Source organism: Rutilus rutilus (assembly GCF_951802725.1).
Source record: "Rutilus rutilus genome assembly, chromosome: 17".
In the NCBI taxonomy this organism is placed as follows: domain Eukaryota; kingdom Metazoa; phylum Chordata; class Actinopteri; order Cypriniformes; family Leuciscidae; genus Rutilus; species Rutilus rutilus.
This window is the reverse complement of record NC_140230.1, coordinates 34,171,124-34,243,212: the sequence shown is the minus strand read 5'-3', so window position 1 is coordinate 34,243,212 and position 72,089 is coordinate 34,171,124. Positions and strand designations below refer to the sequence as shown.

Sequence of the window (72,089 nt, the reverse complement as noted above, 5' to 3'; positions counted from 1 at the left end):
ACTCTTGATCAGCACTCAACATTCGCTTATTGTTGTTGTTCATTTTTAAACTGTTATGCACAGAGCGCGTGACGCCTCATTCGCGCCGCAAGACCTCCAGACGCGCCAGATGCTCTATTCGCGTTTGGTGTTGAGGGTGAGGGCGAGAGAGAGAAAGAGTGCCTGCGAGTGAGCGAGCGAGAGTGAGTGAGGTCTGCGGTCTTGGCCATTAGTTGATTTACTTGTTTTCGTGTAGGTAATACGTTGTCAAATATGTTTAAACTTAAATAAACTACCTGAGTAGTTATGTCTCTTTGTATTAATTTGTCCTGTTATTGACGTAATGCGCGTCATTGACAAAATGCGCAACCAGATGTTCGAATAGTTCGAATATAAGCTATGTGTTTTTTTTAGAGGGAATATTCGAAGGTCATTTTTGAGCAATTTTGACAGCCCTAATGAGTATTGTCGCTAGTGACCGACAGCAAAGAACCTGCTGGAGTTATGTCGTATGCCGGTGGAGCAATGTGGCAACATAATACATAATACATGGTTTTATTTTAAAAAAGGAGCTTTACACACAACCTTATCAGAGCTAATGATAATGACCTGTATTGTGTCTTATGTATTGTAGTCTTGATTTGGGTGTATACAGTGGTTTTACATTTAAAAGGGTTGTAAATCTAGTTCAAGTACATTTTAGCACGCCATAGTCAACTTTTATCAGGTAATTTCACAACAACAAAAATGTGGCTAGTAAAAATGCTGTGTGGCTAGTAACTTTGGAAAACCACTAGCCACATTGGCTAGTGAGCAAAAAAGTTAATGTCAAGCCCTGTATGTATATATATAGCCTATATATACATTTATATAAAGAGTATATATATATATGTGTGTGTGTGTGTGTGTGTGTGTGTGTGTGTGTGTGTGTGTGTGTGTGTGTGTGTGTGTGTGTGTGTGTGTCACAATGTGTGTGTTTAGTTTCGTTTTCATGGACTTTTAGTTTGCATTGGTCAGTCGCCTGTTTCCTATGTTTCCATTGTTCCCAGTTTCCTGTCAGTGGTTAGTTGTCATGGACACTCATTAATCATTACAGCTGTTTGTGTATTTAAGTTCCTCCTTTTCATTCAGTTGTTGTCTGGTATTGTTTAGACACTGTTAGGTTGCCTTCTCGCATTTGGATTACCTGAGTTTGTTTTATTAAAGAACTTTTTATTTGTAGGTTTGAACATTTTTCATCTTCATCCGAACAAACTGTGACTATATATGTCCCCATCATTTTCTAAAATATAATGTTCATACGTAAATGCTTATTAGGGTATCGCAAAGCAAGGCAGCTCACTAGGTTTTGGAACGGAGCCCTAGTGTCTAATTTAGATGTTTTAAAAAGAACGCAGCACAATACTATATTTTGTGGTGGCAAAAGTCTTACTATGCGCTTATGTGCCGGCAAGTTAATTGTTATCATGGTTCCGGACAATGAAAGAGCACCAATAAGTTCCCATAAGAGCTGTTCTCATGCTGCGTTTGCACTTTCCTTTTCAGATCGCTGACAGTGCGGGAGATTCTGTTTTACACGCTCTCCTTTCTGCTGCTCTAAATGAGAGGTTATTTCATTTAATAATACATAGAGGAATGTGAATTATAGATGTGCACCTCAGCAGTGACTCAGAGCTCCAGCATGTGGAGGTGTGTGTGTTAGGACATCGGTTCACACCGTAGAGACCAGACATGAAAGAAGTGTGTTAACTTAGCGTTCAGTGTGCGGATATCAATATATAAACAGGGATGAAGATGTGAATCAAAGACTTGGAATATAGTGCTGGACTCATATAGGCTCGTTTTAAGATACTTTTATGTGACATGGTCACTAAATTGTTGTTTAGAACTTCTTTTTTTTTTTTCTTATTTTGTGTTCCACAGAAAAACATGAACATGAATGACGAGTAAATAGAAATAATTTTCATTTTTGGGTGAGCTTTTCCTTTAAAATGTACCCAAAGATGATTTTATAGATCATCTGCAGACTTTAACAGGAAGGGCCACTAGTGGACATCTTCAACACTGCAATGAATATTTATTTTTATTTTAAAAACAAACAAGCAAACAAATATGGTAAATAAACCTGAAATAGAATAAACCTGATAAAACAATTAGTTCCCGCTGATTCAAAGCTGTTGTAAAATGCTCATGAACACACACCTGTGACTATAAATTCTATATTAATACACCAAATTGCTACATTGCTTGTCAGCTGTAAATAATAGCTTGGATGAATTGTTTACTCCAACTATTATTAATAATTAATTATTAAATTATTAGAAAATTAAATGATATGAACTATTTAATATTTTACATATTTATACATTTTAATGTATACATTTCGTTCATATAAGAGTTTTTACTACTACTAGCCTATACTATACTTTTATTCAGCATGAATGAATTAAATCGATCTAAAGGGGCAGTAAACACATTTATAATGTTCCAAAAGTTTTATATTTGAAATAAATGCTGTTCTTTTGAACTATATATTCATCAAAGGATCCCGGAAAAATTTGAACACAAAAATGTTAAGCAGCAGCACAACTGATAATAATACGAAATGTTTCTGAAGCATATATAAATCATTATAATATTCTTATTTTGTGTGTAAGACTTATTTTGTGTTATTATATGTAGGCCCTACTGTATAAACACTCACCTAAAGGATTATTAGGAACACCATACTAATACTGTGTTTGACCCCCTTTCGCCTTCAGAACTGCCTTAATTCTACGTGGCATTGATTCAACAAGGTGCTGAAAGCATTCTTTAGAAATGTTGGCCACATATTGATAGGATAGCATCTTGCAGTTGATGGAGATTTGTGGGATGCACATCCAGGGCACGAAGCTCCCGTTCCACCACATCCCAAAGATGCTCTATTGGGTTGAGATCTGGTGACTGTGGGGGCCATTTTAGTACAGTGAACTCATTGTCATGTTCAAGAAACCAATTTGAAATGATTCGAGCTTTGTGACATGGTGCATTATCCTGCTGGAAGTAGCCATCAGAGGATGGGTACATGGTGGTCATAAAGGGATGGACATGGTCAGAAACAATGCTCAGGTAGGCCGTGGCATTTAAACGATGCCCAGTTGGCACTAAGGGGCCTAAAGTGTGCCAAGAAAACATCCCCCACACCATTACACCACCACCACCAGCCTGCACAGTGGTAACAAGGCATGATGGACCCATGTTCTCATTCTGTTTACGCCAAATTCTGACTCTACCATCTGAATGTCTCAACAGAAATCGAGACTCATCAGACCAGGCAACATTTTTCCAGTCTTCAACTGTCCAATTTTGGTGAGCTCGTGCAAATTGTAGCCTCTTTTTCCTATTTGTAGTGGAGATGAGTGGTACCCGGTGGGGTCTTCTGCTGTTGTAGCCCATCCGCCTCAAGGTTGTGCGTGTTGTGGCTTCACAAATGCTTTGCTGCATACCTCGGTTGTAACGAGTGGTTATTTCAGTCAAAGTTGCTCTTCTATCAGCTTGAATCAGTCGGCCCATTCTCCTCTGACCTCTAGCATCAACAAGGCATTTTCGCCCACAGGACTGCCGCATACTGGATGTTTTTCCCTTTTCACACTATTCTTTGTAAACCCTAGAAATGGTTGTGCGTTAAAATCCCAGTAACTGAGCAGGTTGTGAAATACTCAGACCGGCCCGTCTGGCACCAACAACCATGCCACGCTCAAAATTGCTTAAATCACCTTTCTTTTCCATTCTGACATTCAGTTTGGAGTTCAGGAGATTGTCTTGACCAGGACCACACCCCTAAATGCATTGAAGCAACTGCCATGTGATTGGTTGATTAGATAATTGCATTAATGAGAACTTGAACAGGTGTTCCTAATAATCCTTTAGGTGAGTGTATATATATAGATATATTACTCCGCTTCGCGTCGGGGTCCTGATCAGCCTGTTGGGGTTGTAGCTATTCGCTATAACAACCGCCTCGCTCTACATTATCCCGCTTATTACATGGCTATACCTACCAAATAAATCAATAATTTGACACAAAATATTGATTTAAAAAGGAGTTTATTGATTTTAAAACGATTGTATTGCTTCCACTAAAGAAAATAGTCTGTTCTGTTTCTACGGTTAGAATCCTGCGTCCATAGCAACGCTCTGTTTTTCATGGCAACGGTGTGTTATCCTTAGCAGCGGTTATCAAGAAATAACAGACCACATTCTACATTAGAATTCAACCAAGCCATGTAATAAAAATATAGAATTTATTCATTTTTGTCCTCCCAATATCATATAAGTAATAAGCCCCTCACGACCGTTTCTAAACCTTTCCTGATGTTTTGACATCAAACTGAAGTGAACAGTTGAGTGAAGCCGGAACTGTTGCACCTTCAGCATGTTTTTCAGACTTCAAAGGATGTTCTGCCTCTTTCCTCCAGAACCAGATGTGTTTCAGCCACCTTTCATCATTATAGGGTGAGGATTATGGGTCACCCTGGAGGTCCGACTGCCTGGAACAAAGAAACACTTTCCGCGAACTATTATTACCCAGCAAAACACGATTAAGCGTTAGAGTCTGACAAAGCATCACAGTCTAGACTCCTCTGAATCTCACATATTCTGATGGAGGTCTGCTGTCTTTCTTTTTGGCAATAGGCTACTCAGAACATGAAAGTTATTACTGATTCAGGAGTGTAGGCCTATATATTAGTAAAACTCCTTTAGAATATAAGGTGATTTGGAGCAAATGTGGTTGTAGAGCAGTCAGAGAAAGAGAAGTGCTTCAGTTTGGCTGATTTGAGTTAGCTTGCTTCCATCATTTGACTAACTCCTGAAGATAGACAGCGCCCTCTGCTGGAGAAACATACACATTACATCTGTCTGTCTATCTATCTATCTATCTATCTATCTATCTATCTATCTATGATCTGAACACAAAATAAGGTTAAATAATATCCATATTTAGATGACATTCAGACTTTACTCGCTAATTTACAGGGTTTTTGTCCAATTGCTAACACACAATTTTGCAAACTAGGCTGATTTTATCAAAATACTTAACACAATTCACAAAACCACACACCCAAACTGCAAAATACCGAATATATCCTGCAAAATGAAGCACTGCAACCAAAACTACATATATCATTATCAAAATCAAACTTTTGCACGAAATGGCGCACACTTCATTCATATTACCAGATTTTTGTCTAAGCAACTACACACTGTCTGTTGGCGTAATGAAAAGCACTCTCATCTTTAGTATGCTTTGCCATATTAGTTCAAATTGTAGAAAATCCTTCAGATTAGTCACAAGCACAGAAATATTTGCAGATACACACACATGCTGTTGAAACATTTTAATTTTTTACCAAACAAGTCAGTGCAACATATGCACAGCAGAAATATTTACATTAGACTGAACAAATATGCTCACAAAAAAACAGTAAACTGAAAAATATTGAAGTGTTAACAGTTAAGCATTGAGGAGTTTGGTCAGGTGACACATGTATCGGCCAATCAGCTCATGGAGTGTCATTTTGAATGGGAGTGTTTTGAAATGGCAACCATGTGACTTTCTGTCAGATTGTTGTGTGTTATACAGAGTGCAGCTGTTCAGTGCGTTTAAAGTGCCATTTTGAATTGCAAAATGTGTATAAAGCAGAAAATGTGTTTAGACTTTTGGAGACTTTAGACGAGGTTTTGCTCTCTGTGTGTCAGTTTAAATAATTGTGCTGTGTAAAAAGTGTGTTCTCCACGTAATTTTACGTCTCTACGTTATACCTTTATTTATTTATTTATTTATCATATCTTCTTTCTTCTTTGTTACTTCCCCTCCTGACCCCTAGACTGGGAGGAGAACGTAATAATGTCATTTTAGTGTGTTAGCAATTGGAAAAAACTGTATTAATAACTTTTTTTATTAATAACATAACTTATTAATTCCGCTACAGTATTAAATGAAAACATCCAGTCCTGGTGGGAGTTAGCCATTGCATAATACCCATACGCAGTTATTATGAGTTATGTTTATTCTCAGACATTACGGCATGGATATAATCATGTTGTCTGTTATTATCAGAGACATTTTTCTAAAGAGACATTTGTCATAATTGTCCATGATGTCATCAAAACACTTTGATCCAGGATAAAATTAGTAACTATTTGAAGACGCTGATAAAGGCTTACAGAGTTGAACACACTCGATGCCTTTCCTTTCTGCATGTGTTAAGATGTTGTTCTTGTTTCCGTTTTTTTTTTTTTTTTCTGTGGTGAAAAACAGTCACTTCAAAAACAACCACTCGACCTCAATATGGGCCAGCTTTTACACACACTGCTGTTTTAATCAGATGAGTGTTTTAGTTGAAATGCTTCTTGCAAGTCAGTCAGTATTTGTTCCCAGTGAGACTAAATTGTTGAACCACTCTTTTTAACCACAAGTGCAAAAGCAAAAAAAAAGATCAAAAGCAAAGAAATATTGCACTATATATTCTGAAATGAGTTGGCAGCACATTACAATCGCCCTGTGATACTATACAGACGTGCAAAACATTTCACAAATCTCATAACTGTCTTTAGAAGTTTCTCATAGCTAATGTCACATATGGCCGTTTCTTCATTTCCTGTCGCTCACACACACACGCACCAGAAGACCTTTTAAAGACACACACACATTTCTCCTGCATCCTCACGCCCCGAGGGTCCCGACTCAACCCTTCCCTGATCCTGTACAAAGAAGAATAGTACAAAAATGCAACTGAGGCTGTAGTGCTCAACTATTTCATGTTTTTCTACATATTTTTCGAACAAATACAAAGTATGTAACATATTTTTATAATCAGAGTCTTTCTAAAATCATTTTGATTTATAATAATAATTAAAATATGTCGCCAATGTATTAATTACAGGTCTCTGAGGAAGGAATAGATGATGATGTGAATCTCGCTTATTTCTTTGATTTGATTTTAGTAACACTGATTTATACACTTTACAAAGTCTGCAAAAAGAGGGCTCGATGTACTGTTATATATGAAGGAATTATAATTTTTTTCTTCTTTTTAAAAAAACATTTACATTTACATTTATTCATTTAGCTGACGCTTTTATCCAAAGCGACTTACAATTGCTATATATGTCAGAGGTCGCATGTGACAAACAAACATGTGTTTTATCTGTATTTTGAATCATGCATTGCATTGTGTTGTGTTTAAGGTAAACAGAAATCGCCTTAAAATTATAGGATAATTGTCCTGGCAGAAAATTACCAGTACATTTAGCATTTACATTTTTTACAATGTAGTTTGTGTTAATATTTTAATTTATATTTTCTGTTTTTTTTTTTTTCATTTTAACTCTCATTTTTAACTGCCATTTTAACTTTTACAGTTTTTCTCGATTGCTTAAACACATTTCTTGAAACTATGCCTCGTATTCTCAAAACTACAAACACAAATCCATAACGTCTCACCCAGTTCCCCAAACATCCTATTTTCAGGTCAAAATGAAGCTCTACACTCAAAACCATTCACTCTTGCTGAAAAACCAAACTTTGCCCTCAGACAGGACACACAAGCCCTCAAAACCACACACACTACAACTAAGGTGCAATAAATACGAAACAACATTTCCCAAACTGGTAAGTTATGTTACTTGTGGTTCCCCCCCCCCTCACAAACCTTTTCACATGATGAACACAAAAGACACAACCAATGGATACATTGGCACATTTTTATTAATCCATGTACTACACAGTACAACACACACACACACACATTTTTTTTTTTCTGTTTTACTCTTTTTTTTTCTTCTTTTTTTTTTTACTCTCTCCTCTCAATTTGTTTTTATATTTACTTACAGTAAGATGTGTGTGACCATCATATGACAGTAAAAGAGCACACACAAACCATATTCTAATATGAAAGTGTAATGGAACGGTAAAGAGTGTTGGTCGTGACAGGAGGGCCTCCACTCAAGGAGACAATATGATGAACACGTCTAAAAATGTTCCACATATGGTTGAAATACCATCATCGGCCTAGAAAGATAACATTCTGGGAGTCAAGACTATAAAGGATGAAGGATGCCCTCCCTTCACTGTCACACTCTGTGTCACTCTGTGTGACTGTACGACTGCTGACCTTTTCTTGCAAGAAACTACACCTCATCAAAGACTATCGGAAATGTTTGTCTCTCATTCAGTGATAGAATGTTGTTTGCCACCACACCTCCCTGAAGGCTCTCGAGGCGACGGTAAAGCGACTCAAATTTGGCCTTACTCGTAGCCCAGCCTCCCTCATAGTCATACCATTGATAAAGACATGGGCAACTAGAGTGGCTTGAATTTCATCTGAGACTGCTTGTCTTCTTGCCCTTGCCCTCATTCTTATCCCTCTTCCTTCATGTCTTTCTGGATCCATTGTTCCAAAACTCAATAAACTGATTTGGGCCCTTTTATATATCTATTGAAGGTTCTGATTGATGTGTGTTCAATTTTGACTCTTAGTGTTTCCACCTGGGTAATTGTGTGCTAACTGAGCTGAAGCTGTGCTGACTTGAGTGAACAATATTGAGTGCTAGTGCTTTCTAAATGACAACATGGTGTAGGCAGTGAGAAACGAAGGGATTTGTGTGTAGAGTTTTGCAGTGACAGTTCAACAAATCTGACTCATGTGTCAAAACAGGGAATAGTGTTTATAGTTTAGGGAAATGGGTGTGCTTTATGATAAATGGCATTATGGTTTTGAAATTTTAGTTCAAAAGCCCGATTATAGTGTTTAAGCAATCGAGAAAAACTGTAAGATTTAGTCATTTTGTTCTGTTTATTTTTTTTATTTTTTATTTTTTTTATTACAGTTTTTGCCCGTTGCTTGAACACATTTTGCAAAACTTCGCTCATTGTGCCAAAACTCTACACACAAGTAAACATGACACGACAACACTGGGAAATATACCATTCACATCTGTGTCAAATTGAAACTCTACTATCAAAACCTAACATTCCTTTGTCAAAATGTAACTCTGATGACAAAATGACACATACTTGCATCATATGCATACACTTTCAGATCAGGGGGAACACACTAGTCTACTTTATATAAAACACTGCAGTCTTTGATTTGCACTGTTTATTACAGTTTTTCTCGATTGTTTACACACATTTTCTGAAAGCATACCTCATATTCTCAGAACTCTACACACAAATCAAAAAACACACACACAATGGGCAAAACCCCTCATTTCTCCTGCAAAATGAAACTTTACATTCAAAACAATGTTATTTCTTCTCAAAATGGTATTTTGTTTTCAAATGACACACACAAACCATCATATGAATAGACATTTATAAGAACCAGTTGAACACTGATGTGCTCAATGTAAAACACTAAGATGAATGGAAATCACTTCTTCTCCATTCATCATGATGACATAGGCCTTTTTTTTTCAGTGTTACACTTACTACAGACAGTACATACATAAGTGTGTTGTAAAATATTTGAGAATATTGTTTTTATACTCAGAACACACAAATACACAGTAAGAAATATATTTTATTACAGTAATAGATTTTTATTTTTCCCACAAAAACAATGTACATCCCAACCAACACAAAGTTGTACATACAGTGGTCTACATACAAAACAACAGAAGAATTTACTGTATACAGTTACAGTAAAAAAAAAAAAAAAAAAAAATCCAATGTTGGCATCCATTGCTCCATTGAAGAGCTCACCTGTTGCCCTTTTATGCTAAAGCTCTGATTGCTAATTGTAAAACTGTGTGACGGGTGTTTGCCCATGTGATGAGTCAGTGTGCATATCTGAATGGCAGTGTGTTCCTTGTGAAAACAAGAGATTTTCTGCATGAAAATTGTGCCAAAAGCAGAGAATTGTGTGTAGTGTTTTGAAAAAGGTGTGTTTTAGAACTGCAATTTGAGTGTAAAGCAGGAATTGTGCTTGTAGTTTAGCAGAATTGGTTCAGGGGGTTGGTGAATGAGTTACATGTTGTGGTCATTGTGTCTCAAGTACCAGTATTTGTGTGTAAACAATTGAGGAAAACTGTAGTATAGGCACATTTTCAAACAACCAAAAAAGCAAATAGGCCTACTCAATATTGTATATTGCAGTAACATGAATTCAGATAAAGCAAAAAATAAATAAATAATAATAATAATAGAAAAAACACTATGCTGTAAACACAGAAAATCATGGCAATTGTGCATACATGGGCTCATGGATCCCACCATCTGTTGGGGTCTGGCCACAGGACCTCATCGACATCGCAAGCAATGTCTTCTCCCGCTAGGCACCGGGGAAAATATCCCCTTGCATGTCGAAACCATCCATGGATTGCTGTCACCTGAATGTCGCCGCAGGCCTGCTCCATTGCCTGCAGAAGAGGCATGCGGGCATGTGGTTGGCGGTCATATATACACGCCATCTCCAAGCCGAAAAGAATTCCTCTATAGGGTTTAAAAATGATTATACTGTAAGTAATCATGGCAGGGGCGTAGCACAAGATCCCGGGCCCTATGTATAGGCAGTCCTGATGGGCCCCCATGTTCCAAATAAAATATATTCCAGACTTTTCAAGGGCCCTCTCTCCCCTTGGGGCCCTGGTAATCAGTACTGCATTTACCCCCAGTCCGACACCCCTGAATCATGGTATGTTTCACAAAAACTACCACTTTGGCTGCAAAAGGAGCATTAGCACCCTGCAATACCCTGTACACGTGATGTGGTAATGTGATATACTGTAGTACAGTGCTGTAAATACCATCTGAGTAGAGTAGAAGGTAGAGAGGTGAAGACATACCTGTTTTCTAGTCGGAATGTTCTTATTACGGATGCCACTGTGAAGCAGCTTAGATGTGGGTGGACTCTCTGCCCAGCTTCCCTCATAGTCAGGCCATGGTTGATGACATGGTCCACCAAAGTTGCTCTTATATCATCAGAAATAGGGGTCCGTGCATGGCCTCTTCGACCTTGACCTTGACCTCCTCCTCCTCCTCCTTTTTGTAGCTGGCTGATTGGTGTTCAGGTTTGCAAGTAAGTGCCTTCAGGTGTGTATTTGAGTGGTTGCAATTACCCGATGTGTTTTGTATTTTGGATACATGTGTTTTCCAAATGGCACCCTGAGATTTCATTTTTGAATGAAGTGTCTTATGTATGAAATAGAGTGTAGTATGCAGGACCAAGTGTGTTGCATAAAGGAGTAAGTGTGTTGCAGAATTGCAACTAGAGTGCAAAGCAGCGCTTTTGTTTAAGGTATGGGTACATGTGTTGGAGGTATGGTAACAAAAGCTTCAAGTTGTGTTACTTTAGTCTAAGCATGGGTCTATAGTGTTCAAGCAACGGGCAAAAACTGTATTACAGTTTTTTTTAACTGCTTACACACATTTTCTCACAGAATTGCACACACAAAATGCCTCACATTTCTTGCCTCACATCTCTTGCAAAATGAAGCACTGCATTTAAAATATCACAAACACATCTCAAAAGCAAACGTTTGTCTTACGTTGCAAACACCTTTGCCATAATATTATATTTTGGATATATATACACACAGTTATTCAAAACCTAAAGCTCTTCTTTCATGAGCTTCTATGTACATTTCTGTTCAAGATCAAATGTAATTGGCAGAGAGATTCACGGTAAACACAAAAGCAAGATTGAAACCAAACTATTGTTTAATTTTTTTTTACTGTAAACTTTTGTGGTTGTGAATACAGTCCGAAACACAGTCCGAAAAACCTATAACTTGACCTTTGACCTATTTATAGGCCTATTCTAAAGCCATGATTGGTTGGTGTTCAGTAAAGCGATGAGTGTTTGCACATGTGAGGAGTCAACCCGCGTGTACCGGGTTGGAGGAGTTAGTGTGTGCGTGAGGAGTTAGTGTGAGTGTGTGGGGAGTGTGTGTGAGGAGTGTGACAAGTGTGTGTGAGGCTCTGATGAATTACTGTGGAAATTTGATTGTGTTTGAAAAAGGAAATCAAGATAATTCCTGTTAGATTGTTGTGTGTTATAGATAAGGGTGTGTTGTGGTTTGCAAAAAGTGTTTTATGAAATTGAAAACTGAGTCGAAGGCAAACAATTGGTGTTTGGTTTTGCAGATTTGGTGTGTGGTTATGGTGTTTGAGTGTCAGGTTTCAGGAATTGTGTGACAAGTAAAGATTTTATGTGTAAACAGTTGAAAAAAACTATTATTTTTAATATTTACATGGTTTTTAAGTTTTATTTTTACTTTATTTCATTATAGATATATTATATTACTTCAACTCAATAAAAATGAGAAATGATGCATTGACAGTTTAGCTGAAGTTAAATGTTTTTATATATTTATTTTTGTTTATTTTATTTCGAATAATGAAAGTTTTTTTTAATGGTTTTAGTTTGAGCAAAAATAACCCTGCCTCAAAGTCGTTAACTATGTTCCAGTGGTCCTGTAATGTAAGGTTAGGATTGTTTTGTCAGTCCTTTGACATGGATCGCAATGCAAGACCTTCTAGTCTTTGAATTCAATGCAATAATCAAGTCACAAGAATAAACATGCATGCGTTTAAGACTCAATAAAATCTGCCATGTTTTTCCTCTGACCACTCCAGCTCGTGTCTATTCATTTTCTGTGTTTGATGCCGCTTGAAATCACAGTGAAACTGTTTTAGCTCATGAAAAGCTCAAGCAGCCACAACAGAAAACAGACAATTGCAGGATACAGAGAAACCTCTTAAATGTTAAAGTCTAGGTCCAAAGATCTGCCGGCTGCCGGTTGAATACGAGGTCGGCTATTTCTGCCTGGCATTTTACGCGCTCTATAAAATGCTGGGTTGTTTTAACCCAATTTTAATTTACAAATTTAATCCAATGGCTGGGTTTGTCCATAGTGAGCGCACAAGATCAAATTTACATGCAAAGTATGACATTTAAAAACACATTGATTGAAAATAAATGTTTCAGAATAAAATTACCATTGAGTGAATCATACAATATTAAAGGAACACTCAACCGTTTTTTTGAAATAGGGCTTATTCACCGTCTTTCCTACATTTAGATAGGTGGGCAAACGCATTTTTATCTCAGTGCATGCATTGTTTTAGTTTGGAAGCGCCACCGATAGCTTAGCTTAGCATTGTCACGTAGCGACTAAAGAAACTCAGGGAGGACTCAATTGCAAAAAGGAAAATAATGTTTATTTACAAAAGAGAAAACAAAACACAAAACAAAACCCACAAAGGGGAAAACATAACTAAATACAAAACAACAACTTCAAAAAGGAACATACCAAACGGGTCACGGGAGAACAGGAGAACATTACAAGACAACGAACCAGCACAAGACTACAAACACAAGGAGGCTAAATAGGGGAACAAACAAAGGAGGGTAACGAACACAACAGGTGGGGCAAATTAACCAATAACTGGATAACAAGATGGGAGGGGCTAAACGACAGACACGAGCACATGGCTCAAAACAATAAAACACCCATGTGCATGACAAGACAGGACAGGCATGTGACAAGCATAATGAATGGAATCCTTTGTTGCCAGCTAGCATGTCATGAGTAAAAGTGATAAAAAATGTAAAAGAAAATGTAAAAACGAATTACTTCTTGTGGCCTGCGTATTCACAACGAGTACAAATAGCGATGCAGATTAAGACTAGGCGATTATAGGCAGATATTGACATGGGACTATATTGGGGGGAAGCACAGGCGAAGCACTGCTACTTGGGCGCAGAGATATCACACTCAACCACCAGTTCGTGTTGACTCTCATCCTCACGTCCTCAGGCTGTTGAGCGATCGCAACCTCCTCCTCCTGTCGTTCTATTTCCAAAGCACGCAGCTCATCTTCTGAAAACTCTGGTTCATAGAGGTATGGTTCTGGATCTTGACTGTCTGAGAAGTCAACCTCTTCGTCTCTCACAAAATCACTATGTCTACTGTAGGAAAAATAGCCGGCTACTATTCACGCTGGCATGTTGACGGAAGTTGGGGGATTTCAGGTGTTGCGTGATATCTCTGCGCCCAAGTAGCTGTGCTTCGCCTGTGCTTCACCCCAATGTAGTCCCATGTCAATATCTGCCTAGGAAATCGCCTAGTCTTAATCTGCATCGCTATTTGTACTCGTTGTGAATACGCAGGCCGCAAGAAGTAATTTGTTTTTTATTTAATTTTATTTTTTATCACTTTTACTCATGACATGCTAGCTGGCAACAAAGGATTCCATTCATTATGCTAAGCTAAGCTATCGGCGGCGCTGCCAAACTAAAACAATGCATGCACTGAGACAAAAATGCGTTTGCCCACCTATCTAAATGTAGGAAATACAGTGAATAAGTCCTATTTCAAAAAGCGGTGGAGTGTTCCTTTAAGGTCATTTCATTCTAATAGACAAAAAGTAAGTAAAAACTTTAATATTAAGATATTAAGGATTAAAATAAAACATCCGAACACATTACAGCCGTGTGTTAGAAAATGTGTTTAATGTTCATGAAAAAATGAAATGTATATACAGTATATGTATATTAATGTAATTTAAGTTAATTGATTAATAAAATCTATTTATGACATTCTTTTTGAAAGCATCCTCACTTTACAGCATATGCGTAAAGCTTTTCTCAGTAGCTTTGCAGGATGGTTTCTTCAAGCATTTTGGAAACGTTGCATTTCTTCTGAATTTAGTCTGTCTCAGTTTTTCTTTTTCTTCATGTAATGAATGAATATGTGTGTGTGTGTGTGTGTGTGTGTGTGTGTGTGTGTGTGTGTGTGTGTGTGTGTGTGTGTGTGTGAGTGTGCCCACTTAACTATATTTTGGAGACAAATTTGTTCCCAGAAGTGACCAAAACCTGACAAAATCTCCCAGATCCTCCTTTACACTCTCAGAAAATAAAGTACATAATTGTACCTTTAGGGGTACAATGGCTTGTCACTGGGCCTGTACCCTCAAGGGTACAATATTGTACCTTAACCTTTAAAAGAAACGGTACATATATGTACCTTTTAATGCTTTTTGACCCTCAAAAAGGTACATATATGTACCTTGAGGTCCAATAATAAGCCCTATGGGGTACGTTAGTGTAGATTGTACCTTGGGGGACAGAACTGGACTCCTACTGTCCCCCTATTTCTGACAGTGTAGGGACGTCCTCATTTGGTAATTAAAGGTTTTTTTAAAATGTAAAAATGCAGAAAGTTTTGTGTGATGTGTGAAAGTTTAGGGGTCGGGTTCAATTTTTATTTTTATTTTTTGGCGTGAAATATGACCTGTACTCGTTTTAGTAAGAATTACTGTTTGTTTGTGACCTTTTGCATCTTTCCTCTTCAGGTTTCTGTTCCCCGATCAGAATGTGCAGACATTCATTCTATTGTTTATTCATTCAGTCGTGTTTCACATCTATCTTCAGGCAACACACAAATCACATTAGGGAAAATGTGACTGGTTTTGTCTGGACACGAGGATATCATGTTTCGAAATACAGTAAAGAGTAAAGCACAGACCGTGTTTATTTTAAATTCACAAAGATATACGTAAGGGATAATAAACAGTCAGCTTATAATAACAGATTTTCTTTAAACAAATGGGTGGTTAACTGTATCTAATTATAATAAAAACGTGGCCAAACGATTCAGGTAAATGTATGATACAAACATTAGATCTTTTGAACACCAGTGAGTCATCCAAACTTCTCCTTCCTCATGATTATAGTTATCTGAGTTGTTTACTTGGTTCCACTTGTGGACAGTTGGATCATAAGTCATAAGAGGATTATGAAACTACCTGTTGGCCTCATTTGGCTGTTTTGGTGACTGTGGTTTCATTTAAAAACACTTATGTCTTATGCCATATGTCTTAGATTCAATAACAGTAATTTAGACCCAAAATGCACTTTCCTGGCTGTGTGCCGAGCTGCATTGCAGATTTTTGGCTCTAACTCTCCTTCAGCTGAGAATGAAGGACAGCCAGTTTATGTGCAGTAAAACTGCAGTACAGACGTGATGTACAGACCGGAGAATCGAGGGAGGGAACCACACAGATTCTTGGAAAGCAGCACAAATAATGCTGTATGACTAACAAAAGATTAGGAGTGAACAATAAACCATGACTTTGTTGAATTAACTGAATCATCCTGTCGAAGCAAGCAGGGTTGCCAGGTCTGCTTGACAATAATAACCCTTTTTTTTTCTTTTTTTTAAACATTATACATATATACCTACTTAGATTTGTCTTGCCCTTACTAAGGTGTCATCATAAAAAATAAACCAAAAACGAGTCTGATCATCATTAGCCAGGTAATATCTATAAAGTAAGCCTTAATTCATTTAAACTGAGATACATTTTAGGGGTTGCTTGAGTAATATAATAGAAAAGTATACATTATGCTTGAAAAATTCTTGCATTAAACATAACTTGTAACTGTACTCTTATAATGAAAGTGAAATGACAAAATAGCACCTTAAAACCAACCATCTGAAAGCTTTGTATGAGCAAAATTGTTATTTCTTGAACGTTTTTCCCTCTGTCCACATCCATTCAAATAATATACATGCAAGGAGTCACAACTATCACTTCTGTCTAGGCAGTTAACAATGCCATTCATTTTAAAACAACGGCAGAAGGCAAGGTTTCCTGTAAAACAGACTTAAATTTCTGTTTATTAATCATATAACGTTATCACGTGACTTCAGAAATCATACGTCGCGCTCTACGATGTTTGACGACTATGATTGACTAATATGGTGCTTTTTTTTTGTCATTTCAAAGCTTGACAGGTTCAGTCTCCATTTACTTTCATTCGGCCTATATGGAAAACTACATGAGTTGTGAGAAAATGCATAAAGATTTTTTTTTTGTTTTGTTTATTTTATTTGAGATGAATTCTATCCTTTAAGGGATTGTTGACTCAAAAAAATAAATATTTTTTTATCATTAATTACATTTCAAACGCATAAGACTTCAGTTCATCTTCGGAGCCCACATCTGATATGTGAGGAGGTGATGTGAAGAAACACCAAAATTCAATCTGATCATCATATGAAGCGATTGTGTCTCTTTAGAAAATTCGGACTTACTGCTCAATTCATATGGATTAGTTTTACAATCTCTTTATGAACTTTTTAAAAGCGTCAAAGTGGTAGTTGAGCAGCTGTCAATGGAGGGACAGAAAGCGCTCAGATTTCATTTAAAAGATCTTCATTTGTGTTCCGAAGATGAACGAAAGACTTAATGACAGTAATGAGTAACTAGATGAAAAAGTTTGTAGACAAACTTTAAGTTGGCATGAAAAAGCCTTGCCAGAACGTTTGAAGTTTAGTTTAGTAGTTTTAAAAGTTTGAATGTTTTCAGTTTTAATTAGTTTAAGTTTTAGTTTAGGAGTTTTAAAAGTTTGTAGAAGTTTGAAGGTTTTCAGTTTAGAAATATTAGATAGAATGGAAGCTTAAATGAGTCTCAACTAATTAGAAATAGTACATAGAGTGGCAGCTGATGGAGTCTAATGAGCCTCTCCAACTGTCACAATTTGAATTTAGGCAGTTGAAGTTTAAATAGTCTTGGCTCAATTTGAACATTCCGCAATGATAGTCTATGGGATTTTTCCAAGTTTTTATCAGCAATTTTAGGAAAACAGCAAGCCAACTTAATTACTTGAGTAAATAATGACATCATTTTCATGTTTTGGGGGGTGAACTGTCCCTTTAAGGATTCCCCAGTTCGACGTGTCATGGCAACCCAGCGACCCTCCTCTCCACTGGGTGCCGCTGCAGGCCGAGAAAGTGACCCCTCCCTTCGACTTTTCGAAACCTGCCTAAAGGGTGTGTTTTTGGGGCTGTACGTATATTTGTTCTGCATCACGCACTGCAGACATGGGGAAAGGAGTCGGTGTGTGTGAGAAATCCTCAGTTGAATCGCTAAAGGACGCTGAATAAGTTCTTTGAGGAGCGCTGAAATGCCCGCGTGACGCTATACCACGAACACAGGAACGACATTCGTAGTTTAACGACTTTTCTTGTCATCCGTGATCGGGACAGGACCGCAGGTTGAAGATGTTATCAGAAGAGCAAGCCCGCAACATGAAGAAAACGTGACTGGAGCCTTTGGACTGTATCGATGAGGAGTGTTTTGGAGTTGTCATTGAGTGTCCTTTTTCACACAGTGTTTCTGAGGGGCTGATGATGATGAGGAGGATGATGATGATGATGATGTTGGAGGACGAAGAAATTGAACATCATTTCTACCTTTTAGTGTAATGTTTTGAGGGAATCTACTAGCACACATCTATTTATCCGAGGATATATACCAGCATATGTTTCCTAGTTTATATGCCGGTAAAAAGCCCCCACACACACGTCTGTATTTCCTGGTTTTCTCTTCACCTGGAAAGGGTGTTTTAAGTGCTTTATCCAAGAGTCCAGGAAGTAGGAAACCAAATAGCCTTAAAGATTTAAGTCAATCCGAAGTCAGAAGATGATCCAGGAACTATCTAGAAGGTTAAAAAGGAACTTCACTATAGAGCTAGTTAAAGCATCGACAGACCTGGTCAGATAATATCGTGTTATTCGTGTATATCTGGAGGAGCTTTGATTCTTCTCATCTTCTGAAACGCACAAATATCATGGAGATGAAGATGTTCATCGTTGTCGTGGTGCTCCTGGTGGGCAGTCTGATGCCCATCGAAGGGACCGTCAACTGTCCAGATACCGGTAAAGCTAAAGGAGGCGAGGGAAATCACACCAGTAACAACAAGAAAGCCTTCCCGGTTCTGTCTTTTGATTATGAACACGTCCGGCTGCCCTTTGAGATCTCATTATGGGTGCTGCTGGCTTCCTTGATGAAATTGGGTGAGTGTGTTGTTTAGATTTCTATATTCAGTGTCATAATATTTGTGCGTGTGTATATGACCTGTGTGGTGACCTATAGCCTATAATATTATGTGGTGTGAGAGACCCCTTAAAGGGATAGTTCACCCAACAATTAAAAATTCTGTCATTAATTACTCACACACTTGTTGATCCAAACCTGTAAGATGTTCATTCATCTTCAGAACACAAATGAAGATCTTTTTGATGAAAAAAATGTCCCTCCATTGACAGTCTACGCAACTACCACTTTCAAGCCCCAGAAAGGTAGTAAAGACATCATGTGACTCCAGTGGTTTAACCTCAGTTTTATGAAGCGATGCGAGTGCTTTGTTTGTGCAAAAAACATGATTTACCCATTAAAATATTAATCTCCAATAAGCTTTCTCGAGACTTTCACGTGCTGACGCGAGAGGAAACGTTATTTGAACATACGTCTGAGGTTAATATTTTGTAAATAAAGTGTTACATTATGTGTTTTTTTTGTAAAACATTTCACAGGATTAAACCGCTGGAGTCTAGGGATGTGATGGTGATGAAATGTTTCACCAGTTAATCGACGTGTGACAACGCCTGTAATACCTGTATCACCTGTACCGGGGACGGTTGGGGATGTTGGAGTTTTTCCCGTTTTTTTTTTTCCCCACCTCGCTTTTAAATGGCTTGCGGTGCCGGTGCGTGCCCACTGGCTGTGAATTAGTGTTTTAAATTACCCTCTGTTCTCACGCTACTCCGTTTACCAGTGTAAATATTCCCTTTCCACACTGTGTGACCAAGTTGCTCAAATCTCTACACACACTTTATGTGCACAGTCAACAGAACAGTGTTTCACTCTCGCTGCCAGCATAAAGTCTGGTCTAGACTGCAGTTTATCCTGACAACAACTGTCCAGTGGTACCGTTTACAACATCAGGTTTTGTCTGTATTTATGTATGCATGCATCAGACTGCTGATGGCGTGCCGTCTGAGACTAGAACAGTGCTGACCTGAGATTATTACATGCTTGCCATTAGATGAAACCAATGGAAGCTTGTTTCCACCACAAAATAAAAAATAAAAAAGGTAATTGCGACTTTTAATCTCATAATTCTGACTTTTTTTTCATCAGACCTATGATATAAACTCGCAATTGTGTGTGTTAATGTTAGAATTGCGATTATATAAACTATTAAAACTATTGCATTATAAAGTCAGAATTGCGAGAAAAGTCCCTTACTTTTTTATATATTTTGTCTCTGACCCAAGTGTACACGTACTGCACTGGTTCTGCTTGATTTGGGGTGGGTATAATATATGGTTTATTAAAGGGGTGGTTGATTATGATTTGACTTTTCTAACTTTAGTTAGTTTGTAATGTTGCTGTTTGAGCATAAACAACATCTGCAAAGTTACAACGCTCAAAGTTCAAAGCAAAGGGAGATATTTGCTTTTAAAGAAATCACTTTTTAAGGACTACAACAAACGGCTGGTAGAGACTACAGGACATTCCTTCCGGGTTAGTGACATCACCAACCCTAGAATTTACATAAACCCCGCCCCCTGAACACAATTTATAGATTATCAAGACAGAATATGCTAATCAATGAGTGGAAGATAACTAACTACACATAGCCTAAGCTGCATAAATTCATCAACTAACCATTCAGAAACGTCCTGTTGCTTCTACATGTGACTTCTCTCCATCATTGTCTGACTCCGGTTTGAACATAAAAGGCTAAAAGTTTTGGAAATTTTCAGTGCATGTCTGTGCGAGTGCAAGATGTTGTAGCTCCGCCCCCTGTGCCGGGAGCAGCAGCTCATTTGCACTAAAAGGGACAGACACAAAACAGTGCGTTTTTGCTCACCCTCAAAAATTGACACCTTTAACATGCTATCTAAAAATATCTGTGGGGTATTTTGAGCTAAAACTTCACACACACACTCTGGGCACATCAAAGACTTATGTTACATCTTGTGAAATGGCATTGTGAGTGAGTTATTCTGGATGGGGAAGCGAGTTGTGCATAAGGTGCCGATTGTTGTCCAAGGTTTGAGTGTAAATGGAGAATCGTTATGTTTTGGGGAAATACCGCAGTCGTATGATGCGCGAGGAGAGGAACATGCTGGCGAAGAGGGAAGATGAGGTCAGGGATGTGCAAACGCTGAGTTCTTCCTGTTTCAGAAGAGCGTGTGTGTGAGTGCGAGGTTATTTGCTATGACAGTTTCAGCTTCCTGACACACACACAGACACACACACACACACTCTCCTCGCAGGAGTCTGAAGCGTTCTGCTCTTCAGCCTCAGTGTTGTTTTAGTGACATCTCCCTTCTCATTCCCAGCAGGAGCGTATATTGTGAGGCATCTTGAGCTGCACGATTCTGGGTAAATTTAGATGCACCATTTTTTTGTTTTAAATAGAGATCACGATTTTCCCTTGTTTCCGAACAGACAAACAAAATAACAAGTGATTTACTAGAGGTTCTGACAAAATTTGAAATGCTTCAGTCAATTTGAAAATGTTGCATTCATTTAAATGAATAATCAATATAATATAATAGTAATAATATAGTCAACCAAGCACATCTGTCAATCATCAATGAATCCAGAAGACTCAACTATAGCATGAGTTCTGAAGTCATATAGGGTTATGTGTGGAAGAGACACACATTTATACAATTATTCGCTCATAAGATTTTTAGCAGATGTTAGAGCAAATTTAACTTTTATTTATTTAAAGAATTTTCTCTCAGATCTTTTCTGTATAACAGTTCATAGTGAGCACATCTGTCAGTCATACATTAGTCAGAAGATTCAAGCAATATTATATTGTATATTCTTCAGAAGTCATGCAATAGGTTTATGTGAGGAAGAGAAATGTAAGTATTCACTGATATGATTAAGCAATTTTGGTGACATTTTCACTGACCGTTAGAGCAAATTGGACTTTATTTATTTAGAAGAATCCTTTCCCAGATATTTTTTTTGTACAACAATTCATAGTCAGCACATCTGTCAATCAAAAATTAGTTTCATGCACTACATTATATAGTATAATGTTAGTCTTATAAAGTCAAACTTATATAGGTTTATGCAGTATTTCATAGGATTTTTTTTAGCAGTGGGGGCAGGTGTTTCCGAACAACCCCCCACCCCCCACTTGTGCTCCTAATAAAAATTTTTTAGGAGCACATACAATTGAAAGGTTTTTTTTCCCTTTAACGACACAATATTACTGTGCCACATTGTGTGACAAAAGTTTACCTTATGAACATTAAATATTTTCAGTTTTAGAAAAACAATTACACTGGCTGTCATAAAAAAAAATTGCATAAAAAAACCCCATAAATTCATACATTTTGTGCCTCATAGCGATTCTTGCTTAAAGTGTGAATGTCCGCACACAAACATTGTTGGCCCTGCAGGGTTTTACCCTGAAAATGGTCTTCGGTGGCCAACACTTAAAAAAAAAAAAAAAAAAGCTGTGATTTTACCTCTGGATTTCATAGCTTTGTAAGATAAAATCCTTCTTTAATAGATTATTTTGGTATATAATCATATCAATTTACAAATCATATCAAGAGAAAAAGTAGCATTAAAAAGTTTATTTTAACTAATAGTCTTATTTAATCTACCGTCTACAATTGAATAGGCTACCATTCAGTTGTAAATGCTGTAGTTTATTAAGGCTAAATCTTGCTAACCATATAGGCTGTAAAGGGGGTAAGCGCACCTTACGTTCTTATTTTAAGGTGTTCTGTAAATTATTTTTTTGAAACACTTTACAATATGGTTTGATTTAACATTAGTTTATTACTAACATGAACCATGAGCAATACATGTTACTGAATGTATTCATCTTTATTAATCTTAATAAAAATACAGCTGTTTATTGTTTGTTCATGTTAGTTCACAGTGCATTAACTAAATGTTAACAAATACAACTTTTGATTTCAATAATGTAGGCTATTAAATGTTGAAATGAACATTAGCAAAGATTAATACATTCTGTAGAAGTGCAGTTTATTAAAAGTTAATGTTAACTAATGTAGTTATAACTAGAGTTTAATAAATGGAACCTTATTGTAAAGTGTTACCGATCTGTTATACACCGATTCAGACGTCTCGTGAGTTCAGTGTTGGAAAGATCAGTCGTTTAACCATTCATTAAAACGTGGAACCTTGCTTCGCAACCTTGCTTTCTCTCTCGTTCTTTTAAACATGCGCCCAGCTGTCACAAGCGCAGCAGTTTATCTACATTACACACCGGTCAAATAAGACTTTGGCCGCCAAAAAAAAATCTTCGATCGGGTCAGTCGCACAAGTGCGCCTAAATATCTTTTCATGGTCGCACACAGACATATTTAGGTGCAAATGTGAGTGAATTGGTCGCACTGTAGAGCCCTAACGTTACCGTGGCGGCAAAAATTTTGCCGTGGCGGGCCGCCATTAACTAATCAACATAGAGGAAACACTGTTATGTGAAGAAGTTTGTAATTTTTACTTGTTCTGGCTAGGGTTGCAAAGGGGCTGAATATTTCTGGTAAATTTCCAGAAACTTTCTAAAAGTTCCAGAAAATTTCCAAATAATCCTGAAAAGTTTCCAAAAGTTTCCAAATAATCCTGAAAAGTTTCCAAAAATTCTGGAAACTTTGCAACCCTAGTTCTGGCTACATTTTTATTGCATGTTAGAGCAAATATATTTATGTATTTTGAGTATCAGATGTAATTGGCCTAAACCCTTCGGTTTTTCTCTTGACTTTCTTGGTCAGTTAGGCTGTATTTAGTCTGGCTCCTCTCCTCTGCTTGTCGGCTGTAGCTTTGGCCATTCCTAGTGTTTGCATCACAGTCCGTCTCTCCAAATGCACTGGCGCCTCTGCAAGGGTTAACATTAATGTTTCAGAGTCTGTTACTTCATTATTAATAAATGGCCATCATGGGGAGTGAGTGCCAGGTCTCACGACTTGAAGACAGCGAGTAGCAGTGAACACAATATGGACTGATTTATAGCTCATGCTTAGGGCTAAACGCGGGCGTACACTGTGCGATGTCTGTGTTAATTCAGATGAATACACTGAACGAGTAGATCACATGCGATGTAAAGCGAGCTGCGACTTCACTGCTCACACTATACGTGTGAAATATGCGCGAATCAGCGCGATTAAACCCTCGTGCCGGGTTGCGCCAATAGACGATATCATGTATCCAGAGATATTGTCAAAACAAGCATCAGCTATCAGTATCAAAATGATTTAGCATTTCCAATTTATGTATTAAATTATTATTATTATTAATTTTGTATTATTATTATTATTAGGGAAGGCCTTGGCTTCTTTTATTATTAAACTGATAGGCAGAGATGGGCATAAATAGATGGAAATGTATTTAAAATACAAATTCAAAATACTGTGTGAAAAAATGTAAATACAAAATACACAAAATACATGTGAAATTGTCCATCCAGTGCCGGTATAGGTCACAGTGAATGAAGAAACTACATAGGCCTACTGACTTCACATTCCTAACCACATCTCTGCCCTCTCTTTCTTTCTTTCTGGCAATTACAAATAAACTTATGCAAAATAGCAGCCATTTATATAGGCTATTTCTGGTTACAATGTAGTCTATTACTTGTGGTGAACACCTGAAAATAGGTCTAATAGGTTAGATAAACCTCCCGGTCACGTTGGGAGTTACCGAGGTGGGGACTATTTTCAGGCACTGCATCATATCATTTCACCTGCTGGACTCATGGTACGGCAGCAAAGTTTCTTGATTATTACGCAGGAATCAGAGTATAGTTCCTAGCCATATCAGCCTAGAAAATCGCAACTTTACATTTTCCATCAGTCTTAGTGCACGATGTAACTGCAGAAGAGTCAAGTTTTAAATAGGAAAAATATTGAAACTCTTTGGTCATTTTTTTGAGAGAGATGCTAATGGTCCTGTCCGAGTCAATGATCTATGCTAAGCTATGCTAAAAGTGGTACCGGTACCTGAATGGATTCGAAAACGGTAAAACTCAACTGTTTAACTCTGGGGGAGTTGTAAAATGAGCCTATTTCCAAAAAAAGTGGAGTATCCCTTTAAGGGTTGTTTTAAGGACATGTTTGTGCATGCCAGTAGCCAGCCACTCTGAAGCGGTCAAAGGCGATTCTAAACGAGTCAAAAAGTCGAGACAGGACCCATCGTCAACATTTCTGTGTCCACCACTCTAGTTCATCCAAAACAAACCAGAAAAGAGACTCAAAGTGCTAAATACCAGAATTATCCTTTAAAGGAGTCATAATGTTGTGTTACCTTGGATACCCAAATGCTCTATTATAGTATTTTAGGCACTTCTAAAAAAGAAAAGTGGAAAAAAAAATCAACACAGAGCCCCTCAGACCCTTATTTCTAAAGGCATTATTGTCTCGCGAGATCTGATGCGATGTTTTGGCTGTCGTGGACGGTCATTATAATAATGCAAATGAGGGGCGCGTTGATTGGTTGCAGGAATGTATTTTACTACTTCCAAGCGGTACAAAAACATAGACAAAATACTGCAATAGCTCAATAAATGTGACGGTACTTATTGTTAGTGAAATTGTAATCACAGCCAAAGAAAAAAGAAAAAATACACCATTGCCAGATACATTCTTACAGAAGCCCCACTAACTGAATCAATAGTCAATACTGCCATAGCCCAAAATAATATCTGCAGTTATATGCTCATGGACGTGAGTTGCAAAAACCATAAACAGCTCAGGTAAACCTCTGAGAAATGACGGCTGCTCTGCACACACACGCAAAGGTCTCTCGCTCCCTCTCTCTGCCGCGCGCGCTACGTATGCGCGCTCATGCTCGCTCGCGATTCCGGGAGATTTAAACTAATTTGCGGGCATTAGGGAGCCGGTATCAATACGCGGGAGACTCCCGGAACTTCCGGAAGACTTGGGATGTCTGTGTTTTGAAAATCGCTGTCCGTGGGTCACTCTTAGATATATTTAAATACGTCCACACCGCAGATATGTAATGTTGCTTCAGACAAGCACGTGCAGGTCGCGGTGTCTGCTGTTTGCGTCATCACAACATTTCGGCCGTATTGTTTCGGTGATAAAAGTCTTTCGGCCGAAAACCGAAAATGCACTTTTGGGCCATTTTCGGCCGAAAATTTTCGGTGGCCGAATATTCGGTGCATCCCTAGTGGTATATTGTTTTCATACTTGCATTTAAACAGTTTTAGCCACTGAGCATGGACTCCTGTACCGTCACTACTGTAGCTGCTAGTGTAAAACAAAGTCGAAAGATGTGGCTAGCATTCGTAGAGTCCATTCCCCGTGTTTACCTCGAAGGTAACGTTACATACAATAGCCGCATTAGCAGTTAGCTGCTATTTGTTAACCACAGTAGAGCAATAAAAACACAGTCTTACCTTTTCAATTTCTGGCAAGTCCCTGATGGTTGGGATGGCACCTTTTCCCAAACGGAGCTTCGAGGCCAAGTTCGCCTGATATTGCCCCAAATTTGTAAAAGATTCCGGTGTAAAATGTTTAGCACACACACCTAACGATACGCCACTTGAAAGAGTTGTTGGGACAGCGTCATTAAAAATGAATTTCATCCACTGTTCCCTGATAGTTTCGTCCGTTTTTGGTAGATAAAACACATTTGCATGTTGTTTGTGGCAGTCACCCACAGAGCATCTCAGGTGTGCACTCGATTTCTCCATCTTTCTCGAGTCAACTAAACTGAATCTGAGGGGGAGAGGGGGAGAGGGGGAGAGGGGCGGGCTTCCCGCGGCATAGGTTTGCGGTGTCCATATTTGGTATATCCTCCCCCGTCTTGACGTCAAGAAGGGGAAGAAATCAAAATCTCGTTTTTTCGTGCGCGTGCACGTGGACTATTTTACAAACCCTGAAGTAAACAAACGCTTCACTTTTAAATATCGGCTTCCCGGCCAGTGTACAATCATTATGCAATCATAACATACATTGATTCTCGTGGAAAAGTGAAATTTCTACATTATGACTCCTTTAATTGGCATGGCTGAAACTGAAAGCAAACCGATAGAAAGGTGGGGTTTAGATTAATTAATCAGAACAATTTAAACTGGTGTTGGTTGTGTCGATTGTTTAGCAAAGACATAAAAACATAAAATTTAAATTCTTTGTCTAAATGACTGGAAAAGCAGCCATTTCTGCATTTCTTTTGGTTAAAACTGTTTACAGCCATCTGTTATCTGATAGTTGGTCCATTGTTAATTCTGTTTTCTCATTTGCATTCTTTCATCGATTCTTACATGCTGCCTCTAAAGTGATCTGTGTGAGCTGTGACCTCGGGCTGTGAAACTGGTTTGGGCTGTGGTGTAAGTGTCTGCATAGATTAGACTTTCCACCAGACCAGTGTAACCCACTGTTGACTCTCGTTAGTTTGATCAACTGATTAGGGCTCAGACAGGATAGAGATCCGGCCTGACCAGTGAGATTACAATAGAGATTTTAGATTAAAACGAACCCTGAGTTCATTTGAATAAGCGTGACCGCTGCCATCTGAACCCTGGTGCCATCAAACAAGCGGACCGAGACGCTGAAAAGATGGGTCTCAGTTCGCTTCCAAGCAAACTGGTAAACAGACATGTAAACGAACCAAAAACAGGACATGATGCGACCCAAAAAAGGACAGAATTCTCAATCATACCTGTTTTTTCTCGTCATAGTCGTGATGTTGCCCTGTTCAGTACAGGTCGTCAGATCCGCGTCTCCTCGCAGCAGATCTTTGCTTGTGTGTGTGTATGACGGAGGGATTCCTGACGCTGTTTTGACTCCTTGACACATTTTATAATCTCTTCACGAGTTCTCAGCTGGTCTAAATACCATCATTTGTTGGCTACGCACATACAGCGAGCACATTTAGCCCAGAACACAGCATAGGTTTGGATATTCGTTAAGTTTCGTTGCAAAATATACGACATAAAAGCCATTTTTTCTGTTTTGTGTCTTTAGGGTCAGTGTTAAAAATGACAGTGTGAGTGCGAAGTGAACCAGGACTAAATGCGTTTTCTTTCTTTTTGTCCGGACCTAAAGAACACACACCCTAGGGAATCTCAGACCTCAACAACTGTAAAGCATTGATTGAATGTTCCCTCTGTTTGGCTTTGGCGGGGACTTATTAATCATTAATTGGTATTCTGTGTTTGATCTTATCAGCATTAAAGGCAACCAATTATATGAACCTTGTTTGACTTTTACCTTTGACACAGCTCTTATGCCATGGTGATTTATTTTTTATTTTTATGTAGCCTTCCTTGTAAGTACTAGAGATGTCACGGTGAGGACATTTTTCCACCGGTATATAAACTTGCAACAACACCAGTTATTAACGATAACCGTAATCACTTTTGAATGCATGCGTGCTTCACTTTCACGAATTCGTCATTCGTCACAGACTATCACAGCAAGCCTATAAATACCATAGTATAAGAATATTGATCATTCGGGTCCATGTCGTATCAAAATGCCTTAACATTATTATGCTTTTTCAAAAGTATTTCATTTGTCGATTCCACATTTTGCTCTTTTCACAGCATATTAGTGGCGTTTACAAATACAGCAATAAAAAAAAAAAAAGTTTTTACATTGAAGTAAAATTTTATATATAAAAGTTTGGGTTCAGAAACATAATTTTAAAGAAGTTTAATACTTTTATTCAGCAATGACTCATTGATCAAAAGTGACAGTAAAGACATTTATAATGGCATTAAAGATCTTTATTTCATAGAGATTTCTTATGCTGTTCTTTTGAACCTTACATTCATCAGTGAATCCTCAAAGTTTTCAAACATTGATAATAATAATAATAAATGTTTCTTGAGCAGCAAATCATCATATTAGTAATGATGCTGAAAATTCAGCTTTGATCACAGGAATAAATTACACTTTACAATACATTCACATAGAAAACAGTTATTTTAATATTGTACAATGTTATTTTTTTATTTTTTATCAGAAAAATGAAGCCTTTGTGAGCATAAGAGACTTTTTCATAAACATTACAAATCTTACAGACACCAAACTTTTGTGTGCACACTATTTTTATGCTTCATTTGGTTTAATGATTAGGCCTCGGTATTTTTCCACTGCTTGTTTCTTAATTAATAACATGCAGATAGTCACCTGGCAGCCAGTCCCAGTCTCTCACTGAGAACATGCTGGTTTCTCCCTAGACAGGCTGTTCACTTGCGACCAGGATCGATATGACTCATTGGCGCAGCAGTTACAATCACCTTTACTGACCCTGTAATCAGAGGAGCGTAACACACAACACAACAGAGTCTTCTCATTTGCATTTCTTGTCCGTTTACCCCTTCGATTTACATGCCAGATGTTTGTTTATCATTTGACTGACTTAATGGCTTAATGCCATGAACAAAACACATGCTTGTTTGGTTCCAAATTTGATAGTTTGTTTTGATGTTTGAAATGCAGATGCATGCAATTCTTGTGCAAGTAAATGATAAAACAAAATGTCTACATGTTGGCACATTTCTACCATTGCACAATGCGTAGATCTCGTCCTATAGGCCGAGACTCGAAAGGTTCCTGTGCAGGTAGAAGAGATCCGACATGCTCAGTGTATCCCTGGGGGTTTGATGTCCCTAGTCTTCTGCCAGGCTGCTCCCATTATAACATTCCCCACAGGCAGCCATGTGTTTCACTGCAGATGAATGCCTGGCGACGAGAACGGCCTGTAGACTTCACTGTGCCCTTGAGAGCATTCTGGGTAAATCTCCTGCAGCGATACACATTAACCAGTAGGGCTGGGACGATACACCTATCTCCCGATTCGATACTATCACGATACTTGGGTGCAGATACGAAATGTATTGTTTCATGACGTTTCATCGCCAACACAGATCTGAATGTTGCGATATGATTTTGTCAAAGTTTAATTGACAGACGAATTGAAAGATCGCGTGGGTGTTTGAATCGAGATCACAGTCTTATAAAGATGAATCGTGCAGCTCTATTGTCTTATCTCTCTCTCAGCATATGAGCAGCGCGAGGGGCTTTTCAATGCATTCAGTCTCACGTCACACGTCACTCAACACTCATAGATAACGGCACATTTCATGTTGGAACGAAAGTGGCTTCTGTCACCGAGCATTTACAAGCAAGTACAAAAATAAAGCAGTTGAATTTGAATTAATATCAATTCTGGAATAAAAAAAATCTTTTTTAGAATCGTAAAAAAAAAAAAAATCGCGAGGTGAATCGAATTATTTATATATATCTATCACCTTTTTCAACAGAAAAAAAAAAATATATATTTATTTATTTATTCTGTTTTTTTCTCCCAGCCCTACTACCCAGGCCGAAGACAGAGATTGACATGTAGATAGAGTCTTGAACTCTTTAATTGAAAAAGTAATCAAAAAGTTTTGGTTGGTGAAAATTGCACCATAAAAGTTTCAGGGGTTCTGAACTCTGGGCCTACTGTAGAGTTTCACTTAAATCAAGGGATTTTTATTTGCTGCGACGCATTTGAATTCTCGCTGGAAATTGATTAGATCTAAAGTAGGCATTCGTTGGCAAAGCTGGCAGCAGGATGATGGTTGGAGGGGATTTTCAAACTGGCGTCATCAGAGAAGGAAGGCCATTTTCAGATTTGATTATGTAGATAATTTTTTCTTCTTCTTCTGTGGATTAAAATGCATGGCTGAATTGTTTACAACAAGACTAGGAATGTGTGCTAACAAAGTAAATAGGGGCAATTTTGATTTAATGCCAACTTTAAGAAAATAAAGTTCAAATTTTTATGCACACAATCCCCCTCCCTTCCCTTTTGAAATGATGTACTTTAATGCAAAAAATCTCATTATTCACCGCTGTGATAAAGAAAAAAAAATACAATTGAAAAATATTTTCTAATTAAAATAGCATTTGTTGTGTTTTTTTTTTTAATGAAAATATTGACTTGCAGTAAACAAACAACAACAACAAAAAAACATTTAAGAATAATGAAAAAAACATGCATGCATATATACATAGATGGATAGTAAAACATTTATAATGTAAAATATTCTGAAGCAATCCAGTAGTTAATTCACATGGAAATGTCACGATGCAAAAAATAATAATAAAAATAATCTAAATGGTCTGTAAAATAGGCTTTACTTTCTTTATACATCAATAAATTTCAAATTTTTTATTCTTTTCATTTTCTTTTGGTTTTCATGAGATTCACTCATTAAGGCATTCATTTATTTATTGAGTGCTGGTGTTTTAATTGCTTAAACACAAAACCTTGAGTGTTTTTACCTTGGTTAGGGGGTTTAGTGTCATGCAAACAGTTAACCTCAGTAAAGAAATATGGGATTCCAGCAGAGACCACACACACACACACACACACACACACACACACACACACAACCTCTAATGCTTCTCTGTCAGGTTAAAGCCTAGATGACCCACATCTGAAAGCCAGACTTTTTAAAAGTAAAGTAAATGTACAGTAATCCTGCCCACTTACAGCTGCAAACGTATGCAGCCATACATGAAACATGATACAGCGAAATCTTCCCAGATGACACTTTTCCACCGCCACAAGGTATATATCGTCATGCTTTCTCTCGCCTGACGGGTGCTTTAGCTGTTACTGATGAGTAATTTAACATTCTGTACGTGTCCATCTCCAGTGGCTTGCAGAGGCAGTGGTGATGGCTTTGCTGCTTGTAATTAAGGGCTGTCAGGACCATTCTCTCTAACGCCGGCGATTTATTGCAGTCTAATGTTCCCTAAAGGACTTTCTAGAGGCATGGAAATGCTTATAAAATCACACATTTAAATGTGCACTGTATCATTATAGCTCCTTTCACACAGCGCGTTGATCCCGGGAAATTGCCGTAAAATTGCTAGAGTGCCTTCTGTGTGAACGCAAACACGTCCCGGGATTGATGCCGGGATGGGGACCTAGTAACATTGCCGGGATCAGTCCCGGAACACGCCCTGTGTGAACAAAATGCCAATGCCGTAAGGGGTATTTTGTTGCTCTTAAAAAGAAAGTTTGTGTTCGTCATAATAAAAGAAGGAACGAAAAAACGTCTGCAAACTAGAATGAAGCCGAGACCAGGAGCTCCTTACTGTTCGCGCTGGACCTGAGAGCGTTCGCCAGCTTTGTGGAGCGGTGCGTGGGTGTTTGACTCGAGGTCATGGTGCAAAGGACCCTAGGTTGAAATTACTCCGAACCATCCCTTTAATTAACATCCATCATCATATAATTTTATAACATTAACTAGAAAGATGTGCAAAAAAGAAGCACATGTAAAGTCAATGAGTTATTTAGATCACAGCTTGTATGCAGGCTTCGTTTCTGTAGCGCTGAGATGTTGATATTTGTTATGTGCGAATGACCAGTTTTAATTGGATGTGCTCAGTGTGTGTGTGTGGTAGCATGTTTACACTATCAGGCCTCACACTGTTTTCTCTCGACACGTGCCGGTATGCCTATCATCCTCAAGACGCGTGGAGCGCTGGCATCAGGCGATGGGCTCTGAATAATTGACAGTCTCCCGGGGGCTCATTGTTGGGTGTTCGAGGGGCCGCACAACAGGCGTGAAGGTTAAATGACCTCGTAATAGCTGAGGGATTCTGGCTCCTCTATTTTGAGTCTTTTTATATAACGCTGATCTATAGGGATGGGCCCGATGAGCACATCCGGATCACAGTACGAGTAATTCTTCATCACGGTTTTATCACGGTAACAGTATCACAATATAGATTTTTGGTACTCTTTATTTTAAGGTGTCATTGTTACAGTGTAATTATATATTTAAGTACTGAGTAATATTAAGCAACTACATGTACTTACTATAGGGTTAGGGTAGGATTTGGTTGAGGGTTAGTTAGTTGCATGTAATTATGCATAATTTACTGTTATTACTATGGTAAGTACATGTAACATGTAACAAGGACACTGTAAAATAAAGTGTTACCAGATTTTTTTTTTTTTTTTTTTTTTGAATGTTTTTTTTGTCTTGATGATCCAGTAAAACTAAACTGAATTAATACAATTATGTATTTATTTATTTGATGATCCAGTGAAACGAAACTGTAGTGATTTAAAAAAAAGAAGTTATTATATTTTAATTTTGATAATCGAGTGAAACCAAGCAAGTTATTTTTTATTTGTTTGTTTTATAATTGTGTAATAGTTTAGTTTTTTATTTATTTGTTTATATGTTAATTATTTATTTCAATTTTGATAATCTAGTGAAACTAAGCAAAACATTTTTTTTGTGTGTGTTTAGTTTTTATTTGTTTATTTATTATTTTTTGATAATCCAATGAAACTAAAATTAATCAATTAATTATCTTTTTTTGGTTGATAATCCATATATCAAACTATTTTATTTTAGTATTTGTTTTATTTTAATTTATTTTATATTAAAAATATATATTTTTGCACAGAATGTAACAAAACACAGGGTTTGAACTACTTTTAACATGATAAGTTGTCTCATTGCGTCAAAGTATCAGGCTGCTTTTGAATGATTGTCAGTGGAGAAACATTAGAAACACACTCATTTCCTCCATTAGCTTCTGGACCTTGTTAATCAGCTAAACAAGGTTTGAGCTGCAGAAATGTCCCTAAATGACTTCTCTCCTCCATTACTCCCTGATAAAGCCTCTCAGGCTCGAGGAGGTTTTAATTCAGCTTGTCTCCAGGGTCTTTTATCTGCTGACTGCTGTCGTGTCAGAGGTGCGTAGGTGGTTACGTAGACAAATTGTAATGACTTACTTCAGTTGAAATGAAGATGACGTTAGTCTTCAAATAAACCTCTTATTCATTACTGTTCCATAGACAGATTTAGGCCCGGTTCCACAGACAGGGCTTAGTTCAATTAGGACAATTAAGAAGCATATACAGTACTGTGCAAAATGCTTAGGCATGTTAATGTTAATGTTTCTTCAAGCATCTTGGAGACATTCCTCCTATTAACATGCCTAAGACCATTGTATATAAACCATTACTGGTGTGAATCAAGAGACAAAACAATAGCAGTAACATATTTTAAGATATGCCAATGAAAGTTGCTTTCAGTTGCATTTTAGTCTGGGCTAAGCTGAAACCTTGTCTGTGAAACCAAGGGTTAGTCATTGTCACATGTTTGACCACCGATGGACCGTTCAGATTGATTGAACTGTGTTTATCAGTCACGAGATGAGCGCAGACTTGTGTGGGTTTCTCAGGGCCCTTTCACACCTACCTTGTTTGGTCTGGATTTTCAGACTTTTCAGTTTGATCCGAATCAAAATTACAGGTGTGAAACCCTCCCCCAGACCACGGTCCGGACCAAACAGACCAAATTTGGTCCGACGAAAGGAGGTAATCTCGGTCAGGATCAAACTGAACAAAGGTTTGGTTCGTTTCTAGTGTGAAAGCATTTTCTGTGTGGTTCGGACTTTCAGACCGTTTACAGGAAGGGGTTCCCGCGTAGCCTAAACAACTGAAGAAGCATATTTATGTGCATATCTGTCAGTCCTGCCCACAGCGTTTCTTCCAGCTGATACACACACACACACACACACACATTTGTCCTGTGTCCTGCCGGCGACGATAAAATGTTCACACAACGAGAACATTCATTTGGCGAATTTGCACTAGCCTTGAGTATAGTTGGTGCTGGAGGGAGTAATGCCATAATAATAAAAGTATAGTGGCAATGATATGCGTCTGTTCATTCATTCTTGTCGAATTGACAACACGCTGACGTCAGACGCACGTCCGTTTACAAACCAATCAATGTCAAGATGCAGCCCACATAGATGATGACGACAGGACGCAAGTATGTCATGTAAAGTTCTATAGTGTGCTCGCATAATTGCAATGTGAAACCAAACCAAACCAAAACTAACCGAATGTATAGTGTATGAAAATATGACCTTTGGTTCAGACTTTCAGGTGTGAAAACGCCCTCAGAGAGTGTGTGTATGTGTCCTTTAACTATTTCCTCGTCAATCTTGTTCTCACTGGTATGTTGTGTTACTTTCCATGAGTTAAGCCCCGTGTTTGTCTCCTGAAAACATTCAGCTGTCAAAGCGGTGCATGACTAATGCACTCAAAATATCTAAAACCAGCTGCAACAAACCCCTTTAGTCAAGAAAAACTTTAGTGATTAAACCCTCACAGTTAAAACTAAAGCTTACGACAAACCAAAGATGATTAGACTAGAAGTCAATCATTTGTTTGAGTGTTTTCGGCTCTCAAGAAAACAGTTTGAGTGGCATTACGTTCTTTGTGACCCTGTCGTGATGCTCTGACATTATTCTTCAACTCTGAGGTTCACAGCGGTTTCACATGTCAGCAGGTTTCATGTCAGCAGTTTCACACTGCTGTGCAACAGGGCTGCGGCTTTACTCTGAAAATAAAGTGATTTTATTGGGTTGGCATTTGGATAGTTCCTTTATGGCCATGAAAAAGCTACTAAAGATTATAACAAACTTGATTGTAATCAAATCTAATTTAGATGAGGAGAGGAGGAGTTCGTATCCGGATGCTAATTAATGTTCACAGATCGTATAAGCCAGACAGTGAAGTCAGACTATAACCTGCAAAACTCTTCAGATTTACTGAACATAATGTGTTTGTGTGTCTGTCTCTTCCACCAGTTCAGTTCGCAAAATCGTGTTTCTAAACTGTATTTTAATACATTTATATACTGTTAAACATGCATAAAAATTTGAATCAACCATATATTATATTAAATTATATTATATTATAGGGGTGTAACGACTACATCGATGTATCGATTTATATTCCTACGAGCCAACTACATCGATCTGTGCTCAGCAAGTTGGTCTTCCGGACGACATATATCGATCTAACATCGTTTTAAAAGGTAATGAATCGATTGTATCGATACTAGGAAATAACACATTGGATTTAAGCACATCAGACTTAATATGGATGTTTTTTCTTAGCACTTTTAATGATAAAGGCGCTAAACGTTACTCCATTCAGTCTGCCTATCTGTGACGTCGTCGCCATGCGTGACGCGCCAGCAGCAGCGCAAAGACAACAAGCAGCGCAAAGTCTCTCACCTCAGAAAAACGGACTTGTTGTTTGTTTCTAGGGCTGCACGATATTGGAAAAAAAATTACATTGCGATATTTTTCCCCCAACGATATATATCGCGATATTGCGAGCCATCAATCCAGGCTAAAGTCAATAATTACCATTCCATGTTATTAATAATTTCAATAATAAGCAAGCTTCATTACAAGTAACAAAAAGGCCACTTAATATTTTATTCCAGAAACATATTTCTCTCAGAATTCGGTGAACGTTCTACACAGGACCTAACGTTCTTCGGGTTCTAGGACCTGAAAAATTATGTTTTCTGTGCTGATTCAGTGACGCGTTCATGTAAACGCCACCTAGACCCAGCAAAAGTAATGATTCATAATATGTAAAATATTACAATGAGACATTTTAATTGTTTATTAATAAACAAGTGTTTTCTGTAAAGATGAAGTTGACAATATACTGACTCGCGATCTTCGCAGCAGTGATCGGGAGAAATGCACTTTTCATACAGATTAAATATTGCTATATTTTTTTTTTAATGGTTCTGTTTAAAAGTAGAGATTTCTGTAGATAATAGATATATTTCTTTTTTTTTTTTCTTGTTTTTTTTTTAGGTGTGTGAGGCGAGTAGGCTACCTTTTACGCTGAGTTTCGGTTCATGGATGATAGCTTAATCTCCGGTTCAGGCGCTGGCTGCTATATTTAATTATTATTAATCATTATTAAATCCAGGAAATTGGATAATGAAATACTGATTAAAATTAAGATACAATTAATACAAAACGAAATTCGTTTTAAAGAAAGGCTTTGTGCTTTCTGTTTGAGGTCTCTGTGAAAGTTTTAAAGCAGTCTTTTAGTGCCGCTTTCATAACGGTCGCGTCCGTAATGTCACGTAACATTGTTTTTTCCTCATAAATGCGAACACGAAAAATAAACGAATGTTTAAAAAAGACAACCATCCACAACTTTATAACACTCCAGCAAAGTAGCCTACCTCTTTTTGGTCAACATCCTCCTTTTTGTAGACGAAATAGGCTAGTCCCAAATAGCTGATTTTGACTTTTTTTGCGGCGGATCCTCTTCGTCGCGCATTTTTGAATGTTGGCTGTGAGCGCGGTGAGCTGCGGCACAGCGAACCAATCACTGTGCAGGCACGCAGAACGCGTATGTCACCCCAGCAAAAAGCCATACAACAAACTCGTGTTTACTGTGTGCTACCGTTCTCTTATGGGTACTAACGTTACCCTTCACATCGCATGTTCCGGCGATGTGACTATCGCTCATTCGCACATCGCGATGTCGATGTTAAAACAGAATATCGTTCAGCCCTATTTGTTTCCATAACAAAATGCCACTTACTGGTTATTTTGTATATTTTTATATGACTGTGGTGGCTCATACCAAGATTGTATTAACAAAAACTAGTTTGGGACTACTATTTAATAGCTTAACCTCGCAGTGCCTACTGTTTATCAGTATTTGTCATATTCTTACCATTTTTTTGGTATGTTAAGTAAAGGGGGACAGAACTTGTGTGTCAACAATTTTTGTGTAAACAAATGTATTATAATAGGCCTATCTAATTCCTAAAAAGGTGGGTCGCAGCTTGATGAACATGGAGAAATGTGGGGGATCCCATGGCCAAACTATTCAAAACATCATTCAATGTTGTGATAATCGTAATTAATAATCGCAATTACAATTTCAAGGGAATAATCGACAATTATCATTTTTGTCATAATCGTTCAGTCCTACTTTATTCAAATAAAATGTGAATGCATTTGACATTAATTGTTGTTTACTTGTTTGTTTATATCCATAATTAATTGATACCTGATTCCCTTACAAGAATTTTTGGCTAAAAAGTCACTGAATCGATTCGGATCGGATCGTTCTAAATGAACCAATATCGTCCTTGAATCGTATCGACAACCACGAATCGCGATACGAATCGAATCGTTGTTAAAACAAATCGTTACACCCCTATTATATTATGTTATATTATATATTTAGTGACACACTGAAATTTCGGCTACCGAAAATATATAGGACAAAAAATAACTTTGTTTCAGCCATTCAGTGTCTATTACTCGTTAGTTAGCTAGAAAAAAAATAACTATAGAGAGGAGCATTTTAATAAATAAATGCACTAAATTACATATTCATTATATTTTTACTTAATGGGTCTTTGGTCATTAATGAATGTTTGAATAAATCTTTCATGAAAACAAGTTTTTATTACAGCAACCATTTAAATGTTTATATTTGAACAGCGAATTGAAAAACATAATTGAAAAGTTGATATAAAACTGCCTTATGTGCAATTTAAATGACTAATTTATTTAATTTATTATTAAATAAACTATTTTTGGTTTCAGTTTTCGGCTAGATTAAAACATTCATTTTGGTTTCAGTAAAAAAATAATTTTGGATGCATCACTAATTACATTTACTTTCATGCATTTGGCAGACGCTTTCACCCAAAGCGACTTGCATTGCATTTCAAGGTACACATTTACATTCTTATCAGTTCTTGCTTTCCCTGGGAATCGAACCCATGACCTTGGCGTTGCAAGCGCCAACTAGGGCTGTCACTTTACGTTCAAAAATCGATCAGACCAGCCAACACACGTTTCGAAAATGAAAATAGGGAATCGATTTTAACGGCCTTCTCTCGGAGCGCGTCCAGCTCGTCACGATGCGAACGCGCGTCACACAGCAACTGCAGGCTCTGACAAACACACATAACAGCAAATCATACTTCTGCATAATGTGTCTCTTTTTGTGGCAAAAATGTGAATTCTGTGCCAAGTGCCAACGCTCTACTGTTTGAGCTACAGGAAAGATAGCCGGAGATTTAATAATTAAAATTAGAATTTTAATTAGCATCTGTCTTCATCCATCCTTGTGTTTCTTCCTCTTGTAGGGTTCCACCTGATCCCCCGTTTGCCCTCTATCGTGCCGGAGAGCTGTCTGCTGATCGTGGTGGGTCTGCTGGTCGGTGGTCTCATTAAGGTGGTCGGCGAGACTCCTCCGCCACTGCAATCCAATGTATTCTTCCTCTACCTTCTGCCTCCCATCATCTTCGATGCGGGATATTTCCTGCCCATACGACCCTTCACTGAGAACCTGGGCACCATTCTCATGTTTGCGGTGGTGGGGACCCTGTGGAATGCGTTTTTCGTGGGTGGTCTTCTGTACGGCGTGTGCCAGCTGGTGGGCGGTGACCTGGCGCTCGTGGACCTCCTGTCATGTCTGCTGTTCGGGACCATCATCTCAGCCGTGGACCCTGTGGCCGTGCTGGCTGTGTTTGAAGAGATCCACATTAATGAGCTGCTCCACATCCTGGTGTTCGGAGAGTCTTTACTTAATGATGCCGTCACTGTGGTGAGTACACTGAACCTTATAATTATATAAATATTTGTGGGTGAGAGAGAGAGAGAGAGAGAGAGAGAGAGAGTGTGAGAGAGAGTGTGAGAGAGCGAGTGTGTTTGTGTGTGTGAGAGAGAGAGCGAGTGTGTTTGTGTGTGTGTGTGCGCGTGCGGTGTGCGTGTGCGTGCGGTGTGTGTGTGTGTGTGTGTGAGAGAGAGAGAGAGAGAGAGAGAGAGAGAGAGAGAGAGAGAAAGTGTGTGTGTGTGTGTGTGTGTGTGTGCACACACACCGGCCACTAGAACCTCTTTTGCCTTCAGAACTGCCTGAATTTTTCGTGGCATACTAAGATGCTGAAACTCCCAGTGTAATCCCCCACACCATTACACCACCACCACCAGCCTGAACCGCTGATACAAGGCGGGATGGATCCATACTTTCATGTTGTTTGTCAAATTCCGACCCGACCATCTGAATGTCACTGCAGAAATCGATACTCATCAGACCAGACAGCGGTTTTCCACACTTCTATTGTCAGTTTTGGTGAGCCGGAGTGAATTGCAGTGGTCTTGTGGTGCTGTGGTCTGTCAGCTTCAGGCTGTGTTGATCAGAGATGCTCTTCTGCAGACCTCGGTTGCAACAAGTTACTGTTGCTTTTCTATCAGCTGAACCGGGCTGGTCATTCTCCTCTGACCTCCGGCATCAAGGCGTTTTCACCCACAGAACCGCCACTCACTTGATATTTTCTCTTTTTCGGATCATGGTTGTGCGTGAAAACCCCAATAGATCAGCAGTTTCTGAAATAATGATCCCGTTTCTTCCCCCATCGTGGTGCTCAGATCATCTTGACCGTGTCTACATGCTTAACACACATTTTAGCACTTCCAGTTCCATCGTCCTGAAGTCAATGGGTTATTTGAACGGGTTTTTAGTTAAATGCTCGAAATAAGGTCAGTGGTGAACACACAAGCTCAAAATATGTGCACGTTTCTTTCTACAATATAAAATACTTCAGTAATACCCTCTTGTGAATTATTATTATTATTTATTTTTTTTAAGCTAAAGTAAACTCATCTACTCACTAAGTCTGCCTTCACAGCCTTGCTGTGTTTATAATCATACTCTTGCAAACTACTTGAACTTTCAGGGAAAATGTTTTTAAACAGACTGAAAGAGTTGACTGAAGCTTAGTGAAGGTTCGACTCCAGACGATTATATTTACATTTACATTTAGTCATTTAGCAGACGCTTTTATCCAAAGCGACTTACAAATCAGGACTAAATTAAGCGAGTCATCATGAAGAGGCAAAAGACAACAACAACGCAAGAAGTGTTCAGAATACGAAGTTCATGCATTATTCAGAGTAGCATAAGCATGATAAGTGGGATTTTAAGGGAAAGGTTTTTTTTATGAGTTTAGGTGCTCATGGAAGAGATGGGTTTTCAGCTGTTTTTTGAATGTTGTCAGGGATTCTGCATTCCGGATGAGGGTGGGCAGAGTGTTCCACCAGCATGGAACTGTGAATGAGAATGATCTGGAAAGTGATTTTGTGGCTTTCTGTGATGGAACCACGAGACGTCGCTCGTTGATTGATCGTAGGCGTCTGGTGGGGATGTAGGCTCGTAGGAGTGAGTGAAGGTAGGAGGGAGCTGAGCGTGTGATAGATCTGTAAGCAAGCGTCAATGCCTTGAACTTGATGCGAGCAGCGAGAGGTAGCCAGTGCAGAGAGATTAACAGAGGGGTGATGTGGGCCATCTTGGGCTCGTTGAAGACAAGACGAGCTGCAGCATTCTGGATCATCTGAAGAGGTTTGGTAGCACATGCTGGAAGTCCGGCCAGAAGAGCATTGCAGTAGTCAAGCCTAGAAATGACCAGGGCCTGGACGAGGAGTTGTGTTGCGTGCTCAGTTAGGAAAGGCCTGATCTTCCTGATGTTGTGCAGCGCAAACCTGCATGATCGAGCTGTCTTTGAAATGTGATCTGTGAAGGTCAGCTGGTCATCAAACGTTACTCCCAGATTTCTGACCGACCTTGATGGGGTGATTGATGATGAATCAAGCTGGATGGTGAAGTCGTGCTGTAGAGACGGATTGGCAGGGAGGACGAGCAGCTCAGTCTTTGCCAGGTTGAGCTGCAGGTGATGTTCCTTCATCCATGTGGAGATGTCTGCCAGACAGCTCGAGACCCGTGCAGCTACTGTGGGATCATCTGGTCGAAATGAGAGGAAGAGTTGTGTGTCATCAGCATAGCAGTGGTAGGAAAAACCGTGTGCCTGTATGATGTGTCCCAGTGATGTAGTGTAGATGGAGAAGAGGAGGGGACCAAGAACTGAACCCTGGGGAACCCCTGTGGTCAGTTGATGTGCTCTGGATACCTCGCCTCTCCATGCGACTTTGAAGGACCTACCTGTGAGATAGGATTCAAACCAGTCGAGTGAAGTTCCTGTGATGCCCAGTGATGAGAGGCTGGACATAAGGATCTGATGGTTCACGGTGTCGAAGGCAGCAGACAGATCAAGGAGAATGAGGAGTGAAGATTTGGAAGCAGCTTTTGCAATCCGTAGGGCTTCTGTGACCGACAGTAATGCAGTCTCAGTTGAATGCCCTTTCTTGAAGCCAGATTGGTTGACATCCAGCTGGTTGTTTAGAGACAAGAAGGATGTTACTTGGTTGAAAACAGCTCTTTCAAGTGTTTTTGCAATGAATGGTAGGAGAGAGATGGGTCTGTAATTCTCTACAAAAGATGTGTTTAGCGTTGGTTTTTTAAGCAGTGGAGTGACCCGAGCCTGCTTGAATGCTGTAGGGAAGGTGCCAGTATGGAGGGATGAGTTGATGATGTGTGTGAGTGCTGGTAGAAGTGTGGGAGAGATGGCTTGTAGAAGATGTGAGGGGATGGGGTCTAGAGGGCAGGTGGTAGGGTGACTGGAGAGGAGAAGTGTAGATACTTCTTCCTCTGTTAGCGGCGAAAAGGAGGACAGAGGGGTATTGGCTGTGGAAGGGGTCGGTCTGGGTTCCTGTGTGTGTGGAGCTGAGAATTGACTGCTGATAGTTGTTGTTTTGTTGGTGAAGAAGTTTGCAAAATCATCGGCAGTTAAGGAGGAGGAGGGTGGTGGTGGAGGTGGACAGAGGAGTGAGTTGAATGTCTTGAAGAGTAGTCGTGCGTTGGAGGAGCTGTTGATCTTGTTGTGGAAATATGAAGATTTTGCAGCATGAACATCAGCAGAAAAGGACGAGAGGAGAGATTTATACATACTCAGGTCAGATGAGTCTTTTGATTTGCGCCATTTCCTCTCCGCTGCCCTGAGTTCGGTCCGGTGTTCACGAAGAACCTCAGATAGCCAGGGGTTAGAAGGAGTAGCGCGTGCTGGCCTGGAGGAGAGAGGGCAGATTTTGTCTAGAGTAGAGGTTAGTGTGGAGCATAGGGTATCCGTTGCAGTATTCACATCGAGAGATGAGAATTGTGAGGGTGGGGGAAGAGAAGATGACACGGCAGAGGAGAGATGGGAGGGGGAAAGTGAGCGTAGGTTTCGCCTGAGGGTGACTGGTGGTGGGGTTGGTGGCGCAGGGGTAGCGAGTTGTAGACTGAAGGTGATGAGGAAATGATCTGAAACATGGAGAGGCCTCACCAGAATGTTGTCTGTGATGCAGTTGCGTGTGTAAACCAGGTCCAGTTGGTTGCCTGATTTGTGAGTACCTGTGGTGATGTGTCGTTTGAGATCGAAGGAGGCTAGTAGAGAGGTGAAGTCTGTTGCATGTGGTTTATTACTACAATATGGATCTTACTGGGAGTTGTAAGTGTGATAGCATGATATTCAAATGAATTGTTGTTGCATAGAGAAGAGAGCGCTGAGTATTTCCAATTGTTGGAAACGAGAAGCCCTGTCCCGCCACCCCTCCCAGACTGGCGAGGGGAGTGAGAAAAGGAGAAATTGCTAGAGAGAGCAGCGGGGGTTGCTGAGTCTTCAGGACGAATCCAGGTCTCAGTCAAGCCCAGGATACTGAGAGTAGAATGAGATGCAAAGGCTGGAATGAAGTCAGCTTTGTTGACTGCTGACTGACAATTCCATAGACCCACGGAAAGAGAGAGAGGAGTGTGTGAGGATGAGAGAATGGGACGCAGATTAGCAGTATCGCGCTGCCTTGTGCGCGTGGTGAAAGGGCGTTGTCGAACGATAACAGGAATGTGTTGAAAACACATGCTGATTCGGGAGAAAGATAAGATAAGAAGTGGAAAGGGAAAAGGCGAATTTTAAGTGCCTTTCTGGTGTCCCTGCTCGGTGGAGTCGCGCAGGTAGAGTCGATGGTCTTTACCCGAGTCGGTCTTCACACGAGGAGGCTGAACACGAGAGCTGAACGCTTCCGCTGACGCTTCCGCGACAGCGCGCAAAATACACAGATATACAGAAAAATGCTTTCACCGCTTGAGTGAGTACAGCTGGTTCGGTCTTGCAATTAAGTGGATAACGCGATAATGGGCCAACTTTCGCTTTGAAAGTGCTAGGAGCAGAGGCTTGACTACAAAGCAACGCTGACAATAACAAGAGAGCAGAGTATTCCAGAAAAACACACAGTTGCGCGTTCCAGTCGAGCCTCTTGTTGCTCGCTTGTCCTACGGGAGTGAACTGAATCTCGTCTATTTAAAGGTATTCTAACAGATGCTGGTTCGGTCTTGCAATTAAGTGGATAACGCGATAATGGGCCAACTTTCGCTTTGAAAGTGCTTGACTACAAAGCAACGCTGACAATAACAAGAGAGCAGAGTATTCCAGAAAAACACACAGTTGCGCGTTCCAGTCGAGCCTCTTGTTGCTCGCTTGTCCTGTATTTACGCTTCAAAATTCATAAAGTTGTGTTCATTTGTGCATTGCACAAAAAAGCTTTTCTTACTTATTCTTACTTACTTTTTTGTCTTGTTTCCAGTCCAAATATCAAAAAGATTCTTAAATCAAGATGCATTTACTAAAGTAGTAAAATGCCATAAGACATTGTCTTGTTTTCTGGGGAAATAAATCAAAATTAAGTGAGAAAATAAAGTGTGTTTGTGCTTAAAACAAGCAAAATTATCTGTCCTTGGGGTAAGAAAAATAACCTTATTTCTGTTTGAATTAAGATTATTTTTCTCACTCCATTGACAGATAATTTTGCTTGATTTAAGCAAAAACTCACTTCATTTTGATTAATTCCCCTGGAAAACAAGACATAATATCTAATTTTACTTGTCTAGTAAATGCATCTTGATTTAAGAATGTTTAGATATTTGGACTGGAAACCAGACAAAAATGCGAAGTAAGAAAAGCATTTTTTTTGCAGTGTGAAGATGAACGATTAACAAAACAACACTTCTGCAATTCTACAATAATCCAAAAGCCAATGGAAATAACCTATTAGGGTTTTGTCGAGGGAACCAGGGTGATGCTAACTTCCGGGTTTGCCTACAAAAATACGCCATCCCTGCACCAATCAGGCACCCTCCTATCAGCTATTGTAAATGCATATCGGTCAGCCACTGGATGATATATGAGATCGTTCCAGTCCTTCACTGTCTGTGAGAATCCACTGCACACTTGTTCACTCTCACAGCTCAATTTATCAGGTGATCGAGCGCTTTTGAGAAGGCATCTTGTTTCCATTAACTCAACTGTTTTTCCTCAACGATTTGACCTCATACTTTGAATGAGCTTCTGTCTCAAGTGGTCTATTGAACAAATGACACTTTTGGCGATTGTCCAGTTCTTCACATCTCAGCTGGGAAGCGGTTAACCAATGTTTATTGAGTTTATTGAAAGAATGTTTACTGATACTATTGAATGTATTTCATAAGGAGTCTGATGCTGTGTAGCTCAGTTAATAAATACTAAATGTGGATGTTTGCAGATATTCTTATGTTACGCAAGACGCCTGTACAATCACGGCAAAAGTACTAAACTAACTGGCAACTATCGTACTGACTAACAGCTATCTAACTAACTAAATGGGAGCACTTTACCATAAGGTCAATAAATAGTTAAATGAATCGTTAGTTAAACTAACATTTAAAGGGATCATGAACTGGCTTTTAAAAATATATATATATTGTTGTCTGAGGTCAACTTATGACGTTCGCTTGGTTTTTACATTCAAAAACATTAAAATGAATAAGTAATAGGCTATTTTCTACCCTGGCTTTTAGCCTAGCTCCTGAAACGCTTGGTTTTTATGGGCTGTGCCGCATTGAAGACTTGGAAGTAAAATGCTATGATTGGATAACAGTTTTGCATATTCTAATGAGTTTCACGTAATGCGCGAATCGGTGGGCGGGGCTAAACAGGCATTGTTGAAGTAGGCGTTGATCTTCTTCTGCGGAGGCGGGGTTTGATACCCTTTGACGTCAGAGATCCCCACTTTCAAAAACCTGTCGTTCGCTGTGCCTGGTGTCAATAAAAGCTTTTATTGGACTAACAAGGAATTTTTCAGTTCTGAAACTTACAAAAGCTCAAGGAAAATTTGATTTCTCACTTCATCACCCCTTTAACACTGAGCAATACATTTATTACGCACAGGCGCCGGCAAGATCACTCGCATTTAACTTAAAATACTAAAGTCATTTTTTGGTCATACAGATAAGAGTAATGCAAACTGTAAAGGGTCTACTTTTATTTCTGTAAACTCACAATAACAACAAAATGTTGTAAAATAATGAAAACAATCAGGATGCGCTTTCTCCCGTCCCGGTCTCAGTGAACCGAATCTCAGCGTATACTTGCCTCACAGACATTAGAAATATATCTATAGAAAGCTTGAAATGTCTACTTTTAAATGAACCAGTTCAAATGGAAAATAAATATTTTCAGATTATGTAATCCGTATGAAACGTGCACATTACTGCGGAGATGACGAGTCAGTATCGTCGACTTAATCTCTGCAGCCGAAAACACTATTAAAATGTTTTGACAGTCTCTTATTCATAATCATTACGTTTGCCGGTGCGCTGTGGCAAGCTTTATGCGTGCGTTTGAGCGCTGATTAGGCTATGTATTATATACAGGGTTCCCACGGGTCCTTGAAATCCTTGAAAGTTTGTGAATCTGAAGAAAAAAAACAATTCAAGGCCCTGGAAAGTTTTTGGAAATAAACATAAATATATACGGGTCCTTGAAAGTGCTTGAATTTATTTTCTGCAAGAAGTTTTCTGGGAAAAAATCCATATTATTTCCTCTGGTCCGCTAATGTGTTATTTCGTGGCCTATGCATACTAGCTTGCTTGTTTTACGTTAGTTACACGCATTTGCCCAAATATTTTATTTAATGTAATGTTTAATTGCTTTGCTTTAAGATAATGTAAACCCATGAGGCAAGAAAAACTTAAAAGCATATTCATATACAAAACTTCTGGTTACATGAGCCTAAGCTCCTTTAAAAAGAAATCCATGCAAAAGTTAATATCAGATCATTTTAGAATACAGTATAGGATGTACCGAATATGAATATGGATAGAATAGAATATTGGTCATATGCCAATGAATAGAATATTGGTCATATGGCAAAAAAAAAAAAAAATAGTTGTGTTTGACACATGAAAACTGTATCAATGCATCTTACAAGGAAACACCAATGAGTTTTTGAGTCCTTGAATTAAGTCCCCAAATTAAGTCCTTGAATTTGAGGGTATTGGACCTGAAGTTAACTAAGGTGTGGGAACCCTGTATATAGGCAATTAAAGACTCATTATTATGATTTATGGCTTATTAAGATAAACACCTGATTAGTCGACTAATCGCTTAAATGAACGACTACTTGTCGACTAGAAAGATCTTTAGTCGAGGGCAGCTCTACTACACTCACTCACCTGTGGTTCTGATGAATTGTGTTCATTTCTGATGCACACTTCCTGTTGTTGTTGTTCTCTGTAGGTGCTGTATCATCTCTTTGAGGAGTACCACAGTGTAGGTACGATCACTGTCACCGATGTGTTCCTGGGTGTCGTGTGTTTCCTGGTGGTGTCGTTGGGTGGCATCGTGGTGGGCGCCATCTACGGCCTCCTGGCGGCCTTCACGTCACGGTTCACCTCGCACACCCGTGTCATCGAGCCCCTGTTTGTCTTCGTCTACAGCTACATGGCTTACCTGTCCGCGGAGGTGTTCCATCTGTCCGGCATCATGGCGTAAGAGACCACTAACTGTCTTCTGTAGAGCTGCTTTATTGTTGAATTGAGTTTTTCACAATTGATTAACTAACTTGAATCAACACTGTTAAAAATTGAGCTGAATAATGACTAGGGATGCACTGATAGGATTTTACCGCTGTTTCGCTTACTTATTTGAACTTTTATCGTTAAAATTGATTACCAGATAAAGATTAGCAAAGCTAATAGATTAGCGAAGTTCAAAAACGCATGCATTGAGGTATACAAGCTGGTTTATTGCTGTATCATCAAAACGTGGATCCATTTAACATTCAGCAGCCCAACATTATAAGAGAGGCGCAAAGTAAGAAAAATAAAACAAAACATGACAACGTCATTCGGAAGTTATTTTTGCTATCAAACTATATATGCTGACAATTATTTGTAAAAACATTTTGGCAAGTGTTTTATTATCTTAACCAGAAAAAAACATTGTATGGAACAGACAAACAACTACATACAGCTATAAATGATACATATAAAACTTAGTGCCTAACTAATAAATGATCGGATTGTTATATCGGCCTTTTCATGCTATATCTGAAATGCCAATGGTTTAAATTGATCAAAAATCAGCCTATAAATATCAGTGGCTGATACACCATAAATACAGCTGAATTCATGATATAAGTGAAGAATTTAGCAAAATTAATACATTTATTTTCCTTTTTATTACTGTGAAGTTATTATTTGCGGGAAAATGACAAAGACATTTTTATTTGAAATAACATGTACAGATTATTCATGCATAATGCATCAGGGATATGCATTCATTTTAATATTTAAGGTTGATTTAAGCGTTTAATTTCTTTAATATTTCAATTTAGTTATGAGCGTCGGGTGCCTTTTGCAGGAGACTGAATTGCACGAGCTTTTTCTGTTTCTGACTAAATGATAAAATCAATAAGCAGGGCCAGATGAAACGGGTCAGAACTTGTATTTCTCCAATTTGAAAGCATCCAGTGATTTAACAGCTTGTCGCTGACACTTGATGTATAGTCTAAAGGCGTTTGGATTCAGACACTATGTCTTCAAGGCTCGTAAGTAAAAGGCTGTCAGAGCTCGGTCAATACTCCGGTGCTGAAGACGGCTCTCGGTTATTATGACCTGGTGGATGATAAAAAGAGTCTGAGGCTCTGACAGGCCTGGAAACAGAGCAGTAATTCACAATGTGTCTCAAGGTTATCAAAACCGTTCCACCTATTACAACAAAACAATTTAAAATGGATAGTTTTGACTGGGGCTGGGCAGTATAGTTATTAATTATTTAACTGTTAACATAAAAACTGACAATAAAGTCATTTATAATATTATTAAAAAAACTGTTTCATATTAAATGCTGATCTTTTGAACTTTTCACAAAAATATTAAGCTGCACATCTTTTTCAACATTGATAATAATTGTTTCTTGAGCAGCAAATCAGCCTATTGGAATGATCTCTGAAGGATCATGTGACACTGAAGACTGGAGTAATGATGCTGAAAGTCAGCTTTGCATCACAGACTTCTCAAATTTTCCGTTCTTGGCAAAAAAGTACTTGTGTGCTGTTGCCTCTCATTTGTGTTTAATGATCTATTACTCATCTGCCTTGAACAAGATTTTGGTGTTTCGGGCACAGCTTCGAAGTGGTTTAAAACCTATTACACTGACCGTTCTCAGTTTATTTCCATGGGTGGTTTCAGGTCTGAGATTAGCTCTGTTTTCACTGGTGTTCCCCAGGGCTCAGTCTTGGGCCCTCTGCTCTTTAGTATTTATTTGTCACTACTTGGTCATTTGTTGCGATCGCTCGGCCTCCATTATCACTTTTATGCTGATGATACGCCGATTTATATACTCTTTAAATCTAGTGAACACCCTGACGTTGGTTTTCTCTCCGGCTGTATTTCTAAGCTAAAAACATGGATGAGTAATCATTTCTCAGTGTTCTGAGTTATGGAACGCCCTTTTAGCTTTGTAAAATAAAGTTTATTATTATTATGGATTTATGCATTTGCTTTGACATGACTAAAAAGGGTACTTTTCACCCCTTGTTTAAAAATGAAAATCAAAAATCAATGTCATTAAAAAAACAAAAAAAAAACATGAGGCATACAAGACATGAGGACACCACATAGCCTTGAATGGCGTATTGCTCGTATTAAAAAGCACATTTCTTTTGTTTTTGAGCTGTGTAATATCCTATTATGCAAAAAATTACTCCTAAATGCACGCCTCAGTGCGGTCACAGGAAGTGTTGTCACAGAGTTTCCCTTTTAAAAGAGGAACAAATGGCAGAGGAGGAGGAGCCGCCTCACTAGCACAGGACTTAAAATGATCAAACTGATAATGTGACCCCAACCAGGGGTCAGGTCACATGATCCGGTTCACTTTAACTAACGTATCATAGCAGGTCATACATTTAGCAGGTGGTGATAGTCAGCCATTGAATCACACCTCCATAATAATGTAGTTTTCATATACACTTTCATATAAAACTGACTGAGTCAGTTCAGCTAATTTTAAGTTGTCATGACCTGTCGGTTGCCTGTAGGTGCAATTTTGATTCTCACATGTCAAGCTAAATTTGGGTATTTGAGATGTTCACTTTCAAGGACGTATGCTAATGTATTTTGATGAATTATTGAAAATTATGCAAATTGCTGGTTGGGAGAGAATTTCAAGGTTCAACTGCCTATAGGACTGGGCGATAAACTGGAATTATGACAGAAATATGACTATTATACAGTAAAATGTACTTCAAAGTAGTAGTAGTAATAATAATAAGAATAATAATACAATGTATTAAAACATTCTATTTTATTATTATTATTTATATTATTATTAATATAATATATTAAAACATTATATTGTATTATCATCATCATTATTATTATTATCATTATTATTTTAAGGAATATAATACAATCCAAATATTTTTTCCATGTTTTAATTTATACCGTAAAGTTATGCAACAATTTATTTGACAAAAATGTAAAATGCAATGTTTTGTTGTAAATTAATTCTTATTGTTGTTATTTCCAATTGATGACATTTTAAAAGATTGGTTAAATTGCTAATTAAGTGATTTAATTGTAGGTTTTATGAATTTATTAGGGTTAGGGTTAGAAACACAACATTTCTGAACATTTAAAAAATTTCTAATTTGAGGCCCTAAAATAAAAAGTAGCTCACTCTGTTTACTTGTAAACAAACAAGTTATATTTACCGTAAAACTTCAAATAATAGCCGAGTCCCAAATAGACGCCTGTCTCTTTTAAACGCCTGGTGTGACGACAGGTTTGGGTAAATAAAGGCCGGTCTCAAATAGAGGCCTGGTCTGTTTTTTAGTATCGGGTTGTACATGATATTCTAAAACCAGTCAGATCGTCTGTTCTATGTTTTGATTAGATTTCACGTGACAGACGCAACCGTTCATGAACGACTCATCACTATTCGCGTGTCACTATTACACTATCATCACTATATTGTGTGTGTGTGTGTGAGGGAGAAAGAGGAGATAATATATTTCATTAACTTCGGGATGTTATCCTTAGGTATGTGGCCTGACTAGCTTCAACGAGGATCACCTTATCCATTGTTTCAAAGAGGGAGAGCCGTGCGCATCTGGGCGGGAGCTGTTAGTGCAAGCAAGGCAGGCAGAGTTAGCGGAGGCCGGAGAGGGAGAAGTGGAGGAGAGCGACGTGGAGGAGGAATTCGCCAATTAACTTGTAATTGAGGATCGCGGGGATGATGATAGTGATGAATAGAGTAATTTTCTATCACATGATTGCAGTTGTTTTACAGGGTAGCCTTCATTCTTTCTTGTTGATGTGTTTCGGGCAACAAGTTCATATGCTCGATGGATTTTAGTGGTAACTTGTGTTCTGCCCATTGATGTCACATCGTTTCGTTTTTTATGTTTTTTTTATGCTGCCAATAGCCAAAGACATTTCTTACATTAAATTATTTGTTACACACATTCGAATTACTTATAAATAAAACATAATAAAATGTGATAACCTCCTACTGTCATGCTTGAATATCTCAACACTAAATTAAAGGCCTGTCTCTTATAGACGCCTGTCTCAAATACAAGCCGGTGCAGTTCGGCGATTTGGGTAAATAGAAGCCCGGGCTATTATTTGAAGTTTTACGGTACATTCATTCTCAAGGATGCATTTCATTCCCCATTAATGGTATGAAATGAATATTGTGATAAATATCAAAACTGAATGAAATGGGGAAAAAATAGTGTGATCATCTTTTTGGCCACATCGCCCAGCACGAACTAGCTGTCCAAAATGCCTTTCAAGCTGTGCTGGTTTAACCGATCCGATCAGTAACTTTGGCGAATCTTCTGTTTCCAGGCTAATCGCATGTGGTGCCGTCACGCGTCCCTACGTGGAGGCCAACATATCCCATAAATCCCACACCACCATCAAGTACTTCTTGAAGATGTGGAGCAGCGTGAGCGACACGCTCATCTTTATCTTCTTGGGAGTGTCGACAGTGGCCGGGCCGCACCACTGGAACTGGACCTTCGTCATCATGACTGTCATTCTCTCACTGGTGGCTCGTGTTCTGGGTGAGTAAAGGGACCACAGTTAGCGTCAGGGCTTGACATGAACTTTTTTGCTCTCGAGCCACTATGGCTAGAGGTTTTCCAAAGTTACTAGACACTCAGCATTTTCACTGGTCACAATTTTGACATCGATACCATGGGGGGAAACTGCCGTATATATGCCATATAGCAGGCATATTAGGCTGCTGTCACTTTAAGACCTGTCGCATGGATCCATTATTCTGTTACACATGCGTTTTAGATAAGGAATAAGAAATCAATTTAGGTCTGAGAGGCGGCTTTAAGTGCGTACACTTTAGGTGTGAGTATAAAATCTGCAGGAATGAGTCAAATTATGCGCAATACGCTAGCCTGGCAAGCCAGACCTACATCAAGATGTTAGGTCTGGAAACTCACCATAGACACGCTCAATCCGAGGGGCGGGATAAACGGCTGTCTTTCAAATTCCCTCTGCACGCAATAGGACAGCGCTACAACCAACCAGAGCGTTTTCCCAGCAGCTGAGCTAACGTTAGATGATAGATTCAACTTTTGCCATATCTGACAGGCAAAAAAAAAAGCATTTCTAAACAAACGTGTCGTAAATACTTCACCTTTGGCTTATAGTCAGAAGTTACGCTGTTTGCGTAGATCACGGAGCACGCAGTGACAACCGCGCCCACTACGGTCACATATTATGACGGTCACAGAATCTGGTGTAACACCGGCAAAACTACGAACACATCTTCCTTTTTAAAGAATGACTTAAGTGCCGTTCTTTGCTCTTTTCTCAAAGAAAAACTTAACTCCAAGTCCTCCAGAGTCGCTGCCAAAGCTGATTCGAAAGACTGTTCGCCAGCAGCCATTCTTTGTTTTCAAGCCAGGGAACCGTCACATCTCTGTCGTCATTATGTTAAGCCCGCCCCGCCTACTCTATACGCGTTGTGATTGGCCTGACCCAATTTGGGTTTTTGCAGCTAGAAGGTCTATTGAGAGTGTCTAGAGCCACCTGGCTGCAAAATACATTTTGCTGCCGCTAGGGTGCGTCTAGATTTCTAGGCTAGCAATACGCGCAATCCCTGGGTGAAATTCAAGCCCTGTAACAGCAACAATATTCATGCGGAGCAAATGAAACGAGTGCGTTAGGAGAGGCGGGTTTTTGTGAGAGATTAGAGAGAGTAAGAACAGCTGTTATTCTGTATCTATTCTGCCGGAAAATCAGTATTGGAAGTGTTAAAGATATTTCAGTATCAAAAAATCTATATTTTTGACAACAAAACATAGCGCTTAGTTTATTATTTCAGATGCCTTTTTAAAAGACTACAATTGAAAAATGTATAAGCTATATACATTTCAACCCGCTAAAGTGGTTAGTAGGAGTGTCTGCGTTACACACCACTGCTGAAATCCACCTGCATTCGGTGTGTTGGTGTGTGTTAATGTCAAGCCCTGGTTAGCGTGACCTGAAATGGATTTAACAGCAATTATTCACTAGATTTCACCATATAGGGTAACTTACAGCTGATATGTAGTATGTCTTACACCAGTATCTGGGGTGTGCTTGTGATTGTGTGTTTGCGTCACGGGTTCAGTGAAGGTCCATCGTATTTAAGTAGTTCTGGACTAATTTTAATAAACTCCTTTGATTTTAATTAATGTTATTACCACTTTCCTAATTATTACTGTTTGCCTAATTAAAGAAACAGTTCTGTATTTGATTTATGCCCTAAGGATGTGAATGTTGGCACACTTTTTAGTGCTTGTTTAATGAAATGTTTTGCTTCATTCATAGGTGTAATCGGCTTGACCTTCGTGATCAACAAGTTCCGTATTGTGAAACTCACCAATAAGGACCAGTTTATTGTAGCTTACGGTGGACTGAGAGGAGCGATCGCCTTCTCCCTGGTCTACCTCCTCGACTGTAAACAGTTCCCCAAGAGAAACATGTTCCTCACTGCCATCATCACTGTCATCTTCTTCACTGTATTTGTGCAGGTCAGTGTCCAGCAGTACGAACTCTGCTCTTCTTCCAGTACATAAAGCATATTGGTATGTTTTTGATATGGCTCACACAGCATCAGCACACATTATTTATATATATATACTTATATGCATATATACATATATACATGCATACATACACTCATACATACATACATACATACATACACACACATACACACATACATATATACACGCATACATACATACATGCATATATACACGCATACATACATACATGCATGCATACATACATACACGCATGCATACACACACATACACACATACTTATATACACGCATACATACATACACGCATGCATACACACACATACACACATACATATATACACACATAAATACATACATACATATATACATGCATACATACATACATACATGCATACATACATACATGCATACACACACACATACACACATACATATATACACGCATACATACATACATACATACATACATACATACACACATATATATATATATATATATATATATATATATATATATATATATATTATACACGCATAAATACATACATACATATATACACGCATACATACATATATACACGCATACATATATACATGCATACATGCATACATACATACACGCATGCATACATATATACACGCATACATATATACACGCATACATGCATACACGCATATATACATGCATACACACACACACACACACACACACACACGCACACACATATATATATATATATATATATATATAACACAAAAAGGCAATGGACAGAAAAATGTATGTAATATTGTGAGACGATGAATGATTACATCTACAGAATCCTAAATCCTAAATTTGACTGATTAGGCACAAATTTGTGCAATTCTGCGGAATGAATTTGAAAATGGTAATCAATGAAATTCTGTGAAATGGATAGAATGATTATCTTAACGGTAAATATTTAACGTAAATGAGTGTACTATGTTTTTTGGTAGCAAAATGATGAATGTTTGAATTAGTTAAAATATATATATACATTGAATATGTGGAATTTTATTTTATTTAAGAACTTCTTCATGCAGACCTGTCCTGTCCGTTGGTTAACACACAGACGAAATTGACTTGTTTATTGAACAGCCTTTCGCTCCGTTGGGTTTTATTGGGCGGTGGATTATCGAGCGGTCTCGTATCTTTATTTGCTTTTTGCGGTTTCACCACTTTTCCTCCTCAGCTGACGCTCTTAGGGAGCTTCGGGAGCCCTGATGGCCTGAGATATGCATGAGCTGCTGAAAATGGCAGTGGTGAAAGTAACCCTCTTCCTTTATGTTTTGAATGATTCATATCGTAACACAAGTCTTTCTGCTGTAGTGGAAGCAGTGCTGTGAAAGAGCGGGACCGGCGTAGACTCTGTGTACAGCACACGTGTGTGTGTGTGGTAGATTTGCTGATAGGGGCTGATGTATTGGAGTTGTTTTAGTGTATCTTGAATGTTTTAGTATCAATGCATCATCATGGTTAAAAAGCGAACGGCTTCACAGCTCTAATCTTCTGTTGAGTGTTTGTGTGATACAGTAAATCCCTTACGTTTTAATGCGTCACCAAGAGACAGAGCCGGGTGTTTGGTTTCTCTGTACCAATGGTGATTTACTTGGGAGAATTCTTGGAAGGTTTCAGGAAGTTTCTCTCCTTTGTTGAGGCTCCTGGAAGAATGTTTCTAGTCTTTGTTCTGGTGTTGAAATCAAGTGGTATCAGGTTTAGAAGGTGTGTCTCTGTTCTGTTCTTAAACAAGGACATAAGGCACGGTATCAGTTTGCAAGGTTTGTGTTGCCCTGCTTGTGTTTGATGTTTGTGAAAATCGGTGTTGTGATGTGTGGTCTTTCTGTAGTCGGATGTCAGATATACATTGACCCCAAGTATTTTATATAAATAATCCAAATATAAAATTGAGGCCTTTTTTAAAATTAAAGACACAACTTTCTTAATAAAATAACTTAAGAAAGTTAACGCAGTATTATTATTATTATTTTTTCATTATGATTTCATGTTATAATTTTTTAACTGTATTTTTTTTATTTTTTATTTTTTTACTTTATCTTAATGCAGTGCAATGCAGTGAATTAAATACACTTTTAGGAATGCCTATTTGGGGCCACTGCCTTCAGGTGTAGACCTCACTGCTATCCATTATTTTATCTCATTTTATTTTATTTTATTTATCTATTTGATATTTTTTCTTTTATTTTTGCAATGCATTGCAGATGTCTATTGCAGTAACTTTAATGCAACTTTAGGTGCACCATTTGGAGCCACTGCCTTTTGGGCACAGATCTGTGTTTCTGTTTTGCTTGACAGTTGTGCGAATTTTTATTTATTTATTTAAAAAAAAAATTTATGCAGTGATTTTCATACAATTTTACGTGGAATATTTAGTGCCATTGCACGTGGCTGTCGATCTGTGGTTTTTCTCTCTGTCTGCACAGAGTCTGTGCTGTTCACAGGAAGTGGAAGGTGAGAGACCGTGTTTGCAGTGTCCGATGTGACGGTGCTGTTGCTGCATGCGGTGTATCCTGATATCTGCCAGCATCTGACCTTGAGGAAAACCGCTCAACTGCAATGTAGTGAACGCTGCAGTCAGAGTCACAGTCCCAGCCCTCTGTCCTCCGTGATTGCTCAGCATAGTTTGAAAAATCTTGCTATGGACAAGTGAGGACATGCTATGAGTTACAGCTCAGTGTTGAAGGACAGGAGATCCCGCCCACTGTGTGGAAACGCAACTGTTTCCTAGTCATGACGTGCAGTTCCCTCAGTGGTCAGGAGGGTTTACATTTTTTCCCATCAGAATTGGAACAAGAATTTTTAAATCCCTTTATTTATATATATACCTGTACTGTATATATAGACACACACACACAGGTTGTACTGCAAAGATTGATGAATGGAGCTGTATCGATTGCATTTAAATAGGACCGTCTGTAAGCATGCATCAATTTCCCCTCCACTCTCTCTTTGTGTTTTCAGGGTATGACCATTCGACCTCTGGTGGACCTCCTGGCAGTGAAGAAGAAACAGGAAACAAAGCGATCTATCAATGAGGAGATTCACACACAGGTTCGAGTTTACTCCCATCTGTGATTCACCAATATTTTATGCCGTCTCAATATTCTGCCAGTCCCGAACATATTCACACAATTCTGTTCTTAGTCAATTATAATAATTGACTTATTTTGTTGACTTGTTTGGGTTTGTGGAACATCCAGTACTACTACTGAAGGTGTGTGAGCGCCACCTGCTGGTTGTGTGCTGATAAAGTCACAGTTTCACAGAAATGCAGCTTGATATTTTTAGAACGACAGGAATCAGAAGATTTTAAGACCAGATGAATCCCAAGAAATCAGTCCAGAATATTTCCAGGTCATATTTAAAAAAATAATAATAAAAAAATAAATATATATATATATATATATATATAATGAAAATAAAGCCCATTTTTGGACTGTTTTCCTGTTTTTTGCCTTGTGACATTATGTTCATGAGATTTAAGCACATTCTTTTAACCATTATGCAGAAGTAAAAAATAATGTAAATGCAACAAATGCATTCTCATTATTATTTATGCTGATTCAAAAAGTAAATTGAAGTAAAAATTGACTGTAAAACAGTAATGGTAAATGTATTCATGAGAATCTAAAGAGAAACGGCATTAAGAATTATAGTTAATTATATTCTCAACTGTGATAATAATAATCATAAATGTTTCTTTAGCAGCAAATCATCATATTAGAATGAATGATTTCTGAAGGATCATGTGACACTGAAGACTGGAGTAATGATGCTATATATATATATATGTATGCATTTATTTGATCAAAAATACAGTAAAAACAGTAATATTGTAAAATATTATTACAATTTAAATGAACTGGTATCTGTGTGAATATATTGTAAAATGTAATTTATTCCTGTGATCAAAGCTGAATTTTCAGCATCATTCAGCTGAAAATCATCTGCATATATATATATATATATATATATATATATATATATATATATATATATATATATATATATATATATATATATATATATATATATATATAAAGTTAAATATGAACTTGAATGTTTACAGAGTCTCCATCCTCATGAGTTTCATGTGAATGTTCTGCAGAAAGAGCAGGTTGCTGTTTGTACGCCAGGCATGAGCTTGGATCCACTCCACAAAACTCAGTACAGAACATTTTGCTCACAAATTGCCATTTATTCACCACTCATAAAACTGATTGTTGCTATGGAAACACCCATTTGCATGGGCGTCTCATCATCGTTAATGCTTTAAATGATTGGCAGAAACCTCTCTGCGGTCCACTTTATTGCTCATTGTCAACATCATAGTCAGCTGTAGCTTCTGTTAGATATTTAACTGATAATCTCAGCGTTATTGCCAGATATTGTTGTTTTATGTTTACTTAATAGCGTGTACATTTGTCTTTAGTTTTTGGACCATTTGCTAACTGGCATTGAGGATATCTGCGGACATTACGGACATCATCACTGGAAAGACAAGTACGTATAAAACTCAGAAAGTCAAATTTGGTGATTTTAAGTGATTATTTGAATTCTAAATGAAATCATAATGACTCCTACATCTGGTGTTTGATGAAGAATTTAGATATGACATGTTTTTGAATGGCTAACGTCAGTGATGTTTAGCCATTAAAATCAGACATGTTTTTAGTATATTTGGCCAAATTCATTCTTTTCATCCTTATGTACTGTGCTGTTGTTGTTGCTGAAGAGAAAGTGAGTTTCAGGATCAAATTTGGGATCAGAGAAGGAGAAGCACAAATAGTTTGATCCATTTTATTCACACACACACACACACACACACACACACACACACACACATATATATATATATATATATATATATATATATATATATATATATGTATGTGTGTATATGTCAGGGCTCCAGACTAACTTTTTTCACCTCCGTCCTGGAACCGTCCTGAAAAACGATTTGAACCGTCCTAAAGTGAATGTCAACCGTCCCAAAATAAACATGTTGTTTCTGTACTTTATTATCATCTATAGTTGTTAGTTGTTAGTCACATAACAAAAACACCATTAAAATGTTTATGATATATAGTATTATATTTATTTAGCTCCATTCAAAGTAATTATCTGTAAACAGGTAAAAAACAGATTTAATAAAAAAATAACAGGAGTGTATGCTTTTTTGTATTCATGCAGAATTTTTTTTTTATTATAATTTTTTTTTTTTACATATATGAAAATTAAGATAAAAATACATACAGCTCAAAACGTTTTGGAGTTGGTTGGATTAAAAAATAACAAATAAATACTGGTGACAACATATCTCAAAAATATCATCATTCTTTATTCTTTCAAGCAGCAGACATATTTATTTGTATGAATTAAATATAATGAATTATTATTCAAGCTATTAACGAGCAGTGAATGCTTTTCTCTTTTTCTTTTGTTGCTTGATCAATACACAGACCGCATTAGGTTTATTACCCACTGTCACTTTAAGACGTCGGATCATGTCCAGTGACGTGCGCTGATGCACATCCGATACACTCAAAACTGTTTAAGACATAACCAACATAGTTTACGTGAATACTCTCCAAAACGGACATTTCGACATAATGTTGTGTGTATTTGTCCATTCAGACACGAAAGAGAGCTCAATTCAGTACTCACGCGCAGTATAGGTATGTATGTGCATGGCTGCACGCCTTGGGTCGGGTGTGGGTGCACAGAAAACCGTACTGAATACAGCTCTTTTTTTGCGTCGTTGGTCTAGCCGGCCAGTGATAGTAACTATAGTAACAGCATGAGAAGACGCGCTCCGTTGTAGTCAGCGCTTGGTCGGTTAATTTGGACATTTTCTAAGTAAGTTACCCTAATAGGCTAGTAATAAATGAACACACATACAAAAAAGTCTTTCGTCCTGTAGGCGTCCTAGAGAATATTTCTGTTCGTCCTAAACACATTTTCTATCGTCCCCAGGACGATAGGACGCCGTTAGTCTCGAGTCCTGGTATATGTATATGTGTGACACTGGATCTCAAAACCAGTCACATGTCGCATGGGTATATTTGTGGCTATAGCCAACAATACATTGTATGGGTCAAAATTATCGATTTTTCTTTTATGCTAAAAATCATTAGGATATTAAGTAAAGATCATGTTCCATGAAGATATTTTGTAAATTTCCAACTGTAAATATATAAAACATTTATTTTTGTGAGTGAATGCAGCACAATCGTGAACATAAATGAACAACTTTAAAGGAGATTTTCTCAGTGTTTAGATTTTTTTTGCACCCTCAGATTCCAGATTTTCAAATAGTTGTAACTCGGTCAAATATTGTCATATCGTAACAAACCATACATCAATGCAAGGCTTATTTATTCAGTTTTCAGATGATGTATACATCTCAATTTAAAAATATTGACCCATGTGACTGGTTTTGTGGTCCAGGGTCACATATATGAATAAAATGGATCAAACTATTTGTGCTTCTCCTTTTCTGAAAAATATATCTCAACAAATACATATAATTTTTTATAAGTATTTGAAGGTGTGTGTCTCTACCACATGGGGTCTCTACCACATTGATTTCAGACACAGTTTCAGTGTTCAAAAGCATCATCTTTTCCTTCTCATTTTCAGACTGAACCGGTTCAATAAGAAGTACATAAAGAAGTGCCTGATAGCGGGTGAGCGCTCCAAAGAACCTCAGCTGATCGCCTTCTACCACAAGATGGAGATGAAGCAGGCCATCGAGCTGGTGGAGAGCGGAGGAGGCTCCAAGCTGCCTTCTGCCATGCCCTCCACCATCTCCATGCAGTGAGTGCACACCTCGCCTGCATCACAACTTAACATTTATGGACTTGTGTAGAATGCATATAGAAAGTGTGGAATCTGCATTGCATTTAAAGAATGATTATAGCATGTTTATAGCATTAGTGTATTGAACGCATGGAATATTGTAGTAGAACGTGTGGAATTTTTGGAATGTGAATTAATATTAAGAGAATGTGTTGAATGCATGCAAAATATGTAGCGGATTGTGAAAAATGCATATAAAGCATTGCACAGAAAAAGGTTTTAGAGTGCATTTAGAGCATAGAATGTAAGGAATCTGAAAGGAATTGATGTGTGGAATTATATTCAGGAGAAAAAGTGGATATTTGTTTTTAATGTCCCTACAAGTTTAATTTAAACCATCAATATATGAGGAAAATAGTTTCTATTTTTAAAATATTTAAAATATTAGGGAAGAACAAAACACTAAACTTGGTTGTTTTTAGCTGACAATATTATTTGGCAAAAAAAAAAAAACTACAGGTTTTATTTTACTATGCAAAAACAAAAAGCATATATTGACTACAACATAATCAGTTGCTACTGTGATATTCATTGGTTCTTTCTTTTTTTTTCATTTTTTTTTTTGTATGACAGCCTGGCCAAAAATTATGTAACCAAAAATTATATAACCAAAAATTATAATTGCGTTATCACAAATAAAACAATTGCCTCCAAGCAATTATTCACATGCTTACAATATGCTCAAGTCAATATGCTTACAAAATCTTTAATAATATTCAAATAAAGGGTGATGTCGTCTATTTTGGCCACTACTGTAAATAGAACATAAGGAGTTCATGGAATGTTTATAGAATGTATGGGTCTGATTTTTTTTATTCTAGCATAATGAGTTTTTCACTTTGTTTTCCAGGAACATCCAGCCTAAGAAGACTCCTCAGGACCGAGCTCTGCCGCAGCTCTCCAAGTCCCGTGAGGAAGAGATCCGGAAGATCCTGCGCACAAACCTGCAGAGGACCCGCCAGAGAGTGAGTCAGCACTTCACTTCACACTCTCAAACCAGGCTTCTTTCGGTTTCATTCACTCGGGAGAGACGTTCAGATCAAGCTAGATTGTCTTCTGCTTTTTCAGCTGCGCTCGTACAACAGACACACGCTGGTGGCTGATCCGTTCGAGGACGGCTGGAACGACCTCATCAAACGCAAGAAGATGATAGAGAAGGTTTGACGATTGATTCATCATTGGATATGAAAAAATGATCAATATTAGCTGATTAGATAAGTTGTGTCGTTACCAACGGCCTTATTCGTTCATTTGATTTCAGCAATTTTGTGCATCTCAATTAATTGTTATGCTCTATTATATATGTATATTGTCATTATATAAGTTACCAAAACTCATCTCAGTTACACATAAAGGCCACTGATAGCTGGAGTGTGCTTTATTAATCATAATAGACTGTTTCTTTCAGATATCAATGATGAACAATCACCTCACTGTTCCTGCTCCGCCTCCGGATTCCCCGACCATTACTCGAGCTCGACTGTCTTCAGGTGAGCGGACCGTTACTCTGCTGGATCTCAGATATATGACTTTAGGATCCTGTTGTGTCACTGAAATCTGTCTCTTCAGCGCCAGGTCTTTCCTCTCAGTGAATGTGCGGTTGATCACTCAGGTTTCAGTTGTTGCACAGCGCCCCCTATCGATTCAGCAGATCAGCAGATCTCGATGTTCTCGACAAACATCTACCAAGTTATTATTACAATACAATTGTGGTAAATGGATATTATATAGAGATATATAGTGAATATAGCAGACACTATAGTGAATTACTATGGTTTACAGTAGTACTTTGGTATAAGCTATAGTAACAATGGATAGAATCAAGAAATGCAGCATATTGCAATAATCAGAGAACCATCTTGAATCCCTTATTACAGTAAATTATATATTTTTATTAGTAAATTGCATAAATTAACTGTTTGCACTGTAACAAGTCATTTTTTAATCAGTATTTTTTTTTTTTTTTTTTTTTAGTGAAAATACTTTAATGCAATTACATAAGCACAATTTAGTAAGATTAGACTATATCTTTTTTAGAATGTTAATTGATAAATATTGAAAAAAAAATCTTGTTTCAAACATAAACTTTATAATATTTTGTTAGATTTTTACTTCCAAAATCCATAGCCAATTCTATAATTAATTATACTTATGCTTTTTAAGTTAATTTATCTTTAAGTAAAACAGTGCTATTTTACTATTATATTAATATATTTAAATACTATATTAATATATTAATATTATTTTCTTTTTTTTATATATATATACTTTTATTTTAATTTTTTAATTCAGTTTGTTAGAACACTGGAGTAAAATACTGATTAAGAAAGAGGTTTAGTGTGATAGATTTCCCTCTTCTCTGAAACAGACCCTCAAGCGTGGGGCATCAAGGCTGTCACAGAGAGCATCCCCACCATTAAAGTGGACCTGGCCTCACCGCAGACCCCGGAGTCCGGCAATATGCGGGGCGAGTTCGGCGGCAAAGCAAGCCAGCCGAAGGAGAGCAAGGAGGAGGGCGGCCTGGTGATGAAAGCACCCTCTCAGGCGAAGGAGAGGAAGGACAAAATGGCGTACGAGGATGATGATAAGGAGCCGCAGCGACTCATGCGCTGTCTGAGCGACCCGGGGCCCGCCGCCGACGAGGAAGACGAGGACGAACCCTTCCTCCCCTGAGAGAGGACAGATTTATATTCTATAGGAAGAGAGAAGAAACGTCAGGAAAACCAAACTGTTGATGAACCAAAATAAAGAAAATGAAAGGGAGCGATCAAAAATAGCCTTTTTTTTTTTCTTTTTTTTTGCTTGTCATTGTTCTTTTTATTTTAAGCCCAAAGGCTTGTTCACACCATGCACGATATTTAAAACGATATTACGAAAACATTAAAGATATAGTTTTAAAAATCATTCTAAATTTAAAAGGATAGCAGAGAATCACTTTCAGAACGATTTAATGAACGATTAAAACATTGACCAGTTAGCCAATCAGAATCCACCAGACTTTAAAGAGCTCGAGTGTTTATGGTTGCAGACTATAAACGACAGACCGTTATTGTGTGCGCAATTATTATTATTATAATAATTTAAAAAAAAGATATTTTATTAAATACTATAATACGTATTGTAAAATGTAAAGATAGAGTATTTAATAATAATAATATATTGCGTTTTAATAATACATGTTATATAATATTTGGAATTGTTATTGTTGTTATTATTAACAACAATAATAATTATTTTAATTTTTTTGCTGTCATTTTCTTTGCTTTCAAACATTAAATAATTGAACTTTTATTTTGGTGGAAAACTTGACAACAACAGATTTATGAACTATTCGGGAAGATTGTTGCGTTCCCAAATGCAGATTATAAGCGTCTCAAACACACACAGAGCGAATGCAGAGTAGCATTTACACTGAATCGAAACTGAACATGAACTGAGTTTCACTCTGAAACATGCCAGACTATACATTATATAATCACAACTGTAGCGGTTTGATGATCGCACTAAGCCATATAACATTCTCACAACCATGCATTGTCAAAATTCATAAAGTCAAAGCGTTTCAATGTCGATTTTGACTCTCGTTTGGCCCTGGCTAATATGCTAATAGTCTGCCGCTGTGAGCTCGCGCAGCGTACAGTTATAGTTATCGTTATAGTAATTGTTGTTGGTGTGAATGGGCTTTAACTCTGTGTTCTTACCAGGCATGATGCGATTCAAATGTTTTAATCCCAACTAGCGATAAATGACAGAACAGTGAAATCTCATTGGTCCATGAACACATGGCTTATTATTCCTGGTCACATCACGCCTGGTTTGAGCTCGTGTCAGCAAGCACATGTGGCATTGACTGTGGAATTATTATATTCTGCACGAGGGAACAGATCTATGCATTACCAAACGCTCGCACTGTTCAGTCTCACTCTATATTCAGGTAAAACGCTTCCGTTGTCGTTTTCTTGTTCGTTATGTTTTGTGTTCGTTCACATAAATTGGCTTTATTTGTCTTTATCACTAGTTGTTTTACCTCTCGAGGAATTTGACTCGTTTATCAGGAGCAATAATATGAAACTTTCTTATTTATCAGTCAGATGGTGCATATTTACTCTGGCTAATTATTTTGTCGACGCGCTAGCCACACGTGAAGACCAATGAAGTCACGCTTTATTTGCATAACTAACCTGAGAACCGACTAGAGACTCGTGGAGATCGCACAGAGATTCGCATTTGTAAAGACTTGATTTTACACCAAAACGTTGCATGACCAAATTGATTGGTTGTGATCATGTATCCTGTTTTGTTTTCGTTGCTTATACTTTATTAATAACAAAGCTAATTTTAATTTAATAATCTTTAAAAGCACTCAAAGCGCTTTTGTGACCGGTCATGACCGCTCTGAGAAAGATCTGGACCATCGTATTCACAAACCTTGATTTAAAGGAAGAGTTCGTGCAAAAGTGACAATATATTCCAAGTGTTCTTAAATTGAGAATACAAGTCTTAATTATGAAATTAAAAAGTAGAAATTATGACATACTAAGTCATAAGTTTGAGATAAAAGTGGACAAAAAAAATCTAAATTACGAGATAAAAAGTCATAATTATGACAGTCAAAATTGTCAAAAAGTCAAAACTGACAATAACTCATTATGAGATAAAAAAGATAAAATTACGACACTTGGCCAGAATTTATATAAAAAGTGGAAAATGTCAAAAAGTCAAAGTTATGATGTACTAAGTCATTATTGTAAGATGAAGTCAAAATTATGAGATAAAGTTATATTATGTTGACAAATATGACAAAAACGTGAAATTATGAGATAAAAAGGCAAAATTACGACGCTCTAAGCCACAAGTATGATATAAATGTGGAAACTGACAAAAAGTTATGACGAACTAAGCCATAATTGTCAAAATTGTGATATAAAAAGTCATAATTATGTGATAGTGGAAATTACAACAAAAGATCAAAGAATTAAGTTATAATTGTGAGTCAAAATTATGAGATAGTCATAATTATGAGATAAAAAGGCAAAATTACTACTCTAAGCCACAATTATGAAATAAAAAGTGGAAATTGACAAAGTCAGAGGTATGATGTACTAAGCCATAATTGTGAGTCAAAATTATGATATAAAAAGTCATAATTATGTGATAAAGTGGAAATTGCAACAAAAGGTCAAAGTATTAAGTCATAATTGTGAGATAAAAAGTTAAAATTATGAGATGGTCATAATTATGATATAAAGTGGAAATGAACAAAAAATTATCTAAGTTATGACTAAGTCATAATTGTGTGATAGTCGAAATTGAAATTTCAAAAAAAGTAATGACACAAAAAGTATGTCATAAATGCGTCTTTTTATATTGTAATTATGACTTTTGTCAGAATTTCACATTTTTTAATTAATTGTTCAATTAATTATGATTTACCAAAAAGCTGCGTAAATGAAACCGGATTTCTAATGTTTGCGTGAATTAGTTGGACCCCAAAACTCTTCCCCCATAGCTCAGCCTTCACACACACACACACACACACACACACACACACACGCATTCCTGCCGGTGGTTAATGCTGATTGGTGTTGCAGTGTGATTGTTTCCTGAAAGAACTCAGAGTCCGGGCTCTTCTAAAACCTGTATGTTGAATTATTCCCTTTAAAATCTTTTGCACGACCAGAATGAAAACACTCCTTTGATTCTCCTCCGCAAACCGGAGCAGATCCGCCTCTGAAGGTGCATTGCATATTTCAAAAAGAATAAATAATATATCAAATCCAGAGACTCTTTTGCATGCACAAATAGTAGATTAGCCTTATTTTAATCTAGATGTGGTGAAATCATATCTATATATATTTTATGTGAACTCTAAAGGTCCATAGATGTCTATATTCTGCTTTGAGGAATTACAATGCTAACTGAACAGTCACTGTGTGAGCTTGTTTTGCCTTTGAACGGAGAGGCTGTCCTCTCTTCTGCCTTTCTTCAGTTTCATGCACTTGTCTGGAAGGTGTGTGTGCTTCACCCTGTTGTGCTTCACGAATGTTTCACAGCGATGCGAACGGAGGACGGCGTTCCCGGGCTTGATGTACAGCGTGGACTGCAGTATTCACACCATTGACCAGCTCCAGTAAAGAGGAGAGGGGGAACATTTAAACGAATAAATGAAAATTCTGTCATTATTTACTCAGCCTTATTTTGTTTAAAGCTGCATGCTTTTATTTTCCAGAGGAGCATGTTTTTGTTTATACAATTGTAGTTGAATTATTATAGTTAATGAAGTTTTTATTTTTCCGTTTTCAAGTTTTAGTAATTTTTTTTACTTTTGTCTTTATAGTTTTTAATTTCTATTTTAGTGCATGAAGTTATATTGCTGAAATGAAAAAGAAAATGTTTATTTTAAGAAACTTTTTAATGTTTTTAGCTAACTTTACTAACCCTGTTTGAACAACACGAGGGTGATTAAATAATGCTGTAATTTACATTTTTGAGTGAAATATTTGTTTAAACTTAATTGTCTTTGACATGAAGCTGAATGCCAATGATGAGTTTGTTTTAATGGTATTCTGTGTATTCACCATAAAGCCTTTTTATATGATGTTCGGTTCACTATGGTTAACTTTTGCTTTGCATAATTCTGCCTTCTGTTATCAGTTTATTACGGTTTTATCATGAAGCACACGGACGATTCTGTGAGTTTACATTATTTTGTCTTTTTTTTATGCATGCTGTAACTTTAAACTGCTGTTGGTTTGATCATTCACTGATGCTTTAATGTCCTGCGCTCACTTTAATGTTATTTGTGACTCCGGGAAGCGACTCGAATGCGGACTAACTAATGTAAAAAAGACTGAAGAAACCTGTTGATCTCTGATCAATACATGCAGCCACTTTCACATGATTTTAAATGACCAGTCGATGTCTTATCTCATTTCGTTTGGTGGCGATGAAATGACCGTAATCTTCATCTTTTGCTTCTGTTTCAGGGTTTATTCTTGAGGTTGTTGTATCGATCCTCGTGAATATTTGACTGAAGGACTGTAACATGCTTACTGTTCTTAAACTCTACATGAAATGACTTTATAAAAAAAAACACATTTCCTGAAATGTGCATGAATTATGTGCTGTTATTTATTTTACCAAATATGAACATCTGTGCTGAGAAGATCTTGATATAATCGTGAGCTTTCATCTTCATAACTTCATAGTCTACTGTTTCTAAACGCAGATGTAGCCTATACAGTCTTTCCTCATTAAATCTAAAAGAGGCCGTTTGAAGCACTTTATCATGAAAAGAACCTTTCAAACATGATTACAGCAATAATTAAGCCATTAATTTAATAACTTACTACGGTAAACGCATAGGCTTTACCTCTCTATGTGGTGTAAAGGTCGTGTAATATTAAAGGCTGGTTTGAAATGTGTTGATTGCTGGTTTTATATGGATTTTAATCCAGGTTAACTCATAGGAATGATGATTTTCTGCACATTGAGTAAATTGAACTTAATCAATTTTAGTTCAATTTAATGCATTTGTTTAAATGTAGCTAAAATCAGTTGTGTGCAAACCACTTACCATAAAAAAAAATTAATTAAATTCAACGAATCATTTTTTTTTTTCAGTGTGATGTGGTCAAAATGTCACCAGTTCTTTAACATCGGCTGCGTTTGTCTGTATGTTATTAATCTGCTGTCGTGTAATCTATTAATGTAATTCATTGTCGTTTGATAACGTGCATCATCATGTATTTGCAACAAGATGTTTATTTTAAATACGAGAAAAAACATATCACAATATAAGATTTGAGATACCATCTGCAAATGTCAAAGCCAAGAGTGTACACTACAAGGATTCACTGTATTTGTCTAGTCGCCTATACAGCTTCAGAGTTTTGCTCTTGCATTCTGGGAACATTTATGGTCATCAAAGATACACAAATAAAGTTTTAATTTGCTAAAAAGCATCAGTTTTCTCTTTCATTCTCAGTGCTGCGTCCGAAAAACATATTCTCTCTAGTCTAGAGTAACTTATTTTGAATAAGTAGCTTAATTACTTGTATATGTTCTGTAGTATGACTGTAATCCGTACTACAGTAGTTACCGTATACTGTAAGTACATGTACTGTAAAATAAAGTGCAACCCAAATACTTATTCAAATTCAGTTAAATAAATAATTTGATACTAATTTAGACTCATTTGCTCATTTAAAGTCACGTTCTCGCACTAATTTCTCTCAGTTTCACTGTAAAAATCATGATTTTAACAGTAAAAGACTGTAAAAATGCTACAGTGAAAAACTGTTAATTGATTAACAGAAAGTTTCCTTACTATATACAGTAAATAACTGTGATAGATCTAATGGTACATTTAATGTAATTTTACTGTAAAATACCATTAAATTTACAGTTTTTGGAGGTGAAAACGAACAAGTTGTATAATTTACAGTGAAAAAACGTAAATTGACATTCCCACAATTCCCTGCGTGACACTTCACACTTGATGTATTTTTGTTGAAATAACTTTCGTCATAGTTTTCTTAGTTTTTTTTTTCTAATGTACATTAGGGTTTTATGTTACATTTAATGTTGTTAAATTAAGGTTTATTGTATTTTTTTATTTATTTCATGTGTGTTACCATGATGGTGTTTAATGTGTGTGTAAATGAGACTGTGCAGCTTCTATACATATTAATATTAACTTTCTTGTGGAAGAACTGCTTGTGATGAGCTTTGATTGATCATGTGACTCTCATTACAGCTGTGATTATTGATTGTCAGTGTATTACAATGGTACAAAACATATTTTAATCCTTCAATAGGTCAGTAAATTATCATTATATCAGAGAATGAAATACGGTTTATTACTGTAAATTTTAAGCTAAGTCTGTAAAACCTAAAATGTTGCTACAGTATTTTTACGGTAAATTTCTGGTAACCACAGATGCCAGTTTTTTTTCCGTAAATTTAACAGCATTTTTTTACAGTGTTGATTCTGAGGCTCTCAAAAGGGAGGTTTCATGAAGTCTAACCACTCATTTGCTCTATATTCCCATTCGTCTATTTATATCTCGCTTTGATGTTATTTTGCCCTACTGTCCTCAGTATAATAAACGAATCACTGAAGTTTGGGGTTGTTCCAACAGCATTTCAAATTCCTGTGCCAAGAAAAGAAAATGCTGCCCTGGACGACTTTAACAATTTCCACCCCATTTCAAATCTTCTGTTTTTTGCAAAAGTACTGAAACTCATTGTTGCCTCTCGCTTGTGTGACCACCTTAGAGTTGGTAATGTCTTCGAACCCCTTCAGTCTGGTATTCGTAACTTTCACAGTACTGAAACACCTCTGGTCAGGGTTGACAATGACTTGTTGATGGCGTCTGATTCTGCCGTTATTTCCGTTCTCATCCTTCTTGATCTCAGAGACGCTTTCGATACTGTGGATCATAGTCTTTTACTTACCTAGAAAGTGGTGTTTGGTGTTTCGGGGACAGCTTTAAACTGGTTTAAATCCTATTTTACTGACCGTTCCCAGTTCATTGCCTTGGGTGGGTTCAGGTCTGAGATTAGCTCTGTTTTCACTGGTGTACCCCAGGGTTCAGTTTTAGGCCCGTTTCTCTTTAATATATTTGTCACCACTCGGGCATGCGATCGCTCGGCCTTCACTTTTACGCTGATGATACTCTATATACTCAAACCCTGGTGAAAATCTGGATGTTTGTTTGCTTTCTGCTTGTGTTTCTGAGATCAAGATATGGATGAATAACAATTTTTTTTGAAGTTTGAATAGTTGTAAAACTGAAGTTATGTTACTTGGTTCCCCCTATACCTACTTTTCTGTTGATGGTACAGGTTTGAGAATCCAAGAAATTTGAGCAACTTTGGAGTAATCTTTGATGCCAGTCTTGCATTTGATCCTTATATACAGAACACTATTAAACATCTTTTTTTTTTCACCTCAGAAATATAACAAGATTGCGTCCTATCCTAAACTTTAGTTGTCTCTCGGATTGCCTACTGTAATGCCCTTTTAGCCGAAGTAGGCCTATCTAAATCTACATACAAGTTTCAACATGTACAAAACTTGCCCGGATCCTGGGCATGCAATCATATCACTCCTAATCCTTGCACTGGCTCCCGGTCAGGTTCTGTGTTGATTTTAAAATTATGATACATGGCCTGGCTCTACATTATTTATCAGAGTTACTCACTCCTTACTACCCAAATCGTAGACTGCACTCTTCACAATCTAATCATCCGGGTACTTTTGCTGACTGTTTTATGAATACTGTGAATTCGGACATATTTCTTTGTCACATGCTGTTTGAGCCTTAGTTTGATACACTGAGATGCACGACACGACCAGCAGAGGCCGCTGCGGTTTCATAAATATAAATGGCTCTTTCTACAGATGGAGTCCTGTAACTGAGTTTACTGTGTTACAAAAGGAGGCGTTTAACCTTTGAGAAATGCATATCATCAGCTTCAAAGGGCCAAACTTCAGTTTATTTTTCTTTTCTTTTCTTTATATTATTAGTTTGCAACCATGTTTTTTAGATGCAGTTTTATAATTTCATTTATTATTTCCTACCAATAAAGACTAGATAAACATAACAATTCAGATTTAGTCTAAATTCAGTCAGGGCTAGTTATGCTGAATAAAAAGCAGTCAACACTACAATTTGATAAAAAATAAAGAAATACAAAAATACAAAAAATAAAATGGAAATGAGATTATTTCCCTCAGGGTTTAACTAAAACCTAATTTAACCTTAACTAATTTTAATTATAAAATGATCATTAACTAAAACAAAAGCCATTGTCATTATTTCTGCTAGTTTCCATTTAGTAAGATTTCTCATTTTTGTTAAACTAAACTAACTAGAAAAAAAGAAATAGCCTATCAGCCTACTAACAACGGAAAGTTAATAAAAACTACACAGACATATTTAAAACAAAAACAAAAACAATTAAAAATGATTAAAATTACAAAATTACAATAACTTTAACCAAAATTAAATGCAAATGTATATATCAATGAACATTATTATTAGTACATATAGGCTGTTTGATGTGGTTAAAACTACCTAAAATTCATGTTAGGCTAATTTTATGTTAGATATACATAACTAATTTCAACTTCAACTTTCAACTTACATTCTGCTTCTGAAATCCCTCTGTTTTATCATTTCATTTTCTTTTGATTAAGGACTGTG

General features: G+C 37.6%; 1 protein-coding gene across 1 annotated transcript; it reads left to right on the top strand.

Annotated features, from left to right (window-relative positions):
- The first annotated feature begins 17,784 nt into the window (after nucleotides 1-17,784).
- slc9a1a (solute carrier family 9 member A1a) lies at nucleotides 17,785-68,837 on the top strand. Its single transcript, XM_084385305.1, has 12 exons — nucleotides 17,785-18,834; nucleotides 38,823-39,283; nucleotides 47,154-47,404; nucleotides 51,773-51,990; nucleotides 53,759-53,961; nucleotides 56,977-57,066; nucleotides 58,448-58,518; nucleotides 60,658-60,834; nucleotides 61,727-61,841; nucleotides 61,945-62,034; nucleotides 62,285-62,366; nucleotides 63,245-68,837. Exons 1-12 carry the CDS (start codon nucleotides 18,609-18,611, stop codon nucleotides 63,547-63,549), a joined length of 2,289 nt encoding a protein of 762 aa, XP_084241431.1. The 5' UTR covers nucleotides 17,785-18,608; the 3' UTR covers nucleotides 63,550-68,837.
- The last annotated feature ends 3,252 nt before the right edge of the window (nucleotides 68,838-72,089 follow it).

Bases quoted from the DNA above. Each gene is read 5' to 3' on its own strand.
- slc9a1a (XM_084385305.1), top strand. From the start codon at position 18,609: ATGGAGATGAAGATGTTCATCGTTGTCGTGGTGCTCCTGGTGGGCAGT. The intron at 51,991-53,758 runs GTGAGTAAAGGG...CTTCATTCATAG, and splicing joins ACTGGTGGCTCGTGTTCTGG to GTGTAATCGGCTTGACCTTC. The intron at 61,842-61,944 runs GTGAGTCAGCAC...CTGCTTTTTCAG, and splicing joins TGCAGAGGACCCGCCAGAGA to CTGCGCTCGTACAACAGACA.